Raw genomic sequence first — 72,089 nt, 5'->3', positions numbered from 1 at the left:
TGAGTAAGGGGCATGTTCCCGTACCACATATTTCTTGACTTTTACCACGCTAAAGTTCAACATTACCAAAACAGTAACTGAGTAAGGGGCATGTTCCCGTACCACATATTTCTTGACTTTTACCACGCTAAAGTTCAACATTACCAAAACAGTTAGAACTTAGAGGCATGTTCCCGTATCCCATAATTATATTTCTTGACTTTTACAACGCTAAAGTTCAACATTACCAAAACAGTAGCATATTCCCGTATCACATATTTCCTGACTTTTACAACGCTAAAGTTCAACATTACCAAAACAGTAGCATATTCCCGTATCACATATTTCCTGACTTTTACAACGCTAAAGTTCAACATTACCAAAGCAGTAGCTTATTCCCGTATCACATATTTCCTGACTTTTACAACGCTAAAGTTCAACATTAGGCCAAAAAAAATAATAGGTGTGGTTACGGTAACCTAGCCAAAAAAAATAGGGTAGGAAGGTAGGCAATCACTTTTTTTTTTGTTTAAACTTTTTTTTCTAATGTGTACAAATTAAACCTACTTGACAGGGAAATAAGTGTGCGACTCGGGCGCTTTCGCTTTCATTGCGTTTTCTGGATTCGTTTTTTTTTCTTTTTTTCTTCTTTTTTTGACAAATGTAATAAAAAGTTATAGGGTCGGCTCCTAAAAATAGGGTAGGTCGGGTTACCGTAACCACACCTATTTTTTTTTTAGGCCTTACCAAAACAGTTAGGAGCATGTTCCCGTATTAGGCCCCCAAAAAATTGTCTGTTTCTGGTAACATGGCTAAAAAAAATAGGGTCGGTAGGTCGGGATTTTATTTTTGTAAACATTTTTTTTAATTTTTTTTTTTACCCTAAATGTAGACCAATAAAACTAACTTTAAAAAGTCGCGCAAAGAGACTGGATTCACTATACATTGAGACAAGACACTCAACACATTTACAAATCGTCAGCGGACTTTCGTTTTCACACGTTTTTGTTGTTCATTTTCTCACCCTGTCCTTTACCACAAAAAAAAAAAAAAAAAAAAAAAAAATTGAGTTTGGAAAAAAAAAGTTTAGGGTCGGCGCCGAAATTTAGGGTCGGTCGGGTGACCAAAAACAGACAATTTTTTTTTTGCCTTACATATTTCCTGACTTTAACAACGCTAAAGTTCAACATTACCAAAACAGGTAGAGAGAGGCACCACATATTTCCTGACTCTGACCTTTCTCTTTGCCATCTGGAGATGTGCCTTGGGAGCGCGGCGGTGGACGCACAACACGAGTTCCTGGTGGGAACAAGATGCATCCTGCTGCTCATGCCTGCCGTCACCTGGCTCTTCTGCCGCACCACTGTGGACATCACCTGCAGGACTGCCCTCACACTCTCCCGCCTTGTGGTCAGTATAAGCGGATCCCCTCCCCCCCCCCTGTAATACCACTATGTGCATATATATATGTTGTATTTTTCGGCTTCAATGAATACATAATGGGCTCAAAAAAATAATCATAGTACCGATTCCGGTTTGGCCGAGGAACTATAGTTCTGCTGACCCTTGACCCTGCACCGAACATGGTTCTGTGGATTGAAGAGCATTGCTCACATGGCTAAACAAAAGAAAACACAACATTCGCAGAAGACAAAACCATGATACGTATCTGAGGTAAGCGATTCAATAAACAAAGCATTTATCTTTACACTTTGGGTGCAGGTCGAGTCAAAAAAGAACAAAAGCGAAGAACTGATCAACTGATTGTGATAAGAATCAACTGATAGTGATAGTGACAGCAAACGAACCTCGCTGTTCTGGTTGGAGGTAAAGCTAGAGTAACCTCCCTTCCACGAACAAAGCACCACTGATCTAAAAATGCACACTGACACTGATCTAAAAAAAAAAAAAAAAAAAAAAAAAAAATGGCACGTAGCACTGACACAAGGTGAATCAATGAAACACTATGCAAGACTGAAAATGAAGTGGAAACAACTCTTTACTGCACAGCGGGTCGAGTTCTCCAAGCACAGTTTCATCTAACCTATACGAAACACAAAGTTCACTTTGAACAGAAGCACGGTGATCGACAGAAAACCATAACCAAGGTAAATTAGCTTTTCTTGTGTAGCGAGCAGCGTCTGCAGTTAAAACGCACTCACACAAATGTCAACAGCACTGATTCTAAATCTACATTGCAACCTTAGGTAAATTCAGCGATACTCAATTAAACAATGATTGTACCATGTAAACAAACAACATGGTGCAAACATTCAGTCATGATTCACCCATCAATAGCAACAGCCTCAGTGCAGAACTCAAGAAGTCTGCAGCAAGCACTTCAGCACTGACTCTAGAAAAAGCAGTGACGTTTGCTAGACAACAGGAACAAGTGAAATCAGAAATACAGCAGCAAAGAGGTCAAACAGCAAGTGCATCGCTCGACGCGGCTTCTTTCAAGTACAAAAGACGACCAGTGGCGGCTGGCAACAATCCCCCCGCGGGTTAGGGAGAAGAATTTAACCGATGCTCCCCAGCATGTCGTTACGTCGTAAGAGGCGACAAACGGATTCTGTTTCTCCTTTTACCCTTGTTAAGTGTTTCTTGTATAGAATATAGTCAATGTTTGTAAAGATTTTAGTCAAGCAGTATGTAAGAAATGTTAAGTCCTTTGTACTGGAAACTTGGATTCTCCCAGTAAGGTCATATATTGTACTACGTTGCAAGCCCCTGGAGCATTTTTTTTATTAGTGCTTTTTTGAACAAGAAACAATTAACAAGTGGCTCTATCCCATATCCCCCCTTTCCCCGTCGCGATATAACCTTGAACGGTTGAAAACAACGTTAAACACCAAATAAAGAAAGGCTGGCAACAAACCGACGAGCACCACAGGCGCGCGAAGCACCACAGGCGCGTGTAGCAAGTGCGGCGGAACGCACCAACGGGGACAGGGTCCAACACATGGAAAGAGATGCAACAAGTGTCATAAAATATCACATTTTGCTCGTGTGTGTAGAAGCAAAAGTGTGAACGAGGTTAATTCAGCACCAGCAAACAACGTACCACAGGTGACTGAAGAGACATTTTTTGTTGATTCTGTGGACAGTGGTGAAGAACCATGGAGAGTCGATATCAACATCCTACACAGAAGGGTGAACTTCAAAATAGACACCGGTGCAGATGTGAACATCGTGAGCAAGCGAACCTGGAGCTTTTGGGGAAAGCCGAAACTACAGCCATGTGAGACTGTAAGACTGATAAGTCCAGGTGGTAAACTGAACGTCATGTGAAGTTTCCAGTCGACAGTGACAGATCTGTCTGTCAAGGTGTACGTCATCGACAATGAAACAGACAACCTTCTGAGCAGAAAGACGGCAAACTCCATGGGTTTAGTGAAAAGCCTGAACAGTTTGAACTTCGGTGAAGTGAAATGTACACCAATCAAGATAAAGCTGAGAGAAGGAGCAGTTCCTTACTCCGTTCCGGTGGCACGACGCATTCCTATTCCTCTCATGGACAAATCGAAGGAGGAATTGAAGAGAATCAATGAAAGAAGGAAACGTCATTGAGGAGATCACAGAGCCTACAGAATGGGTAGCGCCTATCGTACTGGTGGTGAAACCGAACGGCAAGATTAGAATCTGTGTTGATCTGAAGAAGTTGAACCAGGCTGTCGAGCGTGAACGCTACATGATGCCGACAGTAGACGACGTCATACACCAGCTACGTGGATCATCAGTGTTCTCGAAGCTCGACGCTGCATCGGGATTTTGGCAGATACCGTTGGACAGAGAAACTGCCAAACTCACTACTTTCATAACTCCTTTCGGGCGTTATTTCTTCACGCACCTACCCTTTGGGATCAGCTCAGCACCAGAGAATTATGACAGAGATTCTGGTGAACATTCCAGGCGTTGTAACTTGTATGCTACTACGACGACATCCTTTGCCACTCACTTGACAAAGAAGAACATGCTCGTCTTCTTCATCATGTACATGCCAGACTGCAAGAAGTGGGTCTACGGCTGAACGACGAAAAGTGTGAGTACAACAAATCTGAGATAAACTTTCTTGGACACATCATCAGTAAAGACGGCATTCGACCTGACACGTCAAAAGTTGAGGCTATCAGCAACATGGTGAAACCAACGAACGTGACTGAACTCAAGCGGTACCTGGGTATGGTGAACTATCTTGGTCGCTATCTCCCAAACCTGTCTTCAGTCCTGAGACCATTGAATCAGCTACTGACGAAAGAAAGTGTGTGGTCGTGGGGACCAGAACAGGCAGAAGCGTTCGCCAAAGTGAAACGCTAACTGACTACAGCACCTACCTTGGCGTTCTTTGATCCAGCTAAACCAACGACGGTGAGCACTGACGCAAGCAGTTACGGACTGGGCGCAGTGTTGTTGCAGGAACACGAAGAGGGACTTCGTCCTGTGGCTTTCTGTTCCAGAACTCTCACGAAAGCTGAAGAACGCTACGCTCAGATAGAGAAAGAGTGTCTCGCGACAGTGTGGGCGTGTGAGAAATTCGAGAGATACCTGGTTGGCCTCGAAACGTTTGTATTGTGCACAGATCACAAACCCCTCATACCCTTGATAAACACAAGGGACTTAACGGATACGCCACTGCGTTGCCAACGCATGCTCATGCGTTTGATGCAATTCAAACCCGAAGCCAGATCTAAACCCGGAAAAGAGATGTTCGTGGCGGACACACTTTCACGTAGTCCCTTGACGGGAGGCAAAACTTCTCTTCGACAAGAAAAATTACTACAGAACGACGTAGAAGCTTACGTCGACACAGTCGCATCCTTGTGGCCAATGTCAGACCGCAGGCTTGAGCAGATTCGGGCAGACACTCTCCAAGACGTCAACCTGAAAACAGCGCTCGAGTACACCGAGACTGGGTGGCCGCGGTACAAAGAAGATGTGAAGCTAGCAGCCAGAGATTTGTTTGCAGTGAGAGGAGAACTTACTGTAAACAACGGACTACTCATCAAGGGCGACAGAATTGTGATTCCTTTCAGCATGAGGAAAGATATACTGGAACACATCCATGATGGACATCAAGGTGTGAACAAGTGTAGGGAGCGAGCCAACCAATGTGTGTGGTGGCTTCGCATTAGCAAGGACATCCAGGATCGGGTAGCTAAGTGCAACTTCTGCACCGAGCGCCTACCCACTCAGCGTTCAGAACCATTGATTCCATCAGCTCTGCCAGAGAGACCATTCCAGAAAGTGGGAACTGACTTGATGGAACTGAATGGACAGAACTACGTAGTCGTGATGGACTATTATTCCAGATACCTGGATGTAGCTTACCTACCAGATCTATACAACGTCCAGAACAGTGATTCTGAAGCTCAAGAACATTTTCGCTCGTCATGGGATTCCAGAGACTCTTGTATCAGACAATGGTAATTGGTATACAATTACGTCGGCCGAGTTTCAAGCATTTTCGAGAGACTGGTGTTTCAAGCGCGTAACGTCCAGCCCTCACTACCCTCAGCCAAACGGCGACGCGGAAAGCGCGGTGACTGAAAATCGCGAAAAGGATTCTCTGCCAGGACGACATTTTCTTGGGACTGTTGGTGTATCGTTCAACACCGATACCTGCCCTTGATGCAAGTCCAGCAGAACTAGCGTTCTGGAGACGACTTCGAAACACCGCCCTACCATGTCTTCCTGAGAACTTGAAACCGAAGAACATCAACCGAGCCGAACTACAACAGCGTGACGAAGCAGCCAAAAGGAGGCAGAAGCAGACATTCGACAGGCACAACGGGGTACAGTCGCTTTCACCTCTACAGCCAGGCGACCAAGTCTTCGTCAAGTGTACCGGCACGGTGGCCTAGTGGTAAGGCGTCCGCCCTGTGATCGGGAGGTCGTGGGTTCGAACCCCAGCCGGGTCATACCTAAGACTTTAAAATTGGCAATCTAGTGGCTGCTCCGCCTGGCGTCTGGCATTATGGGGTTAGTGCTAGGACTGGTTGGTCCGGTGTCAGAATAATGTGACTGGGTGAGACATGAAGCCACCCCCCGCGGGTTAGGGGGAGTCCCATATTGGTTGGGACAAGAAAGAATTTACCCGATGCTCCCCAGCATGTCGTAAGAGGCGACTAACGGATTCTGTTTCTCCTTTTACCCTTGTTAAGTGTTTCTTGTATACCATAGAATATAGTCAATGTTTGTAAAGATTTTAGTCAAGCAGTATGTAAGATTAAGAAATGTTAAGTCCTTTGTACTGGAAACTTGCATTCTCCCAGTAAGGTAATATATTGTACTACGTTGCAAGCCCCTGGAGCAAATTTTTGATTAGTGCTTTTGTGAACAAGAAACAATTGACAAGTGGCTCTATCCCATCTCCCCCCCTTCCCCCGTCGCGATATAACCTTCGTGGTTGAAAACGACGTTAAACACCAAATAAAGAAAGAAAGAGACATGAAGCTTGTGCTGCGACTTCTGTCTTGCGTGTGGCGCACATTATATGTCAAAGCAGCACCGCCCTGATAAGGCCCTTCGTGGTCGGCTGGGCGTTCAGCAAACAAACAAACAAATTCGTCAAGTGTGACGGTGAGAAGGGGTGGAAACTTCCAGCTGAGGTGCGAGAGCAGTGCGCACCAAGATCCTACATCGTCCGTACACTACTGGGGACCGAAGACGCAACCGGAAACATCATCTTCGTCTTCGTCCGGTGGCTCCAGCTCCAGCCAGCAGAGAAGCCGATCCAGTACCGGAAGCGGTACCAGACACCGTTCCAGGTGTTGACCCTGATCCTCCACCAGATAGCAGCTAGTGTGGATACCGAGGACAGTACTTCGACTCCCGGAGACTACGTAACTCGCAGTGGCCGAACTGTAAAAAAGCCAGCGAGATTTGAAGAACAGTAATTTTCTGTGTGCATCAGATTTCCAGTGTTCCGGAGGTATCGGAACGTACCGAGAAATAATATTTCAGATTCGTTTTCTTTTGTTAAAGTTTATGAACACTATCCAGTAAAGATAAGCAACAGTGTGTTCATTTGACGGACGGTAATCTGTAACAGTGGAATCGGAACATTATCGCGAACAGACAGAAGTTAAAAGAATCAGAACATTATGTTAACCGTTTCGGTATTTTGAATTTATTTCGGAAAAGTTGCATGATATGGTATTCATAAAGTTAAAGATGGTTTCTTTAATTCCTTTTGTAAAAGGGGGAGATGTTGAGATAACTGCTGCTATACTATCAGGTAGTATGCTGGCGAATAATTCCCCTTGGTTAATTATGTATGCAGACATGCGTTTGCATGAATAAAGAACCTTCCTTTTCCTGCTACACACGATGTCGACTGTCCTTCTGTATGAATGACTGTTATCTGCATCCATCTGGCATGTTACGTAAACGAACTCAGACCAACACGTTACAGGGTTACATTCATAATTTACAAGGCCAAAATGCTTCGGCTTCTGGAGGAGTTGCCCCCCGACCCCCCACAAGGGGCTATGCCCCTGAACACCCGGCGTTAATTATTTTACAAGGCCAACATGTTTCACCTTCTGGTGGAGTTGCCCCCTGACCCCCACAAGGGGCTATTGTCAATTGAGGTCTAACGAATGACGTCTCACAACGTGCACAGTCGTCCTTGGCGGTCAAGAAAGCCGCCGCGATCATTGCGCAGACGACACTTCTAAACCGCCAATATTTTTTGTGCGCATCACGTGCTCCACATAAATCGGCCGGAAACGAAGCAATTGGGAAACCTGGATACCCCTGGACACCCGGCGTTAGTTATTTCCTTGAAACTCATTCTTCCTTGCATGGATTGCCTGCCACCCTCTCTCTCCGAAAACGGAGTATGAATGTCAAAATTTGTGGAGGAAAACGGCCATATACGTAAAAGTCGTGAGAATTACAGCCAACGAACCCAGAAGAAGAAAAAGAAGAAAAAATTCAAGCAGATGAAATGAGCTTCAGATCGACTTTGATCTGGCTTTTCTTCTTCACCTTATTTTTCCGATTTATGAGCTGGGTCCTAAAACCTTTTCAGACGCTGTAGGTTCAGCCAGTGGCGTTTTGAGTTAGAGTTGGGTAAAGTACTAAAGATGTCTGATAAAGGCTACCACTGTACCAATCGAACATATCTCGTAACTTTTCTGCGACGAATTATTTCCGTGACGTAATGAACATTAGGCATTTTAATATTGCGACAATGTTCGTGCACAGCCAGTCCATTTTGGTTAATCATGCTGGCTCCTGTTTTCACTATCCATTCATGATTTCTTGTTCAAGTCACAGAGGCAGATTCACAATAAAACTGACATGGAGATGGATGACCTTAGAGAACATTTGACGCAAGAATAGTGAAAGAATGACCATGATTCTTTTTTTGTGGGCTTTGTCTAGAAAGCTGGACAGCTTGATATAGTATAGCAAACAAAACACAAAACAAGTCGCGTAAGGCGAAATTACTACATTTAGTCCAGCTGTGGAACTCACAGAATGAAACTGAACGTAGTCCGCCGCTAGTGCAAAAGGCAGTGAAAGTGACGAGCCTGTTTGGCGCGGTAGCGGTTGCGCTGTGCTTCATAGCACGCTTTACTGTACCTCTCTTCGTTTTAACTTTCTGAGCGTGTTTTTAATCCAAACATATCATATCTATATGTTTTTGGAATCAGGAACCGACAAGGAATAAGATGAAATAGTTTTTAAAACGATTTCGGAAATTTAATTTTAATCATAATTTTTATATTTTTAATTTTCAGAGCTTGTTTTTAATCCAAATATAACATATTTATATGTTTTTGGAATCAGAACATGATAAAGAATAAAATAAAAGTAATTTTGGATCATTTTATAAAAGGATAATTTTAATTACAATTTTCAGATTTGTAATGACCAAAGTCATTAATTAATTTTTAAGCCTCCATGCTGAAATGCAATACCGAATTCCGGCCTTTGTCGAAGATTGCTTGGCCAAAATTTCAATCAATTTGATTGAAAATTGAGAGTGTGACAGTGCCGCCTCAACTTTTACAAAAAGCCGGATATGACGTCATAAAATACATTTATCGAAAAAATGAAATAAAAATCTGGTGATATCATACCCAGGAACTCTCATGTAAAATTTCATAAAGATCGGTCCAGTAGTTTACTCTGAATCGCTCTACACACACACACGCACAGACAGACAGACAGACACACAGACAGACAGACACACACACACACACACACACACACACACACACCTCGTCTCGATTCTCCCCTCTACGTTAAAACATTTAGTCAAAACTTAACTAAATGTAAAAAAAAAGGGGGGGGGGGGCTGTTCTAGTTGATGGTTAAGGGTGGAGATTGTTCCGGTCTCCCAGGTCAACTTATGTGCAACTTAGTGTCTTGAACCTCTGTGTGTGTGTGGGGGGGGGGTGGGGTCAATCTAGAACGAACCCCCCGCGGGGTAGGGGGAAGAATTTACCCGATGCTCCTTAGCATGTCGTAAGAGGCGACTAACGGATTCTGTTTCTCCTTTTACCCTTGTTAAGTGTTTCTTGTATAGAATATAGTCAATGTTTGTAAAGATTTTAGTCAAGCAGTATGTAAGAAATGTTAAGTCCTTTGTACTGGAAACTTGCATTCTCCCAGTAAGGTAATATATTGTACTACGTTGCAAGCCCCTGGAGCAATTTTTTTATTAGTGCTTTTGTGAACAAGAAACGATTGACAAGTGGCTCTATCCCATCTCTCCCCTTTCCCCGTCGCGATATAACCTTGAACGGTTGAAAACGACGTTAAACACCAAATAAAGAAAGAAAGAAAGAAATCTAGAACGAATCCGCATCGATCTTATGCGCAGTTTTGTTCTTGGCCTACTCTTTATAAACCAGCCGGGAGAGAGAGAGAGAGAGAGAGCTTGTGTTCGTGTGCCCGTACATGCGACGTGCTTCTAATGTGTGAGTGATTACAACTCAATACGGCTTTATGTTACAATGGACCATTAAGTGTAACATCTTTGCAAACTCGACGAACAGACGCACGAGAGGTTTAAACAGACTGACATTGGTACACAAAAGTTATTTTGAAGAAGCAGAAACACTTCATAATTCATGTGACTATGATTTCAGGGCTACCTTGGAGCGGCTATCGTAATGGGTGTAGACCACTACCGCCTCAAAACCTTCAGTGACTTCGTGAGTAGCCAGCGACTCTCTCCTGCACTATTTTCACACAGTTAGGCTCTCGCCTTACGACCGCTTTATAGGCCGAGAAAGTTTTGATAATTTGATGGTTTAAATCGAGAGAAAAAAGCTTTAAAATTGAGAGTTTCGTTTTCAGAAATAGTATTCCTCACTGAGCACAAAACATAAGATAAAGAAAACCGTAAAGTCAGAAGAAGACGAAATTCATTGGAATGCACTGCGTGTGGCCATTAGAAAGCCTGCAGCTGTTGTCTTCCAGCGGTGCTGAGAGTTGAGGAGGGGGAGGGTTCGGGAAAGAAGCTCATGTGCGTTTCAACGACAATGAATTCTCACAGTTGCAAAAGTTCCCCCGACTGACTAGCCTTGACATAATTTCAAGCTCACTCTAATGACCTTGTAAACGCGGTCCTTAGCTGAGCCCGAAATCGACTTCGCGAAGTCTTTTTAACAGAAAACTCAGTGCTAAAACTTCGTGCGACCAGCTTCGCGAGGTCGACTTCGCCCAGTTAAGGACAGGCTTACTGGCCACACTCGTCTGTGTCCTCTTGCAGCACCTGATGTATTGCCTGCTGCCGTGCTGCTTGTGGTCGCTGGTGATGGCGGTGCAGCTGATTAGGACGGGCAGTCGCGTCAACATCCACATCCGTCGCGTGGACATCAACAAGTTCCTCTTGATGGACCTCCTGCTGCTCCTGCTGCTGTCCTTGACGGAACTCATCGCCCCGGCCTTCGTCGGACAGTTTGTGGTCAGTCACTACAATGTCTTGATTGAATCTTGAGAAACAATAGTTGGTTTCTAGTTCAGTCTAACCACACTCATGTTGAGTTAATTTCTGATAATGTCGATGGCAGAATTGATAAAGCAATCTTGGGTCAGTTGATTCCATGGTTCGTGTCTGTTGAACTGTGACTAGTTTATAGGGATCACTCCCTCTGAATAGTGTGCAGCTGTTGGCATGCTGATGGCTGTTACGCAAGATTATTGCCAGAGGTTTATACTTTATGTTCCAGGAAATCAAGTTGTGGCTTTCAGAGTTGGCAAGTTACATGTACAATAAACATTTGATATTTCAGCGTTCACGCACACACATACTTAAACAGACAGACAGACATATGGCAACGGCATTCACACTTATACAAGTCATTGATCAAAAACGAGTATTTGTGTGGTTGCCGTAAGATAAGGCACTTTAATTGAGGTGAAACTACTTCTGGAGTAAAAAAAAAAATTGCAAGAAACTATGCTTTTGTGGGTCATTACTAATGAAAAGTCTTACCGACCGTGGCTGGGTTTTGGCGCATACACGTGGTGGGAGAAAGTAAGCATTCGATGTCATAAGAGTTGACAGCCGAGGATGAACATATTGGGAAGTAGGACAACGTCACCGAGAGACTATAAGTACTTGTTTCTTTTTATTTTCAGTGCTCCTTGGTCTGGTTTGGGGGAGTTGGGTATGGCCTTCATCTCAACCAATGTTTTGTTCTGCCTGTTTCAGGACCGTTCAGTAGATCCCTTGCATGCTTACCTGCACCGCATCAACGGCTGTATCTTCTTGGGCCTCGCCGTTATACCCTGGATAGGACAGCGGTTTCGCTACAGCGAGGACAAGCACACCGTCCTCATTTCCAGAGTCTTGGTCAGTTCTTCTTCTTGTCTTGTCCCGTCTTGTCTATTTTTTTTCTCCCCAGTCTAAGAAACTATTTGCAGGCATGGGAATTGTACGCCGAAAGGCAAATTTCTGCCGGTTTATTTTATATATTTTTTCCGCCGAAAAAGCAAAAGTGTCCGCCGAAAAAATACATGAGGGAGGCAAAAATGGTTCTAAAAACTGAATTTAATGGCAAACTTGGAGCTCGGATGACACCAAATTGCACCATTTGGGTTCTTTGGAGAGAAAAAATTCCGGGCGGGCATGCCCTCGGACCCCCCTAGTAAGGCTAGGTGCTTCGCGCCGTCAACTTTGCTAGTACTTAGATATTTTCAGCCCTTGACTTTTTTCAATTCCCATGCCTGTATTTGGGACATGTGTGGTGTGGTGATCGCTAAAATATTTGTCTTCTTGTCGATCACACTTCTTATATTGTCTGCCCGGACAGCGGTCTTGGTGAGTGATATTTACATTCAAGAAGGAAAGAAAGTAGGTAATAATGTTTGATTTGCAAGAAAAAGGGCTTTTTGAAATTGGCAAGAAAGTGGGCAAGGCCAACGCAAAGAGTAGGTGCTAGAGGGATTAAAAGTGTTGATTATTCAAGAACCGTTGATTTTTGTGAGTGAACACCGGAAAGAAACAAAACTGTCCATCGGTTAGGGCAAGAGAGTGTGCATCAAAGAAAACAAGACATGGTGATTGGAGAGGGCCGGACAGGTTTTATTTAGACCTAAAAAAAAACCCACAAAAACCAATTGGAGAGTGCAATGTTGTGTGCTTTTAAAAAGAGCAAGACAGAATTGACTTGAGAGATTGGTTGGTTGGTTATTATTATTTATCGTCTCTTCAGAATGACTAGAAAGAGCAAGAAAGTGCGCAGTTGAGAAAGCAAATCATGCAGTTGTGATTGAACCGGGCAAAAACATGTGGAGAAAGCAAGACAGTATTGATTGGAGATGACAAGAAAGTGTGCAGCTGAGAAAGCAAGACAAAGAGATTGGAAAAGTCAATAATGTAGTGATCGGAGAGGGTAAGAAAGTGTGTAGCTGAGAAAGCAAGACAAAGAGATTGGAAAAGTCAATAATGTAGTGATCGGAGAGGGTAAGAAAGTGTGCAGCTGAGAAAGTAAGACAAAGAGATTGGAAAAGTCAATAATGTAGTGATCGGAGCGGGAAAGAAAGTGTGCAGCTGAGAAAGCAAGACAAAGAGATTAGAAAAGTCAATAATGTAGTGATCGGAGAGGGCAAGAAAGTGTGCAGCTGAGAAAGCAAGACAAAGAGATTAGAAAAGTCAATAATGTAGTGATCGGAGAGGGCAAGAAAGTGTGCAGCTGAGAAAGCATGACAAAGAGATTGGAAAAGTCAATAATGTATTGATCGGAGAGGGCAAGAAAGTGTGCAGCTGAGAAAGCAAGACAAAGACATTGGAAAAGTCAATAATGTAGTGATCGGAGCGGACAAGAAAGTGTGCAGCTGAGAAAGCAAGACAAAGAGATTGGAAAAGTCAATAATGTATTGATCGGAGAGGGCAAGAAAGTGTGCAGCTGAGAAAGCAAGACAAAGAGATTAGAAAAGTCAATAATGTAGTGATCGGAGAGGGTAAGAAAGTGTGCAGCTGAGAAAGCAAGACAAAGAGATTAGAAAAGTCCATAATGTATTGATCGGAGAGGGCAAGAAAGTGTGCAGCTGAGAAAGCAAGACAAAGAGATTGGAAAAGTCAATAATGTAGTGATTGGAAAGGGCAAAAAGGTGACAGTAGCTGAGAAAGCAAGACAAAGAGATTGAAAAAGTCAATAATGTAGTGATCGGAGAGGGCAAGAAAGTGTGCAGCTGTGAAAGCATGACAAAGAGGTTGGAAAAGTCAATAATGTAGTGATCCGAGAGGGTAAGAAAGTGTGCAGCTGAGAAAGCAAGACAAAGAGATTGGAAAAGTCAATAATGCAGTGATCGGAGAGGGTAAGAAAGTGTGCAGCTGAGAAAACAAGACAACGAGATTGGAAAAGTCAATAATGTATTGATCGGAGAGGGTAAGAAAGTGTGCAGCTGAGAAAGCAAGACAAAGAGATTGGAAAAGTCAATAATGTAGTGATCGGAGAGGCAGGGGCTCACATCCACGTCGGACATCGGACATACACATACATTTTCCAAATGTCCTATACATTTTTAATACAAGAGGACATATGTCCTATTGTTTTTGTCACAAAATGGTCCTTGTCCGATTATGCTTTCATTTGATCCGGACAATGTCTGTACTTTCCCATTTACAGTAGTTTGATTTGCTATTTTATCGATGTTTAGCGAAGCGATGTGTCTCTACAAGCAGACGAAACTTGGGGAGACTTTATGTGCTTTTTATAGAGAAGAGCTTGCAAGGGTCGCAATTCTGATTGGTCCAAGCCGGTTGACAGTTGCCTATTTGTTCTGTTACCTTTGTGACAAAAAACTAGTCAAGTTTAATTAAATTTATGTTTTGTTGCCAAAACAAATGTCCTATTGATTTATTTTTGTTCAGGAGAAATGTCCTATCAGTTTTGTAATGTCCAGGACATTTGTCCTATGCCACCTCTCATGGATGTGAGCCCTTGGAGAGGACAAGAAAGTGTGCAGCTGAGAAAGCAAGACAAAGAGATTGGAAAAGTCAATAATGTAGTGATCGGAGAGGGCAAGAAAGTGTGCAGCTGAGAAAGCAAGACAAAGATATTGGAAAAGTCAATAATGTAGTGATCGGAGAAGGCAAGAAAGTGTGCAGCTGAGAAAGCAAGACAAAGAGATTGGAAAAGTCAATAATGTAGTGATCGGAGAGGGCAAGAAAGTGTGCAGCTGAGAAAGCATGACAAAGAGATTGGAAAAGTCAATAATGTAGTGATCGGAGAGGGCAAGAAAGTGTGCAGCTGAGAAAGCAAGACAAAGAGATTGGAAAAGTCAATGACGTAGCGATCGGTGCAGGCAAGAAAGTGTGCAGCTGAGAAAGCATGACAAAGCGATTGGAAAAGTCAATAATGTAGCGATCGGAGAGGGCAAGAAAGTGTGCAGCTGAGAAAGCATGACAAAGAGATTGAAAAAGTCCATAATGTAGTGATCGGAGAGGGCAAGAAAGTGTGCAGCTGAGAAAGCATGACAAAGAGATTGAAAAAGTCAATAATGTAGTGATCGGAGAGGGTAAGAAAGTGTGCAGCTGAGAAAGCATGACAAAAAGGTTGGAAAAGTCAATAATCAATAATGTAGTGATCGGAGAGGGCAAGAAAGTGCACAGTAGATAAAGTAAGACTATAGGCGACAGGATAGAGCCATGCGCACAAAAAGGGGGGGGGGGGGGGGGGTTGCATTAGACAAAACAAGCGGGATATTTCAGAAAACAAGAAAATTGTGATGGGAAAGCGCAAGAAAGTTTACGCCGAAGAGAGGGAAAAAGAGCGCATTGGTCAATGCAATCAAGTAAGTATGAGAGGAGAGATTAAGGCCAAAGCTAGGCAGGGCAAGGCAATTATTACACAAGAGAACTTACCACAGACGTTATATTAACACAGTGGGCATTGGAGGGGTGAATTACAGATCATTGGCAAAAAAAGTAGACCCTTGATAAGGCCAGAAAGTAGAGATTGGATGGGGCGAGACAATAGCAGGGTTCGTACAGGACATGGAAAACCTGGAAAGTCATGGAATTTGATTTTTAATTTTTCAGGCCTGGAAAGTCATGGAATTTCAATTCAAGCCATGGAAAGTCATGGAATTTAACAAAAATAAGAAAGAAAAAAAATTAACCTTTAGCACGCCAGCGGCGATTTTCGTCACCCAGCCATCCCCCCCCTTTGCCAGCCAGCGGCGATTTGCGTCGCCAGCACAAGGCTTGTTCGTATGACCAATTTCTTGTTCGTATCTGCATACGAGAATAACGGTATTTTTAACGGCACTTGAGCCAAAGCGAGGCTCACTTCCTTCCGTTATCTCGTCGTGTCGTCTGCGCTGCATTTGAGTCGGTTTCGTCGAAGTTTTCTGCTTTTGTTTTTGCATCGATAAAGTACTTTAGAGCTTCGACAAGCAAGATGAAGGATGATGAGTTTGAAACTTTCTTTCGAGTTGTTTCTTGACAACAAAAAGTATGCGGAATTGGAACGAATTACCGAGGAAGATCTTCGCAATGAACTGTGTATCGCGGTGAAAAAAATGACAGTTCGTCAAGTCACAGTGACGGTTACAAAACGGAATTTACGAAAGTGCAGATGGATACAAACAGTGGCTGGTCCAGTTTAGTGAAATGACAGGACCAGCAAACATTACCGATAATCTGACTGCGTAGCAAATGCTTGACTTGCTTGTCGAAGAGACACTGCGTAGAAACTGACTCAAATTCAGTGCAAAGCAAGCCAGTGTCAAAACTGGCAGTGACAAGACGTAAAAAGTTTGCGTGTTCGGAAATGGCGACCTGTGGATCTAGTCATGGAAAATGTTATTGAGGCTCATGGAAAGTCATGGAAAAGTCATGGAATTTTGTTTCTAAAAACCAGTGGGGACCCTGCAATATGCTAAGAGAGGAAAACGGCATTGAAGCGTACACATGGCCAAAAAAAAGTAAGCATTCGGTAAATCATGAAAGTTGACAGCAGAAGATGAAAATATTGGGAAGTTCAACTGAAACTTCAAGTAGGACGTACAACGTCACCAAGAGACAATAACTTGTTTCTTTTTCATTTTCAGTGCTCCTTGATCTGGTTTGGGGCAGTTGGGTTTGGCATTAATATCAAGCAATTCCCCCTAAACCTGAGCATGTACATGTTCATGGGCCAGATGGGTGTTCTCTTCCTACCAGCCTTCTTGGGCAACCTCGTCTGCCAGAGTGGACCACTCACAGGGGCGTTCTGGAGTTCGAATCGAAAAGCTGTTCAGATCAACCAACAAGGCCAACAGGCGTCCCCGAGGCGGTGATCTAGGGCTGGGGTGGAACATTGCTACTGTCTTTTATCCTGTTCTTACAAAACAATCGACAATGAGTATAATGGAGAGAAAAAAACTCATGGCTACTGACAGTGCTGGATAGACGACTGGAAAAAAACTCTAGTTGTACTGGACATGTGTTGCTTTGTGGTTTTATTTACGACTTGGAGAAGGCGGGAGAAAGCAACTGATTGCGTGCTATACAAAACTGACAAAGTAAGTGGGCTGTATAAAGTGCTTGCTGACAGAGTGTGCATTCAGTGGTCTTCTTCCTGACCACATAGACAAATAAGCATTTGGAGAAATCTGATGACATCAATCTTTGCGGGGAAAATTGAACAGCATGAAATACTGTAATTAAAAAAATGTAGAGTGTATCGCTGATCTGGGTTCAAATGATACATAATTGAGTCACAACTTTGAGAAATATATGTTATGGCTACCAGTACTTTGATTTTTGCTCTCAGCTTTTGGAAACATGTTTAATCATCCCTCTCCACCTCTAGAGTTTCAAGTAATGTTTCTGCGAATCTTACTCCATAAAGCCCAATGGACCTTAACTACTTCGCGTTACTGGGTTCTCTGCACTTTCTTAATCCAGACCCTTCATTTCCTGCCCCCCAAAAAAACAAAAAACAAAAACACTTGGCAGCTATACAATGTTTATTAAAGCCATTTGAATGAATTGAAGCAGTTCTTATTGTACTTTCCTTTGCAACGCATTTGCAAAGGCCCTACCAAAAATGTAAGCAACTGAGCATGATCCCAAATAAAATGGTACTAGTTTGTTCTTCAAATGCAAAATTAGTCTGGTGCAGTGTATGAATTTCTTCAGATTTTCTATTTGTTCATTGTTTTAGGGATTGAATGACATGAAAGAAAGTTTACATAGGTTTTTCCTTTGTTGAATTGGGAGGTGGTGTATTTTTGATTCAGTTTTTTTTTCCTAGGCCGATTTATGTGACAATAAAACATTCTTGAACGTACAAACGAACTTCAAAATATCTTCAAATTTATTCCATGGTTTTATTGCTTGAATTCATAAAGGCATACATAATACACACAAAAAACTTTGTACAATGTCATGCTCTTTGTATAGATTTTATATATATATTTGTCATTAAACATGATCAAAACTTATATGTTCTATAGTTTCTCTATTTGTACTTCAATAAATCTGTTAACAAAAGAATAACATGAATAGAAAAGACTGTGAGGTACAAAAAACACCGAAAGAACGACGCATATGCAGAGACAAACAGATTTTTTGCATTAATGATTTCACTTTTAAAACAATATATTATGTAAGCGCATGTCAAAGTGACACAAGGGCTGTGGTTCACAAAGCAAAACTGGGTGTCACCCAAACGGGTTGGGAGCCAGCAGCGGGGTTTGATTGGTTGAAACTGAGATTTGTTGTGATTTCAACCAATCAGACCCTGCTGCTGGCTCCCAACCAGATGGGTGGCTACCAGTTTTGCTTCGTGCACCTCAGTCCTGGACTCTAAATATTTAAGACGTGCAACAAGAGTATAATTATAGTTACGGGGAACCAATCTCCTGGCACCTTTTAATCATTTCTCAGATAGGATGAAGCATGATGAGGAAAACATGCCAAACAGGGCACATACATGTTTAGGTGAACAGGGTACAGGCAACCAAACAAAAATAATAATAACAAACCAATTCACAGAATTGATGGATCTTTCTAAAATCATATTGGTCAGGTTTTATATTCTCTCAGATTTGAAATACATTCCATTTGATTGCAACATTGATTTACTTCTTCCTTTGATGAACAATGCCAATGTTAGACTTCAGCTGCTGTGTTTGTTCCTAAACCACGAAAATGAGGCCAGCATGGTAACAAACTAAAGTAAACAAACAAATAACAAAAGCTCTAATGGCGATATGGTGTCAAAAATGCAGTTGCTTCCCTTGACTCACACCCATGCAGCTTCATCTTGTAATTGGTCGTTTGATTTTGTGATTTTGACTCGTGATCAACGCCTGGCCTAAACTTTCTTTCTTTCTTTATTTGGTGTTTAACGTCGTTTTCAACCATTCAAGGTTATATCGCGACGGGGAAAGGGGGAAGATGGGATAGAGCCACTTGTCAATTGTTTCTTGTTCACAAAAGCACTAATCAAAAATTTGCTCCAGGGGCTTGCAACGTAGTACAATATATTACCTTACTGGGAGAATGCAAGTTTCCAGTACAAAGGACTTAACATTTCTTACATACTGCTTGACTAAAATCTTTACAAAAATTGACTATATTCTATACAAGAAACACTTAACACAAAGGAGAAACAGAATCCGTTAGTCGCCTCTTACGACATGCTGGGGAGCATCGGGTAAATTCTTTCTCGTCCCAACCAATATGGGACTCCCCCTAGCCCGCGGGGGGTCCTGGCCTAAACCCCTTATGAACTCGAACTAAAAAAATTTATTACATAAGGATTATAGCGTTAGGTCCACATGATCTTTTTTTTTTTACAGCTAGTCTTTGCAACATCACACACACAAAATGAAGAGCGAGAATGAAAAACAACCAAGCAAACTGAGTGAAAATTTGAACAAGCAAACAAACAGGGAAAGCACGGTATATAATGATATATAATGTCAATGTCAAGGTGACACAAGGGAAAATTAAAGCTCCATCATTAGTCTGCATAGATCAATTAAGTTATTCTCTGGACAGATAAAAGTGTTTTGCAATTAAATTTATTAATGGAATGTTGCAAGTTTAGAAAACACGAACAATGCAAAAGGTTATACAGTAGTCAATATGTATATGGATTACAGTTTAGGTGTATAAAATTATGTTGACACAGACTGACAGAGTCAAGCATATACACACCTTCAAAACTGTTTAAAATGTTTCACTTCATTTGGTTTTACAGGGATGTTTCTTAAAGGCAGAGTAAGCCTCCCGTAAACCATCACAGATATGGTCAGGCTTTTACACACAGTACAAACACCCTTTCATTTAAACACTCACCAATTGAGAACATCCTAGGTGCCCTCCGTAAAGAGCGAACAATTTTCAAAGAATTTATTTTTGCGTGGTTTATCTTACCCCTGAGCCATCGTGAACCCGTGTGATCCAGTTTTCCTTTTTCACAATGCAGTCGTCAGTTAGTCATGAATGCGACTCGATGTGAGCTTATCTACAATAGCACGTTTTTTATGCACGAAACAACGGCTGTGGTTCACAAGAACTCTAGCGATGGCTTTTGACTGTTGAGAGGAACGGCGATTTGCACTGATAAACCTTCGTCTGCTACGACCCTTGCGTGACCCTGCTTCCGGGCTTTTCTTTTTTTTAAACTTTCACAACTTCGAATTGTTCTGATCTTGTCTTGATGAAAAACGAATTCTTTTATGATTAAAGAATGTTTGTGTAACAAGCTGTCAATTTATTATTTAGATTTTAAAAGTTAGGTCTAGAGCAAAAACGAGGCGCCGTTGTTGTTAACGAACAAGTCTACGAAAATAAATTCTTTGAAAATGTCTCACGCTCGACAGAAAGCAGCCAGGATGTTCCCGTTCGGTGAGCGTTCAAATGGAAGTATGCTTGTACTGTATTTAGACGCTCGGGGAGCTCTGTGATGGTTTACGGGAGGCTTACTGTGCCTTTAACATCAAAAATATCTCTTGGAAATATTGCAACTTCTGTAAAATACCTAATCAACTTGCATAATACATATTTGCATGCTCTTACTCATCAGACCATTTAAAAAGGCCGATGTTGTATTGGTCTGTGCAATAAAACACAAATCATATGTTGCTGCTCTTCCTTATATCAATGCTCCTAACCCTTTTCTTACTCCAGGCCTTCTGGTGCTTGCATGTTCACACAAAGGGGATAAGGCACTAGCTTCTTCTTCTGCGTTCGTGGGCTGAAACTCCCACGTACACTCGTGTTTTTTGCACGAGTGGAATTTTACGTGTATGACCGTTTTCACCCCGCCATTTAGGCAGCCATACGCCGCTTTCGGAGGAAGCATGCTGGGTATTTTTGTGTTTCTATAACCCACCGAACTCCGACATGGATTACAGGATCTTTTCCGTGCGCACTTGGTCTTGTACTTGCGTGTACACACGAAGGAGTTTAAGTCACAAGCAGGTCTGCACATAAGTTGACCTGGGAGATCGGAAAAATCTCCACACTTAACCACCAGGCGGCAGCGACCGGGATTCGAACTCACGACCTCCCGATTAGGAGGCCGACGTCTTACCACCACGCCTTTGCACCCGTCATTCACATTATTTGACCTTGGAGATCGGTATCAGTAAAATCTCCACCCTTCAACCCACCAGGGAGAGCTATATAAGGGTTCGAGCCCTGAACCTTCTGCACAGAAGGCTAATGTCCTTCCTAACTACTAGGTCACGCGCCCGACAACAAAGCTGAAAATGTTTACATGTATCACTCCTTGATGACAAATGATATATTGATATAACACCTTTGATATTTCAATTACTTTAGAGACAATGCTTCATGCCATCCCAACGGTTGATCCAGGTCTGTTTGCCTCTGTAACTCTAAAACAACTACAATTTTACATTATAAGTACACTTGTTTAATCTACAACGATTTAAAATACAGCAAAGACTAAACTCTAGTGAGCATCGAGGTAGTAAATAAAATAATTAGTTTCGATGGCATCTACTTCTTCTGCTTCTTTGTTGATGGGCTTAGAGACTCCCACGTTCACTCATGTTTTTAGCACAAGTGGATTTTTACGTGTATGACTGTTTTTACCCCGCCATTCAGGCAGCACACGCCGATTTTGGGGGAGGCATGCTGGGTATTTTCGTGTTTCTATAACCCACCGAACTCTGACATGGATTACAGGATCTTTTCTGTGCGCACTTGGTCTTGTGCTTGCGTGTACACACGAAGGAGGTTAAGTCACTAGCAGGTCTGCACATAAGTTGACCTGGGAGATCGGAAAAATCTCCACTCTTAACCCACCAGCGACCGGGATTCGAACTCACGACCTCCCGATTAGGAGGCCGACATCTTACCACCACGCCACTGCGCCCGTCGATGGCATCTACTCATAAATGTATCAACAACAACAAAATACATCAAACTACCAGCTGCCTGTTCGAACTGAGCAAATGTATTTCTACATGTGTCAAAAACACAAGTTTGCTTCCCGTGTTTGTATGTTTTTTCTTTTCTTTTGACCATAATATGACACATTGGGATACACTCTGTTGTAAAGCTTTAGTTTTCTATATATATATATGCAATTCAAATATCAATGCTATTACTATGAGATTTACAGATGAGACATACTGGTAAAACCAGTCATGGTACTTGCACTGTTGAGATTGACATGAAAAATTTGATTTTAAACTTCAAAATGGCCTTGAAAATCGGAGAAATCATTCAGAGAGAGAGATCCACATTATTAAAAAGAAGTATTACATTGGAATGAATAAGCTTCAACTAAAACAATCCACCTTATGTCTACATACAAACATATTCAATGTCCATGACATTGAAAAAAGTCAATGCCTGCCCAACGCAAACACAATGTAATGTTCAGACAGGTGATAGAAGCACAAACTCGTTTAGTTTCAAGAGCCTGCAGCCAAATCAATTGCAGTTTTTGGCTCACGAAGTGTAGCCTATGCGATCGTAACTTTGCAAAGTAAGCCCCATCTTTTGATACCAGTTTGGTTTACCTTGCTTCAAGGTCAAGGTCACAGGAGCTCTTCAAAGTTGGATTGTATACATATTTTGAAGTGACCTTGACCCTGAACTATGGAAGATAACTGTTTCAAACTTAAAAATTATGTGGGGCACATGTTATGCTTTCATCATGAGACACATTTGGTCACATATGATCAAGGTCAAGGTCACTTTGACCCTTATGAAATGTGACCAAAATAAGGTAGTGAACCACTAAAAGTGACCATATCTCATGGTAGAAAGAGCCAATAAGCACCATTGTACTTCCTATGTCTTGAATTAACAGCTTTGTGTTGCATGACCTTGGATGACCTTGACCTTGGGTCAAGGTCACATGTATTTTGGTAGGAAAAATGTGTAAAGCAGTTCTTAGTGTATGATGTCATTGCTAGGTTTAGGTCAAGCATGTGAGTCGTATGGGCTTTGCCCTTCTTGTTTTACAACTAAAATGAGTAAACAAAATGTAGCTTCTGGTCTTCAAAAATCATACTTTAAGTCCTGGTTCTAATTGACACATGTAACATATATTAGAGCTCTAATATCAATTTATTGAGGTGCCCAAATAATAAAACAAAAACCTAGTAGGCTTGCCTAATACCAAGGTAGGCAGGGAAGAAAGGCAGGTACCCTGTGCAGGCCATGAAGTAGGAATAAAATGATGTTGCTGGTTCCAAAGCTACCCAGGAGTAAGTCCTGACTGCCCACATCAGCAGCATAATCTGAAAGCCAAGAAAATACAAAAGTTGATACCACCGCAAGCCATTCATTTCCAAAGTATTGTGGTATCTGTGACGAAAGGACATCCTTGGGACCTGCACAAAAGTTTCCCAACATCGCAGCTCGCCTTTCATGGCAGGTAAACTTTGCTAACAGGGATGAGATTCTTCCGCCAATTGGCGGAATTCCCCCCAAAAGTTTGTTCCCAGGACCATTTTTCTGAATCGTCTAAATCCGTTGAGAAAAAATGGGGGGGGGGGGGGGGGGGGGGGGGGGGGGGGTAGAGTAGTTGTTGTGGTTCCATTGGATTCGATCTGTAAAGTCCTACCTACAACCCTAAAGTCGATTTTCCAGATCAAATCTCCGATAAAATAATGACAACATAACCTCCGTATCGAAGGAAGTAGACCTTCGACCCGAATATGAACTTTCCATTTGGGACTAAGTTTCCCTTTCACTGAGTGTCTTCATTCCAAAAATTCATAAACGGGCTGATTCAGCTGTCGGCTTTAGCCTGCTTAACAAAGATGGCGTCATTGTCATTTGTTTCTACACATGTGTGTGTGAAGTTGTACTTGTAATTGTACGGTTTTAAATTGGAGAGATGTGCATGAATTAATTATAGTGTACTGGCTTTCGTCTTCAGAGCTGCAATTGTGGCCGCAGTTTACTTCCCTCTAAACTATTAGTACTTCTTCAGCTAACATATGGCACTCAAGCAATTTATTTAGGTCCAGTTCTTTTATCAATACCTTACAAGCACCATTGGTCATTGTGCAAGTAAATTGTGCCGTTTCTAAAATTTGTGAAAATTCCTGAGCTAAAGTTACTTAAATTTTGCACATATGACTGACAAAAGGTTGTATGCTTCTACTGCTCGGACTCATTTCCAAGTCTTTTTTTATGGTCAAAGTGTCAAAAAATCTTCAATTTCCTCCAAAAACACTTTTAGGGAATCTCATCTCTGTGCTAAAGATAACAGGCTGATACAACAGAAATGTCCTTTCAAGAGAAGTGTCCCTTCATCATAGGTGCCACTGGAACAGTATAAAAAGGCATAAACAGTCAAAAAGAAAATACACCTAAATGAAAATGATTGACCTTCACCGGATCACGCTTTGGACTAAACAGTCTGGATGATGTGAGTGTGGGTCGTACAGGGCCCACGCAATCCGAATACGGATAAACTTGTTCCCGCCTCTTTGCACAGTGGGGGTTGTACACGAATCCCACAACATCTGAATAGGGATAAACACAATTAAATACCTTCTTTAATTAATCCCATATGAAGATTGGGTTGTCCACGACCCAGAAAGCATGATGTAGGTTAAACGACCACGAAATAGCATGTATGGATTTTGACAGCTACCCTGGAGAAGTCTGTATGCCCAAATGATGTTCTACATCTCAACCCTAACAGCTCTAAAATCTTCTTCTTTCAGGGAACCCTTGGACAGACTTTACAACATGCTGAGATTTTCATTTTAAAGCACACATCTTCATCTTCTGTTTCCTTATAATAAAGCACACAACTCATCAAAAGTGCTGTACAGCATGCTTTTGATCAATCTTGTTTTTTGACTCACATGCGAAGCAAAAGTGAGTCTATGTACTCACCCGAGTCGTCCGTCCGTCCGGACGTCCGGAAAACTTTAACGTTGGATATTTCTTGGACACTATTCAGTCTATCAGTACCAAATTTGGCAAGATGGTGTATGATGACAAGGCCCCAAAAAACATACATAGCATCTTGACCTTGCTTCAAGGTCAAGGTCGCAGGGGCCATAAATGTTGCCTAAAAACCAGCTATTTTTCACATTTTTCCCATTTTCTCTGAAGTTTTTGAGATTCAATACCTCACCTATATATGATATATAGGGAAAAGTAAGCCCCATCTTTTGATACCAGTTTGGTTTACCTTGCTTCAAGGTCAAGGTCACAGGAGCTCTTCAAAGTTGGATTGTATACATATTTTGAAGTGACCTTGACCCTGAACTATGGAAGATAACTGTTTCAAACTTAAAAATTATGTGGGGCACATGTTATGCTTTCATCATGAGACACATTTGGTCACATATGATCAAGGTCAAGGTCACTTTGACCCTTATGAAATGTGACCAAAATAAGGTAGTGAACCACTAAAAGTGACCATATCTCATGGTAGAAAGAGCCAATAAGCACCATTGTACTTCCTATGTCTTGAATTAACAGCTTTGTGTTGCATGACCTTGGATGACCTTGACCGGTCAAGGTCACATGTATTTTGGTAGGAAAAATGTGTAAAGCAGTTCTTAGTGTATGATGTCATTGCTAGGTTTAGTTATTTGACCTTGACCCTGAGGGTCAAGGTCATGTCAAGGTCAAGCATGTGAGTCGTATGGGCTTTGCCCTTCTTGTTCTCCCTATTCTCAAACCACGGACAGGTCTGTGTGTATGCAGATGAATGAACATTAATTCACTTGCATCTTCAGCCCAAACATTCCCACCTACTTCCATTTACTGACAAACACAGAGTTCAGGCAGACATACACTTTTCACTTGCAAATCTATAAGCACATTTCGAGCAAAACACTGTCCGAAGCCGAAGAGTAAAAGCAGACAAAATATGATCTTAAAATTGTATCAACTTCAGTACTTACAGGAAGAAAAAACATCGCTGTAAGCTAAAAATACACAGAACATTTATATTTCAGGACTAGCTTGCATAAAATTGAGGACTTACAGCTATTCTACTCATCAGGACAGCTTTCTTGTGGTTTGGGGAGGTAAACCGAAGAGCCATGAAGGACAGAGCTGCTGTTCCAACGTGAACACCTCCTCCCACTTGGAGCAGATGAGTGTGGAGTGCATCAGCTTTCATCTGAAAAAAATCAGATTATTTTCAGATGGCACTAAAGGAGGATTGCTTCTTGACAAAATCTGAGCTCTTACTAAGATATGTCCCCATCCCTCCCCCAGCCTCCATCCTTTCACACAATACAGTGTTCTAGATGATCGAACGTGTAGATATTGTACGTGTACGTGTAGATATTGTGTTACACGTGACTCACTTTTTTCTTAAAGGTTCCAAATGCCCAAATGCATACGTTGTTTTGCTCCAACCAAGACTGCAGATCTTTAGAACAAGCAATCATGAGTTGCCAATACATCAGCACAGATTTTTTAATGTTCCTAGAAATGAAAGATTGTGTGACATGTGCGATAAAAATGAATTAGGTGATGAGTTTCACTATTTGTTCAGTTGTACCGACGAAAGTATAGTGTCTGAAAGAAGAAAATTAATTAGTCCTTATTACCGATCTCACCCAAATTGTTTAAAATATGAACAGTTAATGAATTGTAAATCTAAGATAAAACTAATGAAGCTAGCAAGATTTGTAGCCCATGTTATGATTTTAGTATGTTAGCGTTACATCTAGTTTCTTTATTGGTATGTATATATATATATATACGACTTGTGTCTGTCTGTGTGTCTGTGTGTCTGTGTGTCTGTCTGTGAGTTCGCGATGCACGGCCAAAGTTCTCGATGGATCTGCTTCAAATTTGGTGGGCATATTCAGGTAGACCCGGGACAGGACACAACCTGGTCGATATTTCAACACGTGCTCTCAGCGCGCAGCGCTGAACCGATTTTGGTTCCACCTCAGCTACCCGGGCCCCCATACCGACACACCAAAGCCGCTACACCACATCACAACGCCAAAGTTCTCGGTGGATCTTTTTCAAATTTGGACACCGTATTCAGCTACACCCCGGACACAATATCATCGATGAGATATTTCAACACGTGCTCTCAGCGCGCAGCGCTAAACCGATTTTGGTTTTTGTGTTCATTTCACCATTATAAGTAACTCTTCCTTATCTTCTCCAGTGTTTTGCGTTTATCTCCCTTCCTTCGTGTGGCTTCAATCCATATTCCCGTTTGTAAGTTACTATTTTTAGAATGTCACTGCGCTGTCCACAACGCTTCCCTTGCACCCGTAAGTTGTTCTTACTGTCAAAGTGAAAAGGTCGAATCAATTTATAGCCACGCGAAAAATACACTCTCACCTATCTCTATATATTTATAGATATAGATATACATATATATATACGGCTTCTCTGTGTGTGTGTGTGTGTGTGGGCAAAAACCTGTGTATTGTAGAGTTCTGTTTGTGATGTGGTCTAGCGGCTTTTGTCTGTCTGTATGTTCTGGCATTTGAGAAGCCACAGCAGATAATATAGGGCTAAGAAATAAGCTCTAAAATCTCAATCCCGTTTGACAGGACTTCGCCTTCAAAGGTGATTGTGGTGAACCGCCACGCTGTCTGTCTCTGTCTCGCGATTCACCCCGGCGAAGCCGGGTATTCCTCTAGCCGCGATTATCTCCCTTCCCCCGTGTGGCAATGCCGGGTCCCAGGCGCAGCCTGGTATTCGGCTCTACTTCTTCCCAGTGAAGCCGGTACCCGGCGAAGCGGGTAATCATCTAGTGTATATATATGTAATACATGCTTTTGTTTTGTGTTTTTACAAAAGATGCATGGCATAATGGTATTGCCAATTTATTTCGGCTGTATATTATCGTTGTCCGCTTAATGTATACATATTATCTGCCTGATTTCTTACCTGATTTTGTTAAACCTATTTTTCTTTTTGTTTGCATGTATGGAAGTGTATATTGCCAATTTAATTTGGTCGTATAGTATTGTTGTATTTGTCCGCTCAATTTGTATACATATATTAACTGTCTGATTTGTTACCTTTTTTTGTTAAAGTTATATCTTTGTTTCAAAGCCCTCTGGGCCCAAAACAATAAAATACTTGACTTGACTTGACTTGACTTGACAAACGCGAGATGTAAAAACTAGATTTGATGACGTTACTCGTACACGTTCCCGTACACGTGCTGAAAAGTGCCACATCTAGATCTTGCTAATGACAAACCACACCGAATAAAGAAACCAAGACGGCTCTTCTTGACCCCCTCTTATAAAGGGGGATCTCTGACCTCCCAAGCGAAAAAAGTTTGAGACTTCATAATGCCAATAATGGTGTGATGTTAAAATTCAGTCACTACTTTTGCATGTCTTCCAGGAACTGAACAAGAATTTCCTAGAACGAAGTTTGTCTGGGCGACTTTGTATCAGCAATATATACAAGGGTGGGACTGAAAACTGTCATGAATCCTGAACCTCAACCGAACAAAAAAAACAAAAAAACAAAACAAAAGAGAGAGAAACAAAAGAGGCCATAATCGAATCCGGATTTCCGGCATACATACCGGAAGAATCCCACCCATGAATATAATACAAGATACCACGTTCATCTGTCTCATGTAAACAATCATATTCACCATCACAGACCTGGGATCATGGGATAACAGCACCCTTCAACTTTGACACATATTCACCATCACAGACCTGGGATCATGGGATAACAGCACCCTTCAACTTTGACACATATTCACCATCACAGACCTGGGATCATGGGATAACAGCACCCTTCAACTGCTCCCATGGGGTCGCCTTCACGCGGCGGGAGCGTTTAAACAGAGCTACCCCACCCCTTTACTTCTCTTCTTTTGTCTTATTTCTGCCTTACCAGTCCTTTCACCTATATTTCCTTCCAAGAAAACTCTCCCTACTATTCCCTGCAGTTTTCCAATTCTTTTCTTGTTGTCTTATTTCTACCTGACTGGATCCATCACCTTTATTTCACTTACCAAAAGTCTTCTTTTCCACATCCTTATTTCTCTGCACCCCGCATGTCGTAAGAGGCGACTAACGGATTCTGTTTCTCCTTTTACCCTTGTTAAGTGGTTCTTGTATAGAATATAGTCAATGTTTGTAAAGATTTTAGTCAAGCAGTATGTAAGAAATGTTTAGTCCTTTGTACTGGAAACTTGCATTCTCCCAGTAAGGTCATATATTGTACTACGTTGCAAGCCCCTGGAGCAATTTTTTGATTAGTGCTTTTGTGAACAAGAAACACTTAACAAGTGGCTCTATCCCATCTCCCCCCTTTCCCCTATCCCATCTCCCCCCTTTCCCTCGTCGCGATATAACCTTCGTGGTTGAAAACGACGTTAAACACCAAATAAAGTAAAAGAAAGTAAACCCTTCAACTTTGACACATATTCACCATCACAGACCTGGGATCATGGGATAACAGCACCCTTCAAATTTGACACATATCAAACGTCTACAGCCTGGCTGCTTTCTGTGCCAAGTGGGATTTAATTATTTTTAAAAAATTAATTTTATGGCTGACACCTATGTTCTTTCTTTCTTTATTTGGTGTTTAACGTTGTTTTCAACCACGAAGGTTATATCGCGACGGGGAAAGGGGGGAGATGGGATAGAGCCACTTGTCAATTGTTTCTTGTTCACAAAAGCACTAATCAAAAATTTGCTCCAGGGGCTTGCAACGTAGTACAATATATTACCTTACTGGGAGAATGCAAGTTTCCAGTACAAAGGACTTAACATTTCTTACATACTGCTTGACTAAAATCTTTACAAATCTATACAAGAAACACTTAACAAGGGTAAAAAGAGAAACAGAATCCGTTAGTCGCCTCTTACAACATGCTGGGGAGCATCGGGTAAATTCTTCCCCCTAACCCGCGGGGGGGGGGACACCTATGTGAATCTGTGACTAAATTAGAGCGCTTATTATGTCCCTTTGTCTTATACCAGGGTTCGACACTAGCAGGGGCGGGGGGCGGAACGCCCCAGAGTTTTGTGTTCCGCCCCAAACATTGCCGAAGCTTTGGGGCCCACTCCGCCCCAGGATAAATTCCAACAATGACAAACCGAAAATTCTAATGCCAGAGCCAATCACTAAAAATCGCCAGTCAAAGTCGTCACTGAAATTTGCGTTACGTTACGATCAATGCCGCAGTCAAGAAAAAAAAACCATTGAAATCGTCGAAGGACAATGCCGCAAGGGAAATAACTCCCAGATTGCGCTCTCTAGCGTGAGAGATAAGTATCGCCTTCAAATGCCAAACGCAAAATGAGGCAACATTATGAACATATCCCTGGTGTAAAAAAACCATGGAAATGAAGATGAAGAACAGGGTGGAGAGAAACGAAAAAAGGAGACCGATGCAGCCAAAAGCGCGAAGCGCTGTCGTAATTTCAATGTCAAATGGTTGAAAGAATGTGTACGATGAAGAAAAACAGACAATGCATTGCCGCACGTGAATACTGAGAGTGGGCCCCAGATTTTTGTTTTCCGCCCCAGCAATTTCCATCTCTGGGGCCAGTGTGGCCCCAGGCCAAATAAGTTAGTGTCGACCCCTGTATACCCTGTCTCACTTGGTTCTCCCCCTTCTTCTTCTGCATTCATGAGCTGCCACTGTCCCCCCCGCGAATTAGGGGGAAGAATTTACCCGATGCTCCCCAGCATGTCGTAAGAGGCGACTAACGGATTCTGTTTCTCCTTTTACCCTTGTTAAGTGTTTCTTGTATAGAATATAGTCCATTTTTGTACAGATTTTAGTCAAGCAGTATGTAAGAAATGTTAAGTCCTTTGTACTGGAAACTTGCATTCTCCCAGTAAGGTCATATATTGTACTACGTTGCAAGCCCCTGGAGCAAATTTTTGATTAGTGCTTTTGTGAACAAGAAACAATTGACAAGTGGCTCTATCCCATCTCCCCCCTTTCCCCGTCGCGATATAACCTTGAATGGTTGAAAACGACGTTAAACACCAAATAAAGAAAGAAAAGCTGCCACTGTCATGAACACAAGTGTTTTTTGTGGTGGTGTTGTTTTTTCTCACACCTGTATGACTGTTTTTTCCAGGGGATGTGTGCTGGGTGTTTTCCTGTTTCTTAACCCACGAAACAATGACATGGATTAGGCCAACAAAAAAAAAAAAGGTCTGTTTACAGTAACATAGGGTGAAAAAATAGGGTCGGTAGGTCGATTTTTTTTCTTCTTTTTTTTTCCATTTTTTTTTTGTTAAATTTTTTTTTTCTCCCCTCTCTATGACGTTTCACAGTTCATTTCTTCTCATCAATCCCTGTTTTTGCCCAACATAACTATAAACAGTACTTTGAGCTTACCTCACTTCTGTCGTCTGCTGTTTGAGCGCAAACAGCTCTATTTTGGATGCGGTGTTTATTTCAGACGATCCAAAAAAAAGATTAGGGTCGGGCCTAAAAACTAGGGTCGGTCGGGTTACCGTAAACAGACCTTTTTTGGGGGGGGCATTACAGGATATTTACTGTGCATACTTGGTCTCTGCCTACGTGTACACACGGAGGGAGGGATAAGGCACTAGCAAGTCTGCACAAAAGACAACCAGGAAGATGGGGAAAATCTCCACCCTTAACCTATCAGGCGCAATGGAATTTGAACACCAAACCTTCCACACAGGAGGCTGACCCGTCTGACTTGGCAGGCATGGGAATTCTCCTCTGATCTGAGGATTTCCGAGAAAAGCTACACATTTCAGAGAGAAAAACATTCCTCTTCCGAGAAAAAAAAAATCGAAAAAGACAATCTGCCTCGTATGACCAATGTCCTCCATAAAACTGTCCCTTCATTCAGTGAGATTCCGCCCGCATGAGTCACTTTTGCAAGAGTTTGAAAGAGCCTACAAGTGGCGAACACAAAGCGGGCGATCATAATATTGAACGCAGGTGAATTCAGTTAAAGGATTAAAATGATCGTTGGTTACTGACAATACAAAACGTATTAAATTTGGTCAGGTTTTTTGCTGAGTAAAATTCAAGAAACATACTCCCAGAATGCGCCAGATTGCACAGATTTTAATCTAGATTTCAAAACAATTCCAGGGTAGCATGCCCCCGAAGCACCCTTAGTTTTCATACAATTTTCTTCAAATGAATTCCCATGCCTGCTTAGTTCTTCTTCTTCTGCGTTCATGGGCTGAAACTCCCACATACACTCATGTTTTTTGCACGAGTGGGGTTTTACGTGTATAACCCGCCATTCAGGCAGCCATACGCCGCTTTCGGAGGCTGCATGTTTGGTATTTTCGTGTTTCTTTAACCCACCGAACTCTAACATGGATTACAGGATCTTTTCCGTGCGCGCTTGGTCTTGTGCTTGAGTGTACACACGAAGGGGGATAAGGCACTAGCAGGTCTGCAATTGCATTGACCTGGGAGATTGGAAAAATCTCCATCCTTAACCCACCAGGCGGAAGCGGCCGGGATTTGAACTCATGACCTTCCGATCAAGAGGCCGATCTCTTATCTTATCCACAAAAGGCCACTGTGCCCGCTGAAGTTCTGATTGAAGTTTTATCTCGTGAAAGAAATGTAGCTTACCCCACACAAGGAGAGAATGACATCAGGAATAAGTAGGTCAGGGATGGCGTAGCAGAGTGCAAAAGCGATGTCAACTTGGAGAAACAGGTCAACCTTGGAAGCGACGCCTCGTCTGTTAGCTTTTCCCCCCAGATACAGGTGAAACCCACTCACACCTGCCCAAGCTGCATTGCCGAACACTCCGTAGTACAGGTGCTGAAAGCGGAAGAATTTTCCTACTTAATTCAAAATATACCTTTGTGATTAACAAAGAGTGCATAGTCTCTTAGTTTAGACACAGAAGAAGCTCCCTTTTGAAACTTAAAAAAATCTGAAAAAGGAGGTCTTAAAAAGGAGGTAGTCTTAAAACTTAAAATGGAGACAAACTTACAGAGATTCTGAGTTTGTCTGTACGAGACATGCCTAAATTTGTGAACAAACGTTGCGATTTTATTTTGATATAATTATGAAGACAGAATTAATCAATTAATGATTTGACATAATTGGGTATGATGATAAAATTGAAACGATGAAATGATTAATGCATACATGTATGAATCACCGTTCATACATCCATTTACCACACGAAAACCTCTGGTACACCAGCACACAACCTCTGGTACACCAGCACACAACCTCTGGTACACCAGCACACAACCTCTGGTACACCAGCACACAACCTCTGGTACACCAGCACACAACCTCTGGTACACCAGCACACAACCTCTGGTACACCACCACACAACCTCTGGTACACCAGCACACAACCTCTGCCAACTTGATGCACACACAAGAACCTAACGCTTCCTAGCGTATCTAAATTGTACTTGCAGTACCTATCACAGTGCCCAAAATAAAACCTGCATATAAAGCTTACAGGGATGGCCAAATCGTCCGCCCGGTCACAGGGGCGAGTAAAAAATCCGCTGGGCTAGTAGAAACCGCCTGGCAACTCGCCCGGCTGGCCAATGAAAATTCTGATCAAATGCGACCCTTTTGGTTGTAATATCGGATTTTAAAGCCATCTAAACACTGTAGATCAAATGTGGTATGTTACAATTGTGAGATTTGGCCATCCCTGAGCTTATTAGCTTATCTGAAAGCAAAAAAATTGGTTATTAAATATGTTTCAAAAGAAAAGTTTTGAGGAGAGAGAAAAATCACACCCTTAGGGCCTTACCATGGGATTGAAGATGCCAGCATAAAAATGTCCGAACGTGATGATCAGTGTTGCAAGGCCAGCTCCCTGCAAAAAAAGAACATGGCATCCACATTGTAAGGAGTACCAGGGTTACATAAACTTACAACGAACAGTGATAGAGAACATAAACATTTTCCTCTTATTACTAGATTCACAATATTCAGCACACTCCTTATCCATAAAAGTACTGTAGCTGTAAGCAAACGTATTGACATACTACAGCCAATTGGATTAATTATGTACATGGATGCAAGCTAAGAACTAAAATTGAAGAACTCAAAAGCGCCAGTCATTATGTCATATAAATATATTGGGGTACCCCCCTTTTCAGACCTACATTTCTTTAAGAAAATCATGTCTTTAAAATATGGGGTACCCCTATCTATATATTATCTATACATATAAATAAAAGAGAGTGTCTGTCTGTCTGTGTGTGTGTGTGTGTGTCTGTCTGTGGTCGCCATACCTCTGAGATGGCAAGAGGCAGGAACAAGATAGTGTGCACGTACACTCCCTAGGTGCCGCAGATGTGCACCTGGGTTTTAGTTTCTTGATTCATTGTTTCCTTTCTCAGATTATGGACCTCCCATTTATTGAATACAGCCTATATGGTGCAAGACCAGTTCAGTGCCTACTGTTCACCTGTAGCAAGCACATCATGCCAGTGATATTAGAGACTCGCTATTGCTCCTGTGAGGGGAAGAAATGAAGAATGAAAAATTAACTGGACAGTTCCGGAAATTTCTAGAAGGTAAGGGAGATAACTCTTTTTTGTCTGTGGTCGGCATACCTCTGAGATGGCAAGAGGCAGGAACAAGATAGTGTGCACGTACACTCCCTAGGTGCCGCAGATGTGCACCTGGGTTTTAGTTTCTTGATTCATTGTTTCCTTTTTCAGATTATGGACCTCCCATTTATTGAATACAGCCTATATGGTGCAAGACCAGTTCAGTGCCTACTGTTCACCTGTAGCAAGCACATCATGCCAGTGATATTAGAGACTCGCTATTGCTCCTATGAGGGGAAGAAATGAAGAATGAAAAATTAACTGGACAGTTCCGGAAATTTCTAGAAGGTAAGGGAGATAACTCTTTTTTTGTATCCAAACAAAGGAGGTAAAGCTAATGATAATGGGATAGCGAGCGTCTTAAATTGCTACAGGGCTCCGCTTACTCCCGGGCGAAGCCGGGCTTAACTGCTAGTACATATAAATAAAAGAGAGTGTCTGTCTGTCTGTGTGTGTGTGTCTGTCTGTGGTCGCCATACCTCAGAGATGGCAAAAGATAAGCACAAGATATTTTGCATGCACACTGCCCTGGACCCACAAATGTGCACCTGGGTTTTAGTTTCTCCAGACATTGTTTCCTTCCTCGGATAATTATCCTCCCCATCTATCAATACAGTCTATATAGTGCAAGGGAGGTAAGTCATGCTTTGTCACCCACGGAAGGGAGGTAACTCTCATCAAACCAGTATACTGTGTCATTCTCAAGGGTTACCCCCCGCCCGCTATCATCCCGCCGCCCCCCCCCCCCCCCCCCCCCCCCCCCCCCACACACACACACTAACCCTGCTCCCCCTCCCTGCCTTCCAGATCATCGCGAATAATGTTTACGAAACGATCGCCTCAGTGAAAGATCACGAGAATTTACAGATTTCTCTCCCCTGTTCAAAAAGGTATGACGCGCTCACTCATGAGGTATGCGTGCTTTGATCAGACGGTAACTACAGTGGGTGTGAGAAGGGGTAAACAAATCACGAAGAACACGTTGAACCAAATAGAAACTTGCCTTGCCTATACATCCAAATGTATGAGCTCACACTGTCATTTTTCTTATCCACATTGGAATAAGATTCGAGAGGTTTCTGAGAGAGGGGAGAGCAGAAACACCCGGGCGAAGCCGGGCCTGACTGCTAGTATATATATAAACGACACAATATCTTGAATGTATACCACAGTTCGCGACAGCAGCAGGGCCGTGGTGCATGTCGGGTCCTTGGAGTCTTTCAACAGAAGGAAGGCAATGGCTGGCATGAGGCAGTAGCAGATGTAGACGTTACACAGGTAACCATGGGCTGCATCAATTGGTATGCCACTTGTCTGCAACACAAACACATAATATTGATAACCACTGTGTGACTTTTTTACATTTAGTCAAGTTTTGACTAAATGTTTTAACGTAGGGGGGGAATCGAGACGAGGGTGTGGTGTATGTGTGTGCGTGTGTGTAGAGCGATTCAGACTAAACTACTGGGCCGATCTTTATGAAATTTGACATGAGAGTTCCTGGGTATGATATCCCCGGACGTTTTTTTCCTTTTTTCGATAAATACCTTTGATGACATCATATCCGGCTTTTTGTAAAAGTTGAGGCGGCACTGTCACACCCTCATTTTTCAATTAAATTGATTGAAATTTTGGCAAAGCAATCTTCGACGAAGGCCGGGGTTTGGTATTGCATTTCAGCTTGGTGGCTTAAAAACTAATGAGTGAGTTTGGTCATTAAAAATCGGAAACTTGTAATTAAAATTATTTTTTTATTAAACGATCTAAAAACAATTTCATCTTATTCTTCGTCATTTTCTGATTCCAAAAACATATATACATATGTTATATTTGGATTAAAAACAATCTCTGAAAATTAAAAATATAAAAATTATGATCAAAATTAAATTTCCGAAATCGATTTAAAAACTATTTCATCTTATTCCTTGTCGGTTCCTGATTCCAAAAACATATAGATATGATATGTTTGGATTAAAAACACGCTCAGAAAGTTAAAACGAAGAGAGGTACAGTAAAGCGTGCTATGAAGCACAGCGCAACCGCTGCCGCGCCAAACAGGCTCGTCACTTTCACTGCGTTTTGCACTCGCGGCGGACTACGTTCAGTTTCATTCTGTGAGTTCCACAGCTTGACTAAATGTAGTAATAAATTTCGCCTTGCGCGACTTGTTTTTTTAAAAATTTTCTTGTAAAAATTATTTTGAGGGATTGCTCCTATATTAATCTGTTTTCTGACAGTAGTTCTGGAGCTGCAGGTGTGTAGCTAAGATGTCATAAAACTTTATTTAAAAGCTTTGTCAATTTCAGATGTTTATAGTAGGCCGCCGCAATAAGGCGTGCAACAACATCTACCCACCCCCAACTTTTTTTGAAGCTCTGCCGAATTTACAGTGATATAGAATAAAGTATAGGCCTTTTCCTGACTTTCACCACCAAATCATGTCACTGGTGTTGGGTGGATCACAAGATAATTAGTAGTAGTAGGGACGGGGAATTTATTCTGGTAAACCTCGCAGCTTTTTAAGAGTCCCATCTCATTTCAGATTTTCGTTTATTATTATAACATGCTCACAATCGTTTTTCATCATTGACCATCACACTAATTATAGTTATACAATGACTCAATAATGATTCTTTCGTTGTCAAGCAAATTCTTGAAAGTGTTCTAAAATTGTAAGCACTGTAACATCTTGAGAACAAACTTTCACTGGGAAATTGTAACAATACCAATTATCAGATACTGGAAATTCAAAATGAAACATGAAAAAGCAGCTTCTTCTTCTTCTTCAGCGTTCCAGAATTTTTCTGGTTACGTGTGAGCTCGTTTGCCCATTTGGGTTCCCCACACTATACTCTGAGAGCATAGTCAGCTCACTCCGCTTTCATTGAGTAGGCATGCTGGGTATTTTCGTGTTTCCATATCCCACCAAACTCCGAATGGATTACAGGATCTTTTCCGTGCGCATTTGGTCTTGTGCTTGCGTGTACACACGAAGGGGGTTATAAAGTCACAAGCAGGTCTGCACATAAGTTGACCTGGGAGATCGGAAAAATCTCCACTCTTAACCCACCAGGCGGCAGCGACCGGGATTCGAACTCACGACCTCCCGATTAGGAGGCCGACGTCTTACCACCACGCCACTGCGCCCGTCAGCAAGTTGCAAGCGCCTATGCTCCGCCCCCACGGGGGACATCACGCAGAGTACTTTCCCTTGGACCACCACATAAAAACAACCTGTTCATGAAGTTTTTACAAACCAGCCACAAGCAGTTCTAGGCTTTTTCTTTTTTTCATGATGTCAACGCATTTGCCTCCCTTTAAAACCCCATACAGCGTTTACTGCGACTGTAATGGCCATGTCAGACGCACAACACAAAAGTGTTTGCTTTCTTTCTTCGAAGTGGATTCACAGCGCGCTGCGCGTTGTGCAGCGTTGCGATTTACAACGCGCGGCGCTACGAGGAGCGCTGCGATTCACGATGCGCGATGTATTCTGCTGTTACATTTTCCAGTTCACAATTGCAAAGTTTACAACAGCTACATCTATCTGATCTATTTGAGAAATAAAACTGAATAAAACTAAAAACAAAGCTCCATTCTCTCTGTCTCACTCTTTCAACTGAGTTCACCATATATCGCTGCGCCGATGTAAAACGTGCCTAAGTTCCGGCCTTGAATACTTGGCAGTCATATCACTACATGTCATTGCAATGGCTTCTACTATATGGAAAGCAGATGAGTTTTTAAACTGGGATGACGTTTTTAAACAAGTATCCGAGTACAGTGCCGCAGAACCACTGTTAATCGGTGTAACACCAGTTAACACTTCAGCAGCCATTTTGGAATTCGCGCATGCGCAGATCGTTTTTTTCGTGTTTTTTTTTCCCGTTGATTAGAACGCGTATATATATTCAGTCTGCAGAAAGTGCAATTTTGTAGTCTTGCAGCCCTGAAGTTGCTTTTGAGTGTCCAAAGAAAGAGTGTAAAGGTTCTAAGGATTACATCGGGCACACAAATACACGATTTTTCTTGTTGGCTGTAGCCTATGCGATGCTAACTTTTGTCTGTCTGTGCGTGCGTGTGTGATAGAAACTTTAACATTTGACTGAACACCGAAATACTAATTTTACCGGGTTATTATCCAAGCAACAGCTTCAAAGTATTGAAGCAATGATCAACATTTCGTCGGCACGTATGTAGATAAAGTGTGTATCCAAAGAAAACGGGTGGTGGTGGGTTTTGGGGGGGTAAAAACAGGTGACTGGTTTGTGTTGTGTGTGGTATGTAGACCAGGTCAGGGGTCAAGGTTAGGTCAGATCGCGTGAAGGATTGTGGTATAGATTCACTTCTCAGTTCTAACCGAGCTGCATTCGCCGATTCTGGGAAGACGATTTCACATTGTTCGGTTTCGTAGCGGCTCCAGAAAAAAATAGATAAAGAAGATACCAAAGGAGATTTCCTACAGGTTGATCTGCACAGCGTGTTTTCAGTGTCTGCGCGAGGAAGCGCTGTCGAAAGGGCAGTGTCGATCTCAGTGGCAGTCGTGTCCCAGTAAGTAGGCTACAGACAGACAGATCTTGATCTAGCGTCTCCCACTCTTGCACCGTGTCTATATCAGTATATATGCTTACTGTGTGTGTGTGTCTGTGTGACGGAGTGATTGAGTTTGTGTTACTGTTTGTCGATTTCTTACGGGAGCCTTGAAGGCTTCGCCTCTTGTTTTTCTGGTTGATTTGAACGCAGAGCAGATCGGTTTTTTCGAGTGTTTGTTTTTTCTCCTCTTTCGGGTTCCTTCTTCGTTCCATGTAAGCGCTGGAACTGTTAACTGGTGTATAGATTCACTTATAATAATAATAATAATAATAATAAATGAGCATTTATATAGCGCAACATCATAACTTTACAATTATGCTCTTATCTGGGACGTTTATATCTATACTTGAGATAATATAATAGAGGTAGGTGCAATCAAATGTTAAAAATGTTGCTGATAATCATACATGTACAAAAATAAAGCACGTCAACAATCTGCGCTGGTGAGAGCAATAGCCGCGCTCTGGGAATCGCTGCGCTGCACAACACGCCGCGCGCTCTGTGAATCGCCGCGCTGCACAGCGCGCCGCGCTCTGTGAATCGCTTGCCTTCTTTCTTGCTGAACCGGCCGCTCGAAACTCGCCGAGTACCGAGTCGGATAACAGGCGGAAGGTATCGTTCACTGGACCACTACTTTCATAGAAAGACTAGTCTATGAAAGTAGTGGTCCAGTGAACAATACCTTCCGCCTGTGGTCGGATTCAAACACTTGACATTCGTGTCAAACTATCAAGACTACTAACCTGCATCTGCTGCGACTTTACCGCGAATGGTATCGTGCATGCTGCAAACAGAAAAGCTAGGACTGCGTCTGCTATAAGCCATTTCTGTGTACTTATTCTGGTGGCCAAAATGGCAGACACAACCATCACAACCAGCCAAACCAACTCCACGACAGCTGCCATCGCGCGGACGCTTTCGCGGTCTCTTGCTGCTGAGTGGTTTTCACCAAAGCCCGCTGAGGACGCTACCTACCGCTGAGTCCGCGTAGACTCGAATTTGTATGGTGCCCAACACAATCCAAAACTGTAACATTTTGAGTACAGGCACAGGAAAAAGTGAGTCCCTTCGGTGGGTTTACCCCAACCGCTGAGCCTGTTGACTCACATTTGTATGTGTTCCAGGAAAGTCAAAACTGTAACATCCAACCACAGACACAGACAATTTTTTTTGTTAACAGCCCCAGGATGTTAGTCGCATACACCTATATTATATTTAAATAAATGAAAAGAAAACACACCAGTAGGCAGGTTAGGTACGTTTATATCTATACTATTGTAATGTTGGAAATTTCTTTGTGAACAACCAAAAAATAAAAAATAAGTCCGGTTGAGAGTGTCTTCTTTCTTTTATATGTTTCAAACAGTTATTTCAACTAAAATAATAATACAATGAAAAAAATAAATATAATGATGGAAGGAGGACACACAACCCTGGTTAGGGTTGTGTGATGGCAGCAAAAGCAACAGAATAAAATTTCCCAAAACGGTTTGAAAACGAAAGATGGCGCTGACGAACATATATATATCCAAGTGGAAATCACCCAATTTTAAAACAAGGGAAAGAATTTATGACAAGCCAAATACACAAAACGATTACCTCCCTTTGACCACACATGAAACTGAAACTAGTGGTAAACTTGACTTTTGAAGTAAATAAAAAGTAATTTATGGCCTGAAAAAGTACAAGGTTACACTATATTTATATTTATAACCTATATTATATGTACAGACGGTAACGTAGAACACGGGACGCGGCACTACACATTTTCGCAGTACACCTGTTACTGAATTTGAGTAGCCTCATGTCATCATTGCTGTAAGAAATTTTTCAATGAAGATAAATGAATAAATAACCCGGCAACACACACACACTGCACACACATACACACACGACACACACACACTGCACACGCAGCCGGGCACACACACACACTGACACACACACACACACACACACTCAGTGACCACACACACACACACACACAAATGCCACATTTTCTCAGTCGTTCAATCTATCTCTTTCTCTTACATACGCGACATCTACGGGGATGTACGGTCATCCACACTTGAAATTAACTTGGTCAGAAAACTGACCGTGCTGTGCCAAGACTGATCTTTCATCTGGGGTTTTAAGGGAAGGGGTGTAATTTTTCGTTAAGGTTTCTAATTACAAAAGAAAAGAGACGGAATTGGAAAGAAACAAATCAGCTCTTCAAAGTCCGCTCTTCAGTCGCCAGTAAACTTACGTATGGTATCATTTGGTTATACAAATTCGACCGAGTTGGGTAAAAAGATGTTTTCATGTAGATTTACCTCCCCCTTGGCGGCAGAAGTCGAAGCAGAAGTTCGTTAGTCTCTTCAATAATTATTGCTATTGTTGTTTGCATCATTGATTTGTGCCCTTGTAATATATTGTGGGGGATATTAGCTCTATGTTACAGCCTTAGATTCTACATTGACTGGATCGGTTTATCTCTGTGTCTGGAAAGTGAGTTTATTTTGACAGAACAGGTTGAGCCACTCTTCTGTCTTCACACTATCACATCACTATCATCACTATCAGTATCACAGAGCTCTCTGCTGAGAGCGAGACCGCGGCGCATGGAGACAGTACGTTCAGTTTCAGTAGACTAGTTTTCAGACTTGCTACATTTCATCCCACACATGTCTATTAAAGAAAGAAAAAAATAAGGCAATCTAGCCAGACAAGAGACTGGAGAGCTGGAATGGATTCGGTTATTTGCAGTTGCACAAGTTGAAAACCGCTTGGAGACTTTGGAAATGGAAGAGAACTGTGAGTGTGACTGTGTCGAGAGTGAGACTGAGAGTTGATTGAATGTTGAATTCTCGTAAGTCACTCTTAAAAGCAGGAATTATTTGCCTGTAGTTTGAATCAAAGGACACTGTGTTTCTAGTGGAGAGATAATCTAGTAAAGGAATTATGACATTGACAAAGAAAAATATCCTGACGGAAAGCTTACATGAAGGGCTCAACCAGCTATACACCACTTCACAGCTGTGTGACTTGACTGTGAATGTGAGTGGTACCGTCTTCCACTGCCACCGCGTGGTACTGGCCGCGGTGTCAGGATTCTTTCAGTGCTCGCTTACAGCCGCGTGGAAAGAGACCGCTACTCGAGTTATAGACATAGACCATGAAGATGTGTCGGCTGAATCCTTTGGATATCTTCTGCAGCTGCTGTATAATGTTGGAGCAGACGTCATCAACGTCACAACTGTCTGGGGCATCTTGACACTGTCTCTGTTTCTGCAGATCAGAGCTCTGGAAGAGAACTGTTTGGGATTTTTGAAGACTGTTCTGGAAGAGTGCACATCTCCCAACCTGATTTTGTATGCCTGGCTTCTTGCCAAACAGTATAACTTCTCTTCGCTGGCCTCTTCAGCTCTCGATACAATCCTGAAAAACCTTGATGCTGTGCTGGAAAGCAGCGACTTTGTTCAGCTGGATAAAGAGAGAGTGGTAGAGATTCTGCTGGCCCAGACAACTTTCACAAGTAAAAGTGATTCCATGAGCAAACTGCTGAAGGCCATTCTTGGCTGGGGTGTGCACGGTGCTGAGCGGCGTGTGAAAGGTGTTGCAGAGCTGCTGACATTTGTGGACTTGCATTATGTGTCTCCAGATTGTCTCGCTGAAGTCATCAGCGACAAAGCCAACCTGCGCTTTTTGGACGTATTGACTGGTAATGGTATAATATTTGCTCATCATGTTAAGTAGTCCCATGTTAACAACTTTACATTATATATATATTAAAACCTCCCACTAACGACCTTGAAATTGTCCCGAAAAATCGGTCGTAAAAAGGAGGGGTCTTTATTGGGAGTTTCAGAGGTAAAACAAATTTCACAGTTTCATAGTTGTGTTCGTTATCCCATTTTTGTTCCCATTTGATGTGCATATGGGTTAGCATGATGTATACGTTCATACACAAGCGCACAGACAGGCAGACATAACACACGCACGTATACACACACACACACACACACGGCCTCATATATATAATGTAAAACTTGGTCATTGGCCTCGGGTGAGAAGGTCAGTGTCTGTAAACTGGGTCAGCAATAGGTGGGAAGAGGACAGCCGTATAGGCGGCTGGACTTCACGCACTACTGACTACAGACTACCACCCCTGACTCTTGATGTGTGACTAATGGGGTGCGTGTTCCACGTGTGCCGGGCAATTACGAACTTTGACACTTACTGGTAAAAAGGTCAAAGTCGTTATTGACCCTGTGTTGGTAGGTCGGAAAAAGGAGGGCGTCGTTCTGGGGAGGTTAGTTACAGTGTGAAAGGCATCCGTGCCGAGAAAATCGGTCGGCAAAAGGAGGGGGTCGTACTTGGGAGAGGTCGTTACAGGAATTCCACTGTACATAATATATGAGCCTGTGCCAAAACGTTACGTGGTCAGCAAGAAGATACCTACCTTTCAAGAATAATTTCTCTTTACGAAAGCAGCAAGTTACTAATAGCACCAAGTAAACCCTTCAGAGAGATAGTACAGATTTTGTTGTTGTTGTTTGTTTGTTTGTTTGTTCATGGGCTGAAACTCCCACGGCTTTTAGTTTTACGTGTATGACCGTTTTTACCCCGCCATTTAGGCAGCCATACGCCGCTTTCGGAGGAAGCATGCTGGGTATTTTCGTGTTTCTATAACCCACCGAACTCTGACATGGATTACAGGATCTTTTTCGTGCGCACTTGGTCTTGTGCTTGCGTGTACACACGGGGGTGTTCGGACACCGAGGAGAGTCTGCACACAAAGTTGACTGAGAAATAAATCTCTCGCCGACCGTGGGGACGAACTCACGCTGACAGCGGCCAACTGGATACAAATCCAGCGCGCTACCAACTGAGCTACATCCCCGCCCTGTACAGATGATTTAGTTTGTTTGTTGGACTCTCAGGGTTGTGTTTTACTATCACTATCACTGTATCACTATCAGTATCAGGTGCTTCCATTTGAATTTCACACTCACTGTTAGTGTTAGTGTTACTGCCGTACTAGTGTCAGTGTTCGTAAGAACAGTTGAAAAATGTTGTCATTGTGTCAGTAATTAGGCACTTTATTATAGTTGGTTTTTTTATACCGCATGGATTTGAATTTACAACTATAATATATTATATTATATAATTATATGATATTGATAATGAATAAATCTTATAGCCCCCAAAATTAATGTTTGTTCCAATGACAATCAAGGCGAGACAAAAATAGGGTTGATAGATAGTTTCCTCTCTCCCAATTAACTGGATGTTGCAGGAGAAGAGTATGTTTGACTCAGTAACTAAAGTCTCCACATTTGAGTTTGTGTCCTTTTACAGTCTCTTTCTTGTTTGGCTTGGTGTAGGTCTAATCTAGTGACATCTATGTTAAACTAAAAGCATCCACCCCCACCAAAAAAGGCAAATATTGTTCAGGGTTGGGAGAGAAAAATAGGGTTATGTAGGAAACCAGAAATTCATTTTTGTTATGCCCAAGTCTCAAATTGAATATGAATTTTGAACACTTTCTTTTTTCATTTCAGACTTTCTGGAGGTGGTCCTCCAGTGCAGCCTGAAGGGAATATCAAAGGAAGAGATCGTGTGGCACGTTCAGACCCGTGCAAGCCAAGGCAAAGTATTCCAGACTTCAGATCTTGAGAAACATCTTGTTCTAGTGGGTGGTGAGATTAGCTTGGAGTCCAATTGGTATCAGCAAACGATTGCACTTCCTGTGCAAGAAGAAGAGCCTCATCCTGATTCCGACCCGTTCCATATGCCGCCTGACGTTATCCATACCTTGGACCCCGCCCCGGTCTCCCTTTGCGGACAGATTGCGACGTGTGTCTGGCAAAACGAGCTGTACATTAGTGGGACGTCAACAGGCAAGACGTTTGCTGTGTACAGGCCCAGCGCTGGCAAATGGGACACTCTGCCCGATCTTCCTGCAAAACGCTTTGATCACGCAATGGTGGCAGTCAACCACAAGGTGTTTGCGATCGGTGGCAGTATTGATGGGACTGACACAGAAGAGTTAATTTCAGAGGTCCTGGTGTACAGCATCAGAGGCAACTCATGGTCTGTCTTTGGGAACCTGCTGTATGGGGTCAAGGGTATGCCGGCGACTGTGTTTGGTGACAGGATTTTTGTTCTCGGTCGCTGCCAGCGTTGTGACTTAGTCGATTACCATACCGTAGACGTAGTGCAGTGTCTGGATTCTAAAACAGGCTCGGTGACTGAGATGGAGGAGGATCTCCCTTTCAATCTGATAGACTGTATTGACGTAGCTAGGGATGAAGACAGTGCATACATTGTATCTGAACGTTTCCATGTGGTCAGAATGAGTGTGAGCGAGGTCAGTAAGAGTGGCCCAAAACGCACAGCTGACGGGACCATTGAAGCAGAAGACCCTGATGAAGTTTCTGCACGGGTAAAATTTGAAACACTTCAAACTGGATTGGGTAATGACGACTGCTATCTAGACAGTTGTTGCAGAGACTGCAGAGTCTTCATGCATCGCAAGGAGGTGTTCATCTGTGGAGGCAGTGATGAACGAGAGAGCTTCTCCAGGCCCTGCTGGTGGACAGATGCTTTCAGTGTTGGCTCCAGGAAAGAAGTCATGAAACGACGAACACTGCTGCAACCACGTTCAGGATTTGGTCTGCAGACACTCTTTTTGCCCCCATCATGTTTGCGAGAAGGTGTTTGCTGTTTTTTGTCCTCATGTTTTTTGGCGTCGCTAGATAAGCTCATACTCATAGAAGTTATAATTGACTCTGTTCAAAATACCAACCGCAGCGCGTTTGCTTCAAATGATCCTTCTTTGTTACATTTTATACCGTTTGAGACAAAAAAGATCATAAAATGAATTCTTAATTCCTTCTACTTATTAGAAAAAGGTTCATTTTGTAAATTCTAGTTCTATGTACATTCAACTTCAAGATTGCCTTACAATGTTAAAAATGGATTTTGTTGTTGAATAAAATGGTTACCCCAATAAGAATCAAGATACCTCTAGACTGCTTGATCATGGTCAATTTCCAAGATCACAATGGGATTCAGTTTGGATCGGTCAGAACAAAATTATCATTTATATTTTCTTTGAATATTCATGGAGCTAGAAAACAAGCAGATCACTTGTTTCTAATAATATTCATATTACTTGGGACGAAGGTGGGTTATGCAAGCATTTGTTCCTCTAACCCAATGCCTCCCGCAGCGCCCGCAAAATGAGCCTTTTATAGTTCCCGTAACGCCCGATAGCGGCCGCTAAACACTAGGTCGCTTACTTTCGGTTTCGCTTTGACCTATCCCATCATTCAATACCGCTAATACGCACTTCCGTTTCCGGAGGAAGTAAGGTGTTTTCCTGTGAAAACTGCATGGCAAAACTGAAAGTGGTTCGATCTCTGTGATTTTTTAAAGTTTGTCAATTTTTTGTGTGGCCAAAATGGAGAATCTTAGCAATGGCGACTTCTGGCGTGCCATCATGGGCGAGAGTGATAGTGATGAAGGTGGTTTTGAGGGGTTTTCTTTGGACGAAATTAACAAGAAGGACGAAAGTGACATTGACCTAGATGTTGTTGTGAACGATGAACAGCTTCTGAGGGAATTTGAATCGAGTGACAGTGATCGTGATAGTGATAACCATGGTGATAGTGGTGACAGTGGTGACAGTGATATAATTTTACCTGTTCTTGCTGCTCCAAATCCTCGTCGAAAAAAAAAACGGCTGTCAAAACAGAATCGTAATGAACTGACAACAAGGTGGAGTGATAGAACTACTCCTGTCCAGCCAAAAAAGTTCGATGTTGGTGTGACACCTGTCGGTCCCCAGTATGATTTCGAAATGAGCATTGTGTAACGTAATACAAACTGGTCCTGAAAAAACACCTAGCACCATTATAATAACTGTTATTTTTATCAAATGATGTTGCTGACTGACTAGCAGTTGTGTATAATTTACAATTTTGCCACTTGGAACATTTTTGTGCCTAAAAAAGCAAGAGAAGGGGACTAGAATATATTCTGAAAACGTGGATTTTTTGCATCAGTCAACTTTATCATTTTTTTTCAAGCTGTGGATTAAGGTAAAACTCTCCTGGTGTTTCATTTTAAAGAAGTTAAATCTTTCAGCAATTTTTAGATCCAAACTACATTAAAATGTGAACAGTAGTTATTTTTATATGATTTTTTAAAGTTGGTAACCGGGTGCCTTGTACGGAGTTACTCCCTTTGCACTGGGAAATAGATAAGCAACAGGCTCTCAGAATGCGGGAGGCAAAGGGCTAATCTTCAAAATTTCTCAAATGACTGAATAAACTCTATCATTCAACTGTCTTAGTCAGGCAGTGTCTGAAGGCTGTCAGATATATACGGGATCATACTGACTTGAAAGTTGAATGACTTTTTGGTGAATCAATACATGTATGTGGCCATAAAAAAAAGTTAAATTAGATCTTTGGCTTTGTAACCATGATCAAACACTGAACACTAACTTTGTGACTTGCTTGTATTCCTTTTATAGAGGAGAAACATCCAGACATGGTGTTCCGGCTGAACTTTAGCCCTGAGAAACTTGCCATTTCGAAAAGAACTACAAGCTGCAACCGGAAGATTGGAAACTTTGAGTGGTAAGTAACTCTGCCCCTTCCTTCCAAGCAAGATTATTGATTTGACTTTCTTCTCGTATGTCAAACTCAAAGATGCAAAGTTTTGCCTATTGTGACTTTTTGCCATTTTTTCATTTGACCCTTCCGTTTTTGTCGGGTCGATTTTGAGGGTACCGGTACCCTTATTTGAGCGGAGGTCACGTTTTCCCTGTAAAAGAAATCTTTAATCCAAAAGGTGATCCTGATAGTTAAGTGAACTGCCTTTACCGGCATATAAAGTTTCAATGAAATGACTATTGAATGGGCGGTTCTGATGAGGTTATGCCCCTTCTTTCTTTCCGAGTTCAGCTGGTAACAGGCGGAACCTCGCGGCAAGATCACACGAGAAAGGAAAAAAACGTGCATTGGTCCCAAATAGCATGTCACTTTGGTGTAAGTCGTGCATTTTATACGGTAAAAAGACAATGGTAACAGGCGGAACCTCGCGGCAAGATCACAAGAGTAATCTCGCATTATCACCCCAGAAGCGCTTATTAAAATTTTAATTTGTGCGCGAAATTTGTTGCAATCATTGTTTGGCAAAGTTTATTTTTGAGATTTTCTTTAGTTGAAGGTAGCAGGAGAATGAATGGATAGGTAGATTGTGTTTGTTTTCACTTACGTATGACAACAATTACTATGATAATAATTATTCTGACAATCTAATAATTAACTCTTACCAGTTCGCTCCCTTGCCCATCGTAAGCAAGCTTACGATGCCCCCCCTGTAGTTTTCTACTGACCAATTATCTACCCGGTAATTATAATTTTTTTTTAATTTTTTTTTTTACATTGGATGGGTCGGACAGTGGATAAACTCATATTTAAGACACACTTTATGACTGAAACAAGCTGGGTTTTTGTTATAAGTTAGTTATAGAAATGCATTATTGGGCACAAAAAAAAAAAAAAAAGTCTGTTAACGGTAACATAGGCCAAAAAAATAGGGTCGGTAGGTCGTGACTTTTTTATTTTTTTATTTATTTCCCCAAAACATATTTTTAAGTTATTTTGCCAAAAAACAAAGCCCCCCCCCCTTTTTTTTTTTTTTCAAATTTATTTTTTTTTTCAATTTTTTTTTCAAATTTTTTTCAAATTTTTTTATTTTTTTTTATTTTATTTTATTTTTTTATTTTTTTTTTAACCAAATGCCAAACAAAAGTCTAGGGTCGCGCGAAAAAATAGGGTCAGTCAGGATACCGTAAACAGAATATTTTTTTGGGGGGGGCCTTAGGCATGAAACGTCCAACTTTGAAATTTGGGTGGGGGTATTCAGGTGACAATAACTTTTTTGTTTATCAGCAAAACTCTATAAAACTTTGCTATGTTATGTAAAATGAATGCCCAAACAGACTAGTTAGCAGCATATCTAAAATAAACTGAACACAAAAAAAATTTCTTCTTTGTGTTTGTCACGTGTTCCAAAAAATGGGCGTACAAATTTCAACAAAAATCATGTTGTCACCCCCATAAAATTTTTACCTTTAAAGATAGCACAATTCTCTTTGCAAATATGAAAAGCTTATTCATCTTCCTTTCATTTGATATATAACTTTCTATATTTCATTTAGAATATGACCCCAGATAGCCACTCGGCAAGTAGGCACCAACAGCACTGTAAAATATGCCCTAAAACCCCCGAACTGGTAAGAGTTAAGGAGAGGCAGAGTGACAACTTTCACATTCTTGTTCTGTCTTGAGATGAACACAACCCATACATGTATAGGTGCCATCAGCTGAGATAATATAACCTATACCAGGGATGGCCAAATCGTCCGCCCGGTCACCAGGGGCGAGTAAATAATCTGCCGGCTAGTAGAAACTGCCTAGCAGCTCGCCCGGCTAGCCAGTGAAAATTCTGGTCAAATGTAAAACTTTTGGTTGTACTATCGATAAACACTGCAGGAGCAGGAACTACTGTCGTCTGCAAAACCACTGCCATGTTCTAGTAAAACAAAAACGAAGCTCCTGTGCGTGTCACCCTGTTTTAATTGTGTAAAGAAATCTAACATTTGTAATTTGTGGTGTGGTATGTACCGGGCCAGGGACATTTCTGGCGGGCTATTGACTTTCTTGAAGTTACTCGTCTGGCTGGCGAGTGAACATTGTGAGATTTGGTCATCCCTGTACTGTATACTTAAACAGTGGAACCCCCTTTTAAGACCTTACTTTTTCAGACTTTCTGTACATAACCTCTGTAAAGTTACCTCCATTTTAAGACTCCCTCCTGTTTAAGACCTGATTTTCTCAGATTGTTGGAGGTCTTAGAATGGAGGTTCCTCTGTATGTGTATTGCCTGTCTTCATTAAAGTGCTGTGTCTGTGCAGGTTTATCAATTTGGTTCAAAGACAGCCCCAAGGCCCAGGAGACGTCTGCCTGGCTGCCTACCTCTTTCTGCAGCAAGGGCAGGACAGGTTTGTTTACCTGAATGACGGGTGCAGTGGTGTAGTGGATAAGACATGGGCTTCCTAATCGGAAGGTCACGAGTTCAAATCCTGGCCGCGGCCGCCTGGGGGGTTACGGGTGGAGGTTTTTCTGATATCACAGTTCAACTTATGTGCAGACCTGCTAGTGTCTTGTCCCCCTTTGTGTGTACACGCAAGCACAAGGCCAAATGTGCACGGAAAAGATCCTGTAATCCATGTCAGAGTTAGGTGGGTAAGGCCCAAAAAAAAAAAAGGTCTGTTTACGGTAACATAGGGTGAAAAAATAGGGTCGGTAGGTCGGCTTTTTTGTCATTTTTTTTTTCAATTTTTTTTTCTTCTTTTTTTTCTCCCCTCTCTATGATGTTTCACAGTTCATTTCTTCTCATCAATCCCTGTTTTTGCCCAACATAACTAAGATTATTGTTCAGGAATTTATAGCTGTAACTGTTTTAGTTTGTTTTAAAGTGTTCAATAAATATTATTTATACAAGATCGCCGACAGTCAAACTCCAGTCCAACTCGAACTCCTCGTCGTTTCCTGTAGAAGCTTTGGCGTGAGCCGCATAATGTTTCGGGTCAAAGTCCGCATGAATGTCATGAAAAACGTTAATGATACTAAAACTCGCTGGATAGGTACTGATAATTTTCACCCCATCCTTTTCATGACAACATTTATCAAGCTTTACAGCTAGCGGGTGGCGAACACCACTGCGTGCATCCATTTTGAAAGGAAGTAACACGAGTGACGACCCTTTACTCCTAACAGTACTTTGAGCTTACCTCCCTTCTGTCGTCTGCTGTTTGAGCGCAAACAGCTCTATTTTGGATGCGGTTTTTTTTTTCAGACGATCCAAAAAAAAAATTAGGGTCGGACCTAAAAACTAGGGTCGGTCGGGCAGACCTGTTTACCCTTACGATTTTGGCGTAATTTATTACGATTTTCTGCAAACAATACGCCATTCCGCTATCCGTGTCAAGACTACGATTTTCATAAATTAAAAAAATGTTAAAAAATTTTTTTTTTATTTTTTTTTTATTTTATCAATTTACATGTTTGGCATTGTTTTTTTCAATGGCAAAATGGGGTGAAAAAGCACAGGACTGACCAGAGATCATGTCTGTCTGATGAGACGCTGGAGAGCCTTATTCTAGTGGTGAAGTCTCGCCCTCACTCATTCGGCAAGCGCAAGTACAGTAGAGAAGCGCTTGACACACTGAAAAAGGCCTACTTCGAGCAAAAGAAAAAGAATCAGTGATGCATGTGCTTTTGATGTGATCTTCTTTGAAATTATGATGACTACAAAAACTGACTGATGTGTTTTGTTCGTGAATGATGGATATATGTGCATGATTGCGTTTCGCAGACACAGTTGTCATGTGCGTTGTAATTGGCGACGAATGCTGGATGATTACTATTTTTGTGCCAGGATTACTATTTTTGGGGCTGAGCATTACTCCAAAACACTTATGGGGGTAAACAGGTCTGGTCGGGTTACCGTAAACAGACATTTTTTTTTTTTTTTGCCTAATGGAAACACGATAATACCCAGCATGCTTCCCCTGAAATCGGTGTATGCTCCCAGAGTGGCGGGATAAAAGCGTTCGTACATGTCAAAACCCGTTCATGCAAAAATAGGAGTGAACGTGGGAGTGTTAACCCATGAACGAAGAAAAAGGTTGACTGGAAGAAAGGTTTGACAAATGACAGGAAATCTTCTTCTTGTTGCCGCTACATTTTTTCTGCGTGTATTCATGGCGATGGTGTGCGTGGTACTGTGATCCGTTAAAGTGCGCTGTCTCGCTCAGTACCGCCTACTTCAGCACTAGAGGTTTCTGTCGGGGTTACCCCACGCTTAGCTCCTGTTCAGGGACCTTACCTGGGAGCACAGGTAGCAGTAGTTTTAATGCGCCTCTTACCCGCGTGATGAACCCGTATGAGCACATAGGGTATTTACTAGTCAACAGTGCCACCTGTTAACCACCCCGCTCTGATAGGAACACCGCCAGTTGGTCCAGGACAACTTATTCGTCCGGGCAAGCCTGACTTATATCGCTGCAATCCCTTATATCTAAGGGACGCCCCCTATCCGCCACCTGGGGACCCGCCGGGTTGGGGATGGTCGCCCCGCCACCTAATTGGAGATAGCCTGACCCCGGTGACAGGAAATGATACAGTTACCTCCCTTAGTGAGAGAAAAGTATTACTTCAACAATGAATTTCTGACCGTTTAAAATTTACATGGAACTAGTTTAAAAAGAGTTTGTTCCTTATAGGAGGGGTTTCACTGTACAGTGGAACCCCCCTTTTCAGACCTCAACAAATCTGAGAAAATCAGGTCTTCAGAGTAAAATGCGGGTAACTTTACAGAGGTTATAAACAGAAAGTCTGAGAAAACAAGGTTTTGAAAAGGAGGGAGTCTTAAATCGGGGGGTCTTTCTTCTCTTCTTCTTTGTTCATGGGCTTAGACTCCCACATTCACTCATGTTTTTAGCACGAGTGGATTTTTATGTGTATGACCGTTTTTAAAGCCGATTTCGGGGGAGACATGCTGGGTATTTTCGTGTTTCTATTACCCACCGAACTCTGACATGGATTACAGGATCTTTTCCGTGCGCACTTGGTCCTGTGCTTGCATGTACACACGAAGGGGGATAAGTCACTAGCAGGTCTGCACATACGATGACCTGGGAGATCGGAAAAATCTCCACTCTTAACCCACCAGGCGGCAGCGACAGAGATTCGAACTTACGAGGGGGGTCATAAAAAGGGCGTTCCACTGTAGGAGGGTTTTCACTGTACTTGTGCATTCTTTCTGCAGAAACCAGGAGGTCAGTGCTTTGTTTGGAGTGCGGCTGATTCCTAACCACGTCTTCGATGATGCGATGCATACCGTCAGCTGGCTGCGTGAGTTCTTTGTGTCACGCTCGTCAGCTAGCTTTTTGTTAATTTCGATTATATATATATTTATATGCAGAAGAATACATAAAAAACAACCAAGAAGGGTATGTAGTTGGAACGTTCAGTTATTGACAAAACAAAATATTATACATTCACGGTCTTTTAAGTGCACAAACACTTATAAGACAAAACTTATCTGACAAAATGTTCGGCCGCTTGCAGGAAAGACACCATTGTACAAGCAAATGAGGCAATTGGTCTTCTCTGCAAGCGGCTGAACATTTTGTCAGATAAGTTTTGTCTAATTAGTATTTGTCTGTGCAGGTAAAAGACCGCTAGATCGATATAATTTATATCTGTGAACGTATTGTTTTGTTTTTTAGATAATTAAAAGTTCCAACAACAGTTCCTTTTTGGCTCACGTAAGTGTAGCCTATGCGATCGTAACTTTGTCTGTCTGTGCGTTTGTGCGTTTGTGCGTGTGTGTGTGCGTGTGTGTGTGTGTTTGTGCGTGTGTATGTCTGTGGTAGAAACTTTAACATTTCGTCATTTGAAGACGTCACATGGCGTAAGAGGGTTAGACGTCACGCGAAGGAATTACTGTCTCGGTTTTGAGCGGGCCGAGACTAGTTGGAAGGCAAGAGTTATCTTTTTTTCATGTCTTGGCGTCTCAAATCGTATTAGTCAGAAAGCGCTTGCACGAAGTCTCGACCAGCGCGTGGTGTGCTTCTTTCTGAGTACTTAACGTCACAAATTGTACTTTACGTACTTGATGATGACGTAAGTTAATTGTATGTGTTCTATTTCGTTGACTGAGCACGGCCGGGACCAGTTGGCGTGAGCGCTGGGATTTCGAGTTTCATTCGACATGTCAATGCATCGCAGTATGAAATAATACAGGTAGGAGGTTAGTTCTTGTACTTTGGGTCAACCAAAGTCGATAAATGCATTCTTCACTATGGTATTGAGTCTGATTTCGTCGTCCATCTTGAATCGAAAAGCACTCTTCTTACAAAAAAAAACTCAACTTCGTTGCGAGCTACGACGAAGCTTCGCATGTCAAAACTTGAGAAGCGATGTTGGGGTCAAAGTACCACGCCGTAGCTGTGGGTTTTTGGTATTAAGACTTTGCGAAGCTTCGTGTAGTGAGTTTGTGTTACTGTTTGTCTATTTCTTACGTGAGCCTTGAAGGCTTCGCCTCTTGTTTGTTATTTTATTCTGAATTTTGGAACATGGCAGTCTCTTTGTTTTTGGGTTATATGCAGAAAGTAAAAACCTCTGGAACAATCTGAAGTTTCTGGCACCATGTCTATAATTTATTAAATGTATCTTTTTTTCTTTCTTTTTTGACTCACATGCGAAGCAAAAGTGAGTCTATGTACTCACCCGAGTCGTCCGTCCGTCCGTCCGTCCGGACGTCCGTCCGGACGTCCGGAAAACTTTAACGTTGGATATTTCTTGGACACTATTCAGTCTATCAGTACCAAATTTGGCAAGATGGTGTATGATGACAAGGCCCCAAAAAACATACATAGCATCTTGACCTTGCTTCAAGGTCAAGGTCGCAGGGGCCATAAATGTTGCCTAAAAAACAGCTATTTTTCACATTTTTGACTCACATGCGAAGCAAAAGTGAGTCTATGTACTCACCCGAGTCGTCCGTCCGTCCGTCCGTCCGGACGTCCGGAAAACTTTAACGTTGGATATTTCTTGGACACTATTCAGTCTATCAGTACCAAATTTGGCAAGATGGTGTATGATGACAAGGCCCCAAAAAACATACATAGCATCTTGACCTTGCTTCAAGGTCAAGGTCGCAGGGGCCATAAATGTTGCCTAAAAAACAGCTATTTTTCCCATTTTTCCCATTTTCTCTGAAGTTTTTGAGATTGAATACCTCACCTACATATGATATATAGGGCAAAGTAAGCCCCATCTTTTGATACCAGTTTGGTTTACCTTGCTTCAAGGTCAAGGTCACAGGAGCTCTTCAAAGTTGGATTGTATACATATTTTGAAGTGACCTTGACCCTGAACTATGGAAGATAACTGTTTCAAACTTAAAAATTATGTGGGGCACATGTTATGCTTTCATCATGAGACACATTTGGTCACATATGATCAAGGTCAAGGTCACTTTGACCCTTATGAAATGTGACCAAAATAAGGTAGTGAACCACTAAAAGTGACCATATCTCATGGTAGAAAGAGCCAATAAGCACCATTGTACTTCCTATGTCTTGAATTAACAGCTTTGTGTTGCATGACCTTGGATGACCTTGACCCAAGGTCAAGGTCACATGTATATTGGTAGGAAAAATGTGTAAAGCAGTTCTTAGTGTATGATGTCATTGCTAGGTTTAGTTACCCTAAAGGTCGAGGTCAAGCATGTGAGTCGTATGGGCTTTGCCCTTCTTGTTCACATTTTCTCTGAAGTTTTTGAGATTCAATACCTCACCTATATATGATATATAGGGCAAAGTAAGCCCCATCTTTTGATACCAGTTTGGTTTACCTTGCTTCAAGGTCAAGGTCACAGGAGCTCTTCAAAGTTGGATTGTATACATATTTTGAAGTGACCTTGACTCTGAACTATGGAAGATAACTGTTTCAAACTTAAAAATTATGTGGGGCACATGTTATGCTTTCATCATGAGACACATTTGGTCACATATGATCAAGGTCAAGGTCACTTTGACCCTTATGAAATGTGACCAAAATAAGGTAGTGAACCACTAAAAGTGACCATATCTCATGGTAGAAAGAGCCAATAAGCTCCATTGTACTTCCTATGTCTTGAATTAACAGCTTTGTGTTGCATGACCTTGGATGACCTTGACCTTGGGTCAAGGTCACATGTATTTTGGTAGGAAAAATGTGTAAAGCATGTGAGTCGTATGGGCTTTGCCCTTCTTGTTCTTGTTGTGTGTGTGACAAAGGTGGCGTTATGCCCATTCTGTTATCTGAAAAACCTACAGATGACTTCTGCTGTTTGTGTTGTGTTTTGCTTTGGCAGAGAAATCAAATATAGCCAACTGTAATTCAGCTGTAGCTAATACCCCTGTCACACTAGGGCTGCGTCCTCATGGAGTTGGCAGGGCGTTGTAAATTTCTCAGCGCCGAGGGATCGCATGAAAATTCTGCGATTGACTGCGCTCTCACGGCGTGCTAGGAGTTGTCACTGCGCGTCCACGGCGTGTCGATTAAGCGGAAGTGCATGTATACGACAGGGGAGTGTACTCTGCGCTATGGGGTTGGCTCACAACGCATTGGCAACTTCCTGCAAAAGCCCTGCCAACGCTGACGGACGCGGTAGAAGCGCAGTGACATCCCCAAGGACTCGGTGAGGTCTCCGTGCAAATGCTGATGGACGCGGTAAAAGCGCAATGATATCTCCGTGAGGTCTCCGTGCCGATTACCACTGCGTTCGTACTGCACGCCAATGGAGCTCTTGTGGCGCTGTACGAGACCTTACTGCGCTCCTACCACGCGCATATCAAAACGCCGAGCGACAGCGCGTACTTTGTGCATGCTCAAAGTGCGCGCCGTTGCATGGCATTCTTGGCGACCCCACCACGTCAAATGAAGATGCCACCGCGTTGCTCCGGTGCTGTAGGAGACCCTACTGCGCGCACCTCGGCGTTCTTCATTTTTCTTAACCTGAGTAGCACAGCAGGCAGGGGGTTGACAGTGGCAGCCTTATGATGATACAGTGGAACCCCCCTTTTAAGACCCCCCAATTTAAGACTTTTGCCCTTTTGAAGACTGTTTTCTTAGACTTTCTATTCATAACCTCTGTAAGTTTACCCCCATTTTAAGACTCCCTCCTTTTTAAGACCTGATTTTTTTCAGATTTGTGGAGGTCTTAAAAGGCGGGTTCCAGTGTAGCACAGCAGGCAGGGGCTTAACAGTGGCAGCCTTAAGATGGTAGCTGACTAACAATAACAATAGAAGATTTAGCTGTGGTTAACGTTTTGCTGGTGACTTATTAACTCTACTACAGTTGAAATTGTCCATAATGACCACCCAAGGGGCCGACCAAAAGTGGTAGTTATAAACTTATAGGCAAGGCAAGGCAAAGGTTTTATTGTGGTCACTGTTGATAGGTGAATTACACAGAATTTTTTAAACAAACTCGTCGGAGGATCCTTAGGGGGGGTCAGTGTGGACAGGTGGTTATTATCGAGAGGTGGTCGTCAAGGCAGGTTCTACAGTAGTGCTGACCGTAGAAAACTCTCCCATTTGAATCCGTCTACAGTCTTCCAGTTTTCAGTGTCGTCCAATCTGTCCCAGCTGTGTATTTCCCTGATGAAGAATGATTAAGAGATTAGTAATAGTATCAGTCGAAGGTGTTGACACTATTATAGCAGGTTCTGCCGGTAGGAATCAACCTCAGATTCTATAAGGCTCTTCTTTCTTCTATCTTTAGGTGTCAAGTTCTCAGAAGATAGAAAAGGTCTGGGAAAGGGATCGCCTTGCATCGTAACCTGGGAGGTGAGATATTCTCAACTTTACATTTTTACAGTCGCTTTTCAAATAAGGTAGTGTCCGCCACATTCATGGCTCCTGATTTTCTGCTAATGCATGGATTTCCAAGAAATATAAAATGAATTAGAAATTCCTATGCATTTTTTCCAGTTGGCATCAGATTGCACCTTTCTTGAATATAAATTCTACTTTAAAAAAAAAAAAAAAAGGCTGCATGCCTGCTTGTGTTTAAATTAGATTACAAATTATTACACTCAAATGGACAAAAGTACATACTGACTTGCACTGCAATTCTTGAAAAGCAAGAGGTTTAGTACACTACCTGTTTCTTTTGGAAAGAAACGCTCAATTTGTACAGTAACATGAAAACACGAGGGAAGGTGTATAAGGGGAAGTTTCTTGGCTCAGAGTGCACCAGATTGCTCCATTTCACATGTTATTATCAACATTTTCCGGGGGAGCATGCCCCCGGACCTCCCTAAGAGGTTCGAACGCTTTGCGCCCTCAACTAAACGCTTCGCGTCGTCGAATTGTCCCTAAAAGGAATTTGGAAAAAAAACAACCCTGAAAAGTGATGTGATAGTCATTCTTCAACTCTTTTGCAGCAACTGATGGAGGAGGGACGATTCAAGAACAAGAACGGGCTGTGTCTGATTGAATTCAGGATCCTCGATGTGAAATCAAGTGCGCAGAACTCACTGTAGACCGGTTCAGATTGAACAGTATACAAACATATGTCTGGGATGCTTTGATGTTGTCAGATTTGTCTTGGGCTTGAAATACTCGTCCACCTCTCAAAATGCTCAAAATGTGTTACCCTTGTCTCTCTTTCATTCAAAATAGTGCCATGAGCAAAAGATTTTTATTTTATTTGTTCTCTATATTTTTCTTTCTTTCTTTCTTTTTACATTTAGTCAAGTTTTGACTAAATGTTTTAACGTAGAGGGGGGAATCGAGACGAGGGTCGTGGTGTATGTGCGTGTGTGTGTGTGTCTGTGTGTGTGTGTGTGTGTGTGTGTGTGTGTGTGTGTGTGTGTGTGTGTAGAGCGATTCAGACTAAACTACTGGACCGATCTTTATGAAATTTGACATGAGAGTTCCTGGGTATGAAATCCCCGAACGTTTTTTTCATTTTTTTGATAAATGTCTTTGATGACGTCATATCCGGCTTTTCGTGAAAGTTGAGGCGGCACTGTCACGCCCTCATTTTTCAACCAAATTGGTTGAAATTTTGGTCAAGTAATCTTCGACGAAGCCTGGACTTCGGTATTGCATTTCAGCTTGGTGGCTTAAAAATTAATTAATGACTTTGGTCATTAAAAATCTGAAAATTGTAAAAAAAAATAAAAATTTATAAAACGATCCAAATTTACGTTCATCTTATTCTCCATCATTTTCTGATTCCAAAAACATATAAATATGTTATATTTGGATTAAAAACAAGCTCTGAAAATTAGATATATAAAAATTATTATCAAAATTAAATTGTCGAAATCAATTTAAAAACACTTTCATCTTATCCCTTGTCGGTTCCTGATTCCAAAAACATATAGATATAATATGTTTGGATTAAAAACACGCTCAGAAAGTTAAAACAAAGAGAGGTACAGAAAAGCGTGCTATCCTTCTTAGCGCAACTACTACCCCGCTCTTCTTGTCAATTTCACTGCCTTTGCCATGAGCGGTGGACTGACGATGCTACGAGTATACGGTCTTGCTGAAAAATGGCATTGCGTTCAGTTTCATTCTGTGAGTTCGACAGCTACTTGACTAAATGTTGTATTTTCGCCTTACGCGACTTGTTTGTTGTTGGGGGGGGGGGGGGGGAGATGCAGGCCTTCCAACCCTGCAAGGATGACAGCTTTGCTTTGCCACTTTGGTAGTCCACACACCAAGATTTCCTCTTGTTTTAGTTTGTACCATTCTAAACCGTGGGTAATGGGTATTGACAACGTCTGTTGTGTGGGTGCCTGCCTCTGAGTGTGTGTGTCTAGTCTGTCGGATGTCCCCTGAAAGGCATGGAGCTTAGGATATTAGCTTGATGCAATCTCATTTTAGTTCCATTAATGTAACATGGTACTGTTCAGTGTTTTTGTAGCAGTAATCGACACTGATTCAGTCATTAATGTCAAAGTTCTTCATGGTTTGTATACTGCTGGACAAAAATGGACGCTGTCAGTTTGACACAATGATTTAAACAATGTCAAACTCCTCACTGACAGAAGGGGTGACAGTGACATGAAAGTGTGCGAATATACATGTACATAAGTATCCGTTATCATTCTGGTACTGTAAGATACTAAGATGTTCGAAGACATTTGGTCTTACAGTGTACCTTGATGTTGTTGGGCACTTCTTCATCAAAATCATTGTAGTTTTGTATTGTTGGACAGCCCTTTAACGACCGGCACAGTTGGCCTAGTGGTAAGGCGTCCGCCCCGTGATCGGGAGGTCGTGGGTTCAAACCCCGGCCGGGTCATACCTAAGACTTTAAAATTGGCAATCTAGTGGCTGCTCCGCCTGGCGTCTGGCATTATGGGGTTAGTGCTAGGACTGGTTGGTCCGGTGTCAGAATAATGTGACTGGGTGAGACATGAAGCCTGTGCTGCGACTTCTGTCTTGTGTGTGGCGCACGTTATATGTCAAAGCAGCACCGCCCTGATATGGCCCTTCGTGGTCGGCTGGGCGTTAAGCAAACAAACAAAACAGCCCTTTAACATTAGTGTTTTGTTTATGACAAATAGGGCTCATCAGACCTGCCTTGTATTCATTGACAGACAGGGCTCACACACACGCACACTTATCTTCTATTTACCCCCAAAACACACACACATAAATATACACACACACACACACACACACACACACACACACACACACACACACACACACACATAAATATACATACACACACACACACACACACACACACAAATATACATACACACACGCACACACACACACACACACTTATCTTCTATTTACCCCAAAAACACACACACACATAAATATACATACATACACACACACACACACACACACACACACACACACACACACACACACACTTATCTTCTATTTACCCCAAAAACACACACACACACACACACACACACACACACACACACATCACTTAATTGTATGTACCTTCATTTAAAGACACGAGTTTCTCTGTGAGTTTTGGAGATAATAAAACGAGGGTTCCACTGTCGTGGCTTTGCATTGTCAGGCTCGGCTTTGCAAGTAGTTTGTTTTTGAGGATTATTTTCATTGGGTAAGACGGGGCACAGGTTAGTGCTTGGGTGTTTAAAGTTGCCAGGAAGGCGCATCATAGTGGTTTTGTCTTGTCAGGTATGGCCTGTTCTAGTTTTTCTTTTGTTTTATTTGACAGAGCTTAGTGTAGTAGTCTTGTAATACCAGATTGGCACGTCATATGGTATTCGGATAAACGAAGGGAAGTAAGATGAAAGTCGCTTGTTCATTGTAATGCTTGTTATTCTCTCAGGTGCCAGGAGAATGGTTCCGAATAACTCTCACTTACTCTGTTACACATGTCGTGTGCATTTAGAGCGCTTACTTCCCTTTGTTTATTGGATCTCTGAAACAGCGCTCTGCCAACATTTGTTTAAGATTCTTACGTCATATAGTTGTTATAAGTTTTGTAAGGTTAGTCATGGCTTAAGAAGGAAGTTCTTCACACACGCGGACAGCGAGAGAGAGAGAGAGAGAGGGAGGGGGGTGTAGTGAGCGTCCATCAGCAATTTTATTCTATTTATGGTGTACACTTGGTCTCTGGCTTGCACACACTTTAAGAAGACACTGACGGAGATGTGTCCACCTGAGAGGCAGTAAGGAAAGCTATGAAAGACGTCCCTTGACAAAACACGCATTTGCTGAAGTTTTGGCTTTATTGGGTAGATATTTTGGGAAACAACAATGCAAGAATATAATATAGTGCGAACTCTTGTCTTTAATGGCTCTTGATTTCATTTTCCGTGAGTATAGGAACGAACCTACAATCTCCAAGAACTGGCATGGTAATCGTAATAACAGATTGATCAGTCAGATTGGTTTTCTCTGTTGTTGTACCCGCTTTTCCCATGTTGTACCCGCTTTTCCCATGTTGTACCCGCTTTTCCCATGTTGTACCCGCTTTTCCCATGTCTTTCTCGGGCCTAGTGTATCCCTGGTGTGCGCATAATTATGCATGCACACGTACATGTCATGGAGAAAGACACTGACGTTCAAAATGTTTGGATAAACCTTTGAGATCAGATGGTCAACGGCATCGGTCATCACCACCCTTCCAAGATGTTTATTGCTGGGTGATTGTGTTCGTACCACTCAAAATCAGGAGTGGAAGTTCCATTCCGGATTTTTAAAAAGTTTCCGGATAAGTTTCTGGGAGTTGTAAAAGAAAGCAATTAGGCGACCGGAGAACGGCGCGGCACTTTTCAAAATTAGGAGACATCCAACATCATGAAATGCTCAAGATTATGACCTTGGCTTGAAGCAAGGCACCGAGGCGTCGTTGCTTCATGGTCTGTTAAAAAGTTCTCAGGATTCGTTTGTAGCAAGCTGCAATGCACTTTAGGCATCGTTGCCCTGTGGACTGTACTAAAGTTGGCAGGTTTTGCAAGGTACTCCGGGCATCATTGACTCGTGGATTTCAATAAAGTTTTGGTGATCGACTGGGGGATTCTCATCACACAGATGGCGAGCAGAACTCTTTTCACAGGAACAAGTGTGCCTTTGCCTCGGAGGAATGAAAAGAGGTGGGACGGGATTGCTGTGAGGACGAAAATAGTGACAGTATTTCCCCAGTTCAAATAATACTTTTTTTACGGTCGGTTTGCCGTTGCCTAACTTCTGCTGCAATCTTTCGACATTCAGTTTTTGTTTTCTATTTCACAAATACATTTGATATCTCGGTTACTTGGGTGGCCTTTATCGTCTTGTTTCATGGCTTAAAAATACCACTGCAATCTTTCGACATTCAGATGTTCTTCTTCTCAATTTCACAAATACATTTGATATCTCGGTTACTTGGGTGATCTTTATCATGTTGTTTCAGGCTTGTTTTTGTTCTTTGGTTGTTGTTGTTGTTGTTGGTGTTGTTGTTGTTGTTGTTGTTGTTTGTTTCAGGCTTGTTTGTGTTCTTTGATTGTTGTTCTTGTGTGAGTATGTGCGCGCGTGAGTGTACGCGCGCGTGTGTGCGTGTGCAAGGCGTTTGCTGTATTATTTGTTTTTGTTTGTTGTTCGTGGACCATTAATTACATGTCAGTAGTTTTAATAATGCCCCTATAATTGATGCAAAGGTTTGTTAGGCAACGACACTCAGTATTCAAATTGGAGGCAGCATAACCCTGCATTTCTGTGTTCTGGTAATGATTTTGGGAAGATTTATATTGATGCAGTTGTGTTGAGATGTTTTGTGGAATAAATTGGCAAAATATGAATCTTGATTCGCTAATTGGTGGCTGAGTTAGTGCGTGCGTGTGTGTTCAAATCAAATACAAATAAACTGTTCTTGAACGGGATGTGGACAAAGTGAGTGTGTGGACAGAGTTTTGTACAGAAGACACTGACATAAAACGTAAGTCTTTCCTGCGAGTTCGGAGCATAAAGTTAGTCCACTGTCTCGTTATACCTGAAAACTGGTATGCATATGCGCAATTTTGCGTACTTACCCGTGTCACAAAGGTTTCTTGCAAGAAACTCGGAAAATACATTCATACACACATACACAACCGTGCGCACGCACGTACGCGCACACTGACACGCGTACAAGTGCGTGATATGAATTGACAAAATTGTGTGTGTGTGTGTATGTTAGTTTGACTGTGTGTGCGGAGCTAGCGTGTTTGTGTGCATCATGTTTTCATCTGACTGAATCACGCAATAACAATTATAACAACAGCAAACACTTTATTGTCCATTAAAATGAATTCACCAACAAGGACAATTTTAAACATACAAGTTTGGTATAAAAGATTATTAAGTTATTCAGTATACGCGACAATAAACGTAAAAAACCCTCATAATACGTATTACTAACATGAAAAGACAATATGTTTACATAAGAATATTAATTTAAATCACTATTTTTGTAATTAGAATCACCTTCAAATACCACTGAAATATTCGATTACTATATTTTTCTAAACTTCAAAATACCTTGAAACACTATAATGTGTTCAAGCATGAGTGAAATAGTTCTTTGTTCACAGAACATCCTCTGTCTCACTAAAACAACTTATTTACAGTTAAAAGCACACATTCGCAGCATTTCACACTTTTTTCTGAACATTTTCAAGTAATGTGCTTATGATTTTAGCCATCATTGACCTCGTGTTTACCTGTTATAGTGCGCTTCCTTTGTATCTCACTCAGTCTCAGTGAGATTCCGAGGAAAATAGTCGCAGTCCGCACGAATCAATAGAATCTCATCCTCATTTTCTTTTTCACCTGCGTAAAACAGAAAACTCGGCTCTTTCCGGCAAAGTCCGTGGTGAACACCGAAAGACCTCGAACGCAAGGATTTTCCGTGACGTCAAGAGCGTGCGCCTCCTGCCTGCTTTCTCGAGGTAAACATTCTGACAGCGGTTCGGCCAACAAGCGAGCGACAATCCGCCGTGTTTAGAGAGACAACCGACTAACTAGCAGGTTAGTGACAAATGACCTCGGACAAGCCTCGAGTGTTGTGGATAATGATGGGCACTCACCTGCGCCGAAGCGTGTGTGTGACACGGTACTCGGTAGTTTTTAGCGACCCATTTTACGCCTGCTGTTCAGTCGATTGATACTACGCAATGCGACATTGTGCTCTCGGCGAGGTTCACCATCGTTTGTTTTAGACGACGCTGGCATAAAGCTTCCAAGATCCCTCTGAGCTGAAGAAAAAAAGGAGCTTTGTGCTGCTGTGTCACTGAATAAGAGAGAAGAAAACAGATTGTGTGTGTGATTATTGTGGTTCAGTCATTTTCTTGGCTGCGTCGATCGACGGGAGTGTTAGCCTACGTGGAAACTGCTGAGAGATACGAGTTGTGAGTCGTCTGCTGTGCTTCATTAGCATATTATATCTCACGTCAGTGCGAGCCCAGGCGATCGATCGAGGTAACTCGGTACGCTCCGAAGTGTGACGTGAATCAGTTTACGTGTCCCGGCCGTTTCGGATGTCAGCTGAAAGGTGAGAGAGAGAGAGAGAGAGGGGGGGGGGCTCTCTCTCTCTCTCTCTCTCTCTCTCTCCCCGTCTCTCTCTCAGTCTCTCTCTCCTCCCTCTCTCCCTCTCTCTTTCTGTGTGTGTGTCAGTGTTTGTGTGTGTCACCCGGCGTGTGTGTGTATGTGTCACCATGTGTGTGTCACAATGTGTGTGTCACGGTTTGTCTTAAAAAAACACTATTCCTGATGCACCATCGTGTATGTCTTTCTAGTTCGACTTTGGTGTTACTCTGCCTTGTCTGATATCGATCAGTACCGTTGCGCGGCGTACGTGTATGACATTTTGTAGGTATGCATGTGTGTCGATGCCCGTTTGTGAGCGCAAGTCAGTGTGTGTAAACACCTGTCGTTGCTTTCTCGGTCACTCGGGCAGCCAAGCCTGGTTGATCTTTGTTTGTTCAAACTATTGGTGAACTGCTTTGGTATCCCTTGCTTTGATGATCGCGGGAGCGGAACTGCTAATGTATCCCTGACTAAGCAACTGACTCAACTTTCCATTATGTTCACAACAATGACGTTTAATGTTGCATCAGACTAATACAGGCTGTTGCAATAGTGGCTAAAGGATCTCGTATCAGAATTGAAACTGAAATCGTATCCGTTACAGCGCGCGTCGTAAGAATCATTTCTTTTCGATTGTTAGGTCAGATCATTTGAATAGGATCAGGTGCCCGAGCTCAATCAAGTTTTTGTTCAAGTATACACGGTGTCAACGTGATATGATTTGGAAAATACATGTATGTATTCAGTTATTCCCGGTGGGTCGCGACTGCAAAATAATGTCCTCATTATGTTGCTGCGATGTAGTTTTGTCACGACTTTTTCCACATTAAACCGGCATTACCCCCATACTTGCCCTGTTTGCAGTTTTACTATGATTTCCCGTGGTGCTGGCTATATTTATATTTGGTCCCATATAAATATATATATCGGATCGGCAAGAGTTAGCTACATGAGTGTTTGAGGCCCAAAAGTTAGGTTGGTTGGTAAACTATGTGGTTACCATTGCGTAGAATGAATGCACTTTAACAATGTGTTTCTGTCCGCTGATGAGTATGGCCAAGAAATTTTAGAGAGAATAAAAGAGAGAGAGAGAGGGAGAGAGAGAGAGAGAGAGAGAGAGAGAGAGAGAGAGAGAGAGAGAGAGAGAGAGAGAGAGAGAGAGAGAGAGAGAGAGAGAGCATTCTTTATCAAAAAGGTTGCACACAAAACAGGTACATGTTTCAACCAGTCCTCGCCTATGAGTATGATAGGGACTACTTTAACACACAGAGAGTGAGAGGAGAGGGAGAGAGAGAATTTTTTATTGGTTGCATAAACAAACAGATACCTTTTTACAACCAGTCCTCCGCAATGCGAATGGTATGGACTATCGGTACTTTAAAACAGAGAGAGAGAGAGAGAGAGAGAGCGCGTAACACAAAAAGGTCAGTTTTGCTGAGAGACTCGACGTTCTTTGCCGGTTGACTTTTAACGACGAAGTTCAGGGCAGTTTTCACTTTCCTTGAATGTTGTCAAGCGCACGTTGCCACTGATTGAAAACAAAAACGAAAACGTAGGAAAGGTCTCCCCTTCTACATTGTCAAAAAACAATACTGTCAGCGAGAAGATCACAATGCATTTTGGTGGAAGCAGCGAGGACACTGAACCTTCCTGCATTCTCAGTGTGTGGTCTCTTGTGTCACACATACACACACGCACGCACGCACACACACACACCGCACACACACAGCACGCACACACACACACACACACTAGCACCCCCCCACACACACACACACACATACACACACACACACTAGCACCCACGCACACACACACACACACACACACATACACACACACACACATACACACATACACACACAGCTGTCAATCTCATCATGATTGTTGAACTGATGGTTGACGTCAGTGAGTGGTCATCCCGGAGAGATATTGTCCACACACGTTGAAAGTACAGTCCTTTCCGCGATAAACAGTTTTGCTCTCTACCTCACAATTGCCCCAATCTTTTGACAAAGAATGGGATCATATCCCTCCACTGGGACACGTACCAACAATCAATCAATCAATCAATCAATCAAAATGAAGCTTATATAGCGCGTATTCCGTGGGTACAGTTCTAAGCGCTTGTCCAATCAGCTGCCTTGGCCGGTGTAACACGAACTTTTTACTCCTCGAAAAATTTACTCCGGAGTAAACATTTCGTACGAAATTCTTACTCCGAGTAAATTTTTCGAACGATAAAAGAACTCCCCAAGGCACGAAAAAATTACTCCCTCCACGAAATTTTTGCTCCCCATTTTGTTTACTTCCAGTAAAAATCTCGTACGCGAAAATGGGATGCGGGCGAAGGGATAATGCCAATATGTGATCTCGCGCAAACGAATGTCGCGCTACCCTCCCTCCACCACTTCCACCACCAAGACTAACAGGGGACAAGGGAGTATACATTTCGTACACCTGGCATGGGAAGTTAAATTGCTTGTGTTGGGGTGAAGTAATTTATTGGTTTTTTATTCGTCAGGGGAGTGACATTTGTGTACGAAATGTTAACTCGGAACTCACCTGTCGTGGGGAGTATTTATCTCGTGTAATGGGGGAGTGCTTTTTTCGTAAAGGGAGTAAAATTTTCGTACGAAATGTTTACTCCGGAGTAAACATCTCGTGGGAGTAATTTTCTCGTGTTACACCGGTTCGCCATCTTAGATCTAGCCAAGTTTGTACACAAGAAAAGGTCATCCCTACACTTGGACAAGTGCCAAATATCGACAGCCTTGGCCGGTTCGCCATCTTAGATCTAGCCAAGTTTGTACACAAGAAAAGGTCATCCCTACACTTGGACACGTGCCAAATATCGACAGCCTTGGCCGGTTCGCCATCTTAGATCTAGCCAAGTTTGTACACAAGAAAAGGTCATCCCTACACTTGGACAAGTGCCAAATATCGACAGCCTTGTGGCTTCCTCTGCAGAGTTGGATTTTCTCTACTCAGGGTTTAGCCTGGACGAAAAAGACAATGGGACATTTGTCCCCCTCAATAAAATTCTGATGGGACATTACATAGTCCAAGGCAAAACGCGCAATGCTTTTGTCGAAAGATGCAAAATAGTGATATTTAGTGCCATATGATGATATGAGAATGTGCCAGTGTATCCGGTTAGTGTGTGTGTGTTTCGACTCGCAAGTTGCTCGGCTTGGCGCGCGTTTTTGCCTAGCTCATTCCGAACATTGTACTCCCGTGAAAAGTGTGCATGTGGTGGCGCAGTGGTACGTAATCTAAGTGCGTCCTTTGACGCACTGAAGGTAATTCCAATGGGACACTTTGAGATGTTATGCGCCAATGGCGCAAGGCGCACTAGTAAATGAAACCCTGTCAGTCTCCTGAATTAAATTCGCCGATTTGCTATAAATTAAGAAAATGGTTCATTAAAACATTTCCAACTCTGCACAGAAAGCATCCAGTTTAGTGATTTGTGGTATGTGTCCAAGTCGAGGGATGGCCTTATTTCATGATAAATCCTGGCTAGATATCCGCTTAGCTTAGTCTCTTGGTTGTTGGTATGTGTCCAAGTCGAGGGATGGCCTTATCTCATGATAAATCCTGGCTAGATATCCGCTTAGCTTAGTCTCTTGGTTGTTGGTATGTGTCCAAGTGGAGGGATGGCCTTATCTCATGATAAATCCTGGCTAGATATCCGCTTAGCTTAGTCTCTTGGTTGTTGGTATGTGTCCAAGTCGAGGGATGGCCTTATCTCATGATAAATCCTGGCTAGATATCCGCTTAGCTTAGTCTCTTGGTTGTTGGTATGTGTCCAATTCGAGGGATGACCTTATTTCATGATAAATCCTGGCTAGATATCCGCTTAGCTTAGTCTCTTGGTTGTTGGTATGTGTCCAAGTCGAGGGATGACCTTATTTCATGATACATCCTGGCTAGATATCCGCTTAGCTTAGTCTCTTGGTTGTTGGTATGTGTCCAAGTCGAGGGATGGCCTTATCTCATGATAAATCCTGGCTAGATATCCGCTTAGCTTAGTCTCTTGGTTGTTGGTATGTGTCCAATTCGAGGGATGACCTTATTTCATGATAAATCCTGGCTAGATATCCGCTTAGCTTAGTCTCTTGATTGTTGGTATGTGTCCAAGTCGAGGAATGACCTTATCTCATGATAAATCCTGGCTAGATATCCGCTTAGCTTAGTCTCTTGGTTGTTGGTATGTGTCCAAGTCGAGGGATGGCCTTATCTCATGATGAATCCTGGCTAGATATCCGCTTAGCTTAGTCTCTTGGTTGTTGGTATGTGTCCAAGTCGAGGGATGGCCTTATCTCATGATGAATCCTGGCTAGATATCCGCTTAGCTTAGTCTCTTGGTTGTTGGTATGTGTCCAAGTCGAGGGATGGCCTTATCTCATGATACATCCTGGCTAGATATCCGCTTAGCTTAGTCTCTTGGTTGTTGGTATGTGTCCAAGTGGAGGGATGGCCTTATCTCATGATAAATCCTGGCTAGATATCCGCTTAGCTTAGTCTCTTGGTTGTTGGTATGTGTCCAAGTGGAGGGATGACCTTATTTCATGATACATCCTGGCTAGATATCCGTTTAGCTTAGTCTCTTGGTTGTTGGTATGTGTCCAATTTGAGGGATGACCTTATTTCATGATAAATCCTGGCTAGATATCCGCTTAGCTTAGTCTCTTGGTTGTTGGTATGTGTCCAAGTGGAGGGATGGCCTTATCTCATGATAAATCCTGGCTAGATATCCGCTTAGCTTAGTCTCTTGGTTGTTGGTATGTGTCCAAGTCGAGGGATGACCTTATCTCATGATGAATCCTGGCTAGATATCCGCTTAGCTTAGTCTCTTGGTTGTTGGTATGTGTCCAAGTCGAGGGATGGCCTTATCTCATGATGAATCCTGGCTAGATATCCGCTTAGCTTAGTCTCTTGGTTGTTGGTATGTGTCCAAGTCGAGGGATGGCCTTATCTCATGATAAATCCTGGCTAGATATCCGCTTAGCTTAGTCTCTTGGTTGTTGGTATGTGTCCAAGTGGAGGGATGACCTTATCTCATGATAAATCCTGGCTAGATATCCGCTTAGCTTAGTCTCTTGGTTGTTGGTATGTGTCCAAGTGGAGGGATGACCTTATTTCATGATAAATCCTGGCTAGATATCCGCTTAGTTTAGTCTCTTGGTTGTTGGTATGTGTCCAATTCGAGGGATGGCCTTATCTCATGATAAATCCTGGCTAGATATCCGCTTAGCTTAGTCTCTTGGTTGTTGGTATGTGTCCAAGTCGAGGGATGGCCTTATCTCATGATAAATCCTGGCTAGATATCCGCTTAGCTTGGTCTCTTGGTTGCTGGTATGTGTCCAATTCGAGGGATGGCCTTATCTCATGATAAATCCTGGCTAGATATCCGCTTAGCTTAGTCTCTTGGTTGTTGGTATGTGTCCAAGTCGAGGGATGGCCTTATCTCATGATAAATCCTGGCTAGATATCCGCTTAGCTTAGTCTCTTGGTTGTTGGTATGTGTCCAATTCGAGGGATGACCTTATTTCATGATAAATCCTGGCTAGATAATCCGTTTAGCTTAGTCTCTTGGTTGTTGGTATGTGTCCAATTCGAGGGATGACCTTATTTCATGATAAATCCTGGCTAGATATCCGCTTAGCTTAGTCTCTTGGTTGTTGGTATGTGTCCAATTTGAGGGATGTCGACCTTATCTCATGATAAATCCTGGCTAGATAATCCGCTTAACTTAGTCTCTTGGTTGTTGGTATGTGTCCAATTCGAGGGATGTCGACCTTATCTCATGATAAATCCTGGCTAGGTATCTGCTTAGCTTAGTCTCTTGGTTGTTGGTATGTGTCCAATTCGAGGGATGACCTTATCTCATGATAAATCCTGGCTAGATATCCGCTTAGCTTAGTCTCTTGGTTGTTGGTATGTGTCCAATTCGAGGGATGACCTTATTTCATGATAAATCCTGGCTAGATATCCGCTTAGCTTAATCTCTTGGTTGTTGGTATGTGTCCAATTCGAGGGATGACCTTATCTCATGATAAATCCTGGCTAGATATCCGCTTAGCTTAGTCTCTTGGTTGTTGGTATGTGTCCAGTTCGAGGGATGGCCTTATCTCATGATAAATCCTGGCTAGATATCCGCTTAGCTTAGTCTCTTGGTTGTTGGTATGTGTCCAAGTCGAGGGATGGCCTTATCTCATGATGAATCCTGGCTAGATATCCGCTTAGCTTAGTCTCTTGGTTGTTGGTATGTGTCCAAGTGGAGGGATGGCCTTATCTCATGATGAATCCTGGCTAGATATCCGCTTAGCTTAGTCTCTTGGTTGTTGGTATGTGTCCAAGTGGAGGAATGGCCTTATCTCATGATAAATCCTGGCTAGATATCCGCTTAGCTTAGTCTCTTGGTTGTTGGTGTGTCCAAGTCGAGGGATGGCCTTATCTCATGATAAATCCTGGCTAGATATCCGCTTAGCTTAGTCTCTTGGTTGTTGGTATGTGTCCAAGTCGAGGGATGGCCTTATCTCATGATAAATCCTGGCTAGATATCCGCTTAGCTTGGTCTCTTGGTTGCTGGTATGTGTCCAATTCGAGGGATGGCCTTATCTCATGATAAATCCTGGCTAGATATCCGCTTAGCTTAGTCTCTTGGTTGTTGGTATGTGTCCAATTCGAGGGATGACCTTATCTCATGATAAATCCTGGCTAGATAATCCGCTTAGCTTAGTCTCTTGGTTGATGGTATGTGTCCAATTCGAGGGATGACCTTATTTCATGATAAATCCTGGCTAGATATCCGCTTAGCTTAGTCTCTTGGTTGTTGGTATGTGTCCAATTCGAGGGATACCTTATCTCATGATAAATCCTGGCTAGATAATCCGCTTAGCTTAGTCTCTTGGTTGTTGGTATGTGTTCAATTCGAGGGATGTCGACCTTATCTCATGATAAATCCTGGCTAGATATCCGCTTAGCTTAGTCTCTTGGTTGTTGGTATGTGTCCAATTCGAGGGATGACCTTATTTCATGATACATCCTGGCCAGACATCCGCTTAGCTTAGTCTCTTGATTGTTGGTATGTGTCCAATTCGAGGGATGACCTTATCTCATGATAAATCCTGGCTAGATATCTGCTTAGCTTAGTCTCTTGGTTGTTGGTATGTGTCCAATTCGAGGGATGACCTTATTTCATGATAAATCCTGGCTAGATATCCGCTTAGCTTAGTCTCTTGGTTGTTGGTATGTGTCCAATTCGAGGGATGACCTTATCTCATGATAAATCCTGGCTAGATATCCGCTTAGCTTAGTCTCTTGGTTGTTGGTATGTGTCCAATTCGAGGGATGACCTTATCTCATGATAAATCCTG

General features: G+C 42.3%; 3 protein-coding genes across 3 annotated transcripts in view; 2 read left to right on the top strand and 1 right to left on the bottom strand.

The window, feature by feature from the left end:
• LOC138976168 (uncharacterized) overlaps positions 1–17,880 on the top strand; it is a 21,833-nt gene extending 3,953 nt beyond the window's left edge. Inside the window, exons 2-6 of the mRNA XM_070349009.1 lie at positions 1,237–1,389; positions 10,086–10,151; positions 10,712–10,906; positions 11,657–11,797; positions 16,504–17,880. Coding sequence (XP_070205110.1) covers positions 1,237–1,389; positions 10,086–10,151; positions 10,712–10,906; positions 11,657–11,797; positions 16,504–16,731 — 783 coding nt within the window. The 3' untranslated portion in view covers positions 16,732–17,880. The remainder of the gene's footprint in view (positions 1–1,236; positions 1,390–10,085; positions 10,152–10,711; positions 10,907–11,656; positions 11,798–16,503) is intronic.
• Positions 17,881–22,843: 4,963 nt separating this feature from the next.
• LOC138976170 (uncharacterized) lies at positions 22,844–39,990 on the bottom strand. Its single transcript, XM_070349012.1, has 6 exons — positions 39,760–39,990; positions 35,591–35,737; positions 33,616–33,681; positions 32,457–32,651; positions 25,893–26,030; positions 22,844–23,172 (listed from the first exon to the last, which is right to left on the bottom strand). The coding sequence occupies exons 1-6, from the start codon at positions 39,919–39,921 to the stop codon at positions 23,032–23,034; spliced, it is 849 nt and encodes a 282-aa protein (XP_070205113.1). The 5' UTR covers positions 39,922–39,990; the 3' UTR covers positions 22,844–23,031.
• Positions 39,991–41,348: 1,358 nt separating this feature from the next.
• On the top strand, positions 41,349–59,301 carry LOC138976162 (kelch-like protein 24a). Its single transcript, XM_070349001.1, has 7 exons — positions 41,349–42,719; positions 44,563–45,717; positions 47,544–47,649; positions 49,995–50,081; positions 52,913–52,998; positions 57,422–57,486; positions 58,086–59,301. The coding sequence occupies exons 1-7, from the start codon at positions 41,960–41,962 to the stop codon at positions 58,182–58,184; spliced, it is 2,358 nt and encodes a 785-aa protein (XP_070205102.1). The 5' UTR covers positions 41,349–41,959; the 3' UTR covers positions 58,185–59,301.
• Positions 59,302–72,089: the final 12,788 nt, after the last annotated feature.

Source organism: Littorina saxatilis, linkage group LG9, assembly GCF_037325665.1.
Source record: "Littorina saxatilis isolate snail1 linkage group LG9, US_GU_Lsax_2.0, whole genome shotgun sequence".
Taxonomy (NCBI): domain Eukaryota; kingdom Metazoa; phylum Mollusca; class Gastropoda; order Littorinimorpha; family Littorinidae; genus Littorina; species Littorina saxatilis.
Note: the sequence above shows the minus strand (reverse complement) of the source record. Positions and strands in the feature narration are given on the sequence as shown.

What these genes read in the sequence shown, in the direction of transcription:
- LOC138976170 (XM_070349012.1), bottom strand. Translation starts at nt 39,921, where the DNA reads ATGGCAGCTGTCGTGGAGTTGGTTTGGCTGGTTGTGATGGTTGTGTCT. An exon ending in TCATTCTCTCCTTGTGTGGG is followed by an intron (nt 26,031 to 32,456) that starts GTAAGCTACATT and finishes GATTTTTTTCAG; the next exon opens with ATGAAAGCTGATGCACTCCA. An exon ending in TCCTGATGAGTAGAATAGCT is followed by an intron (nt 23,173 to 25,892) that starts GTAAGTCCTCAA and finishes CTTGGCTTTCAG; the next exon opens with ATTATGCTGCTGATGTGGGC.
- LOC138976162 (XM_070349001.1), top strand. Translation starts at nt 41,960, where the DNA reads ATGACATTGACAAAGAAAAATATCCTGACGGAAAGCTTACATGAAGGG. An exon ending in AAGATTGGAAACTTTGAGTG is followed by an intron (nt 47,650 to 49,994) that starts GTAAGTAACTCT and finishes GTGTCTGTGCAG; the next exon opens with GTTTATCAATTTGGTTCAAA. An exon ending in CTTGCATCGTAACCTGGGAG is followed by an intron (nt 57,487 to 58,085) that starts GTGAGATATTCT and finishes ACTCTTTTGCAG; the next exon opens with CAACTGATGGAGGAGGGACG.